The 70875-nt window shown below is 43.8% G+C and overlaps 5 protein-coding genes across 5 annotated transcripts in view; 2 read left to right on the top strand and 3 right to left on the bottom strand.

Annotated features, from left to right (window-relative positions):
• Positions 1–12749: 12749 nt before the first annotated feature.
• On the bottom strand, positions 12750–16324 carry LOC137815717 (uncharacterized). Its single transcript, XM_068618830.1, has 4 exons — positions 16162–16324; positions 13965–15880; positions 13000–13626; positions 12750–12857 (listed from the first exon to the last, which is right to left on the bottom strand). Exons 1-4 carry the CDS (start codon positions 16322–16324, stop codon positions 12750–12752), a joined length of 2814 nt encoding a protein of 937 aa, XP_068474931.1.
• Positions 16325–22575: 6251 nt separating this feature from the next.
• LOC137815716 (uncharacterized) lies at positions 22576–23230 on the bottom strand. The gene is made up of 2 exons (XM_068618828.1): positions 22708–23230; positions 22576–22613 (listed from the first exon to the last, which is right to left on the bottom strand). The coding sequence occupies exons 1-2, from the start codon at positions 23228–23230 to the stop codon at positions 22576–22578; spliced, it is 561 nt and encodes a 186-aa protein (XP_068474929.1).
• Positions 23231–26939: 3709 nt separating this feature from the next.
• On the top strand, positions 26940–31966 carry LOC137815715 (uncharacterized). Its single transcript, XM_068618827.1, has 3 exons — positions 26940–29423; positions 29511–29944; positions 31936–31966. The coding sequence occupies exons 1-3, from the start codon at positions 26940–26942 to the stop codon at positions 31964–31966; spliced, it is 2949 nt and encodes a 982-aa protein (XP_068474928.1).
• Positions 31967–39119: 7153 nt separating this feature from the next.
• On the bottom strand, positions 39120–40523 carry LOC137815714 (uncharacterized). Its single transcript, XM_068618826.1, has 2 exons — positions 39800–40523; positions 39120–39559 (listed from the first exon to the last, which is right to left on the bottom strand). The coding sequence occupies exons 1-2, from the start codon at positions 40521–40523 to the stop codon at positions 39120–39122; spliced, it is 1164 nt and encodes a 387-aa protein (XP_068474927.1).
• Positions 40524–69013: 28490 nt separating this feature from the next.
• The window catches only part of LOC137813797 (protein DETOXIFICATION 21-like), a 4478-nt gene continuing 2616 nt past the window's right edge, over positions 69014–70875 (top strand). The window contains exons 1-4 of the mRNA XM_068616230.1: positions 69014–69790; positions 69876–70414; positions 70506–70592; positions 70695–70751. Of these exons, the coding sequence (XP_068472331.1) occupies positions 69533–69790; positions 69876–70414; positions 70506–70592; positions 70695–70751 (941 nt within the window). The 5' untranslated portion in view covers positions 69014–69532. The remainder of the gene's footprint in view (positions 69791–69875; positions 70415–70505; positions 70593–70694; positions 70752–70875) is intronic.

Genomic DNA, 70875 nt, shown 5'->3' with positions numbered 1-70875 from the left:
CCTGCACGGAGAGTTCTTGTTGCCAGAGCTCGACCTCCGATGTGACTTCCGCAAATCCCCTCATGGAGCTCAGCCATAATTCTCATGCACTTTTCTCCATGTACACATACTAACAGTGTGTAAACCCAAACCTGTACAACTCGCCATGGATTAGGGTGAACTTGCTGGAGTTCTTCTTTACCTTTCTGGCCTCCGTCGGATCCACTAGGAGAACGCTATCTTCCATGTAGCGCTGGTATTGCGTTATCCATGTATCTGGTTCATGGATAGCGCAAACTTGCGTCATCTTTGTCTCTCCTACTGGATGCGCTCTAACTCTCGGCGTCCTCAAAGTCTCTTGAGTTAAAGATCTATGACTCCTCGCCATCCCTTCCATTGACTTGCAAACTTGAAGAACCTGGTGGTCTGCTACGAATGCTCGAGGTGTCTTTAAAGTTTATTGTATAACGGTCCTCTGCCTACCCCCCTTGCCCGAACTAGCGAGCTTGGCTAGCAAGTCAGCTCGGGCATTCTGCTCCCTTGGCACGTGCACCACTTCGAACAAAACAAAGGACCTCCTTAACTCCTGCACATACTCCAGGTAAGCCGCCATCTGCGGATCCTTGGCCTGAAACTCGCTGGTCACCTGCCCAGTGATCAACAAAGAATCACTCTTGGCCATTGATCCTGCCTGTTGACCAAAACGCCGGAGCCTTGCCTCGTCAAACCTGGATCGACTTCTGCACCGTGTTAGTCTCCGTCCTTCACCGCGATTCGCCTCAAGAACCTGCAAAAGACAGAACGGCGCCGCTGCGGCCGATCACGCTCCGACGCCCAAGTCAGCGACTGAACCACCAAATACTAAGAGAAACTCAAGAACTCTAAGGAACCGTGCAAAAGTTCTCTCTCAGTGTACTCTCGTTCTCGCAGTTGTAAAGAAGTAATCTAAACGCGTGCGTACCTCAAAGTTCGTTGGAAACTCTTATATACCTGGGCACTTTCTCTCTCCTGGCAGTTACACATCTGGACACGTGGCTCGCATCCATCTGTACACGTGCCATCATCTGGAGCTTCCTCGACTTGGGCGCCACTTCTTACTCTTCAGGGTTTTGGCTAAGTTACTTATGCATGACACGACTCAGTGCATAATTGCCTTGGAGCGTGATCTCTTCTGGGTGGCGAGTTCGGGTGCCTTCGTACACACCTTCCCTGTGGTCTCGCCGGCCGCCTTCATGATCTACTCTTCTTGCTTCATCGTGTATGTTCAAGTGTGCTATCTCCCGAGCTCATCTTCTGGCCTGCTGGGAGAAAGACCCCCTGCCTTCATCTTCGGCGATGTCCTTGTTTCGACGATCTTAAATCACTTGGTCGCCTGGATTCACATCTGGCGACTTCATCTTCAACCCGGTGACCGCAGGTTTAGGTATGCTGGAGATCGGAGCACGCCAACTTAACAACTGGCGACTACACGAGCCCCCCGACTTCCTTCCCTTCTGCCAGCCAGGTGTCCCGTCCAACACGCCTATACGATAGCTTGATGCCACGTCATCACTTCCGACTACCAGGGCGGTACACAAGCCCCCCAGTCTTAAGCGAAGACTTGTCCAGCGAAAAGACTAAAGGAGTCACGTCACTACCGATCTACGTGGCGCTGGCGCAGAATTCCAAACGTTTGTACTTTCTGCTTTCCTGACGCTCCACCAAACATTCTCCCAATCGCTCGACACGTGGCTTCATCAACGGTTATCTTTAGTTGTCGTTTACGCTTCCAAAAAACATTTGAAAAACCCTTAAAACCATTTCATTTCTACTGTTCCATCACCTCTTTGCCTTCTCAAATGCTCTGAGTTTCTTCTGCAAAAAACCCACGACGCTCTTCAACCTTCTGAATCCTCAACTTCCTTCAGCGTTCGTCTGATCATCGAAAGGTACTCCCTTTACTTCTTCTGTTGATATCTGCTGCATTTTAACCGATTCGCATCATCCATTAACTACCTGGTGCATACGCTGTGGGTTGTTTCTTCCTCTTCCCCTTTTTCGCAACTTGGGGTTTCGTCTTCCATTTCTTCCATCACAACGAACTTTCGATCGTTCGTTTTTCGTCCTTCATTCACAATCAGATCAACCTCTGCAACCTTCACTCACCTCTCTTTTATTTTTTTCCTTTGCAGTTCCCACTATGGTTCGTACAAAGATAACCGCAAATCCTCCCCCTTCGTCACAAAACCCTCCATCACAAGCGCATAACCCATCGTGAGCACTTGGTGCTCCCTCTTCCCAGGCTGAGAGGCCTGCAACCTCTCGTCCCGACCCGGCTCAGGCTACTCCACCGGTCGCCGGAGGAGCCTCCATCCCTACCCCAGACTATAAGAAGCTATACCCATGGGCTACCTCGACTTTGCTGAAGGAGACCTCTTCAGTAAACTCTCCCTTGGCGGTGCTTCGACTGAAGAAAGGGGACGAGCCCAACCTTTCATTCCACAAGGAGCATGACGGCAAGATGACGGTGCTACCTTGCCCCCCCAACAGCTAGGCATTCGTGCGGGCGTTTCAAATCATATGCGCACATCTGGGACTGCCAGCGTCAGTGGACGTTTTCCTTTTCCTTTTTGAAGCTAAGCATCCAGGAGATCGCCATTGGGTGAGTCTGAACGGGATTGCTGGGAGGTCGATCCTCTCTATCTTCCAGCAATCCTACAAGGATTGGAAAGACAAATTTGTCCAAGTGCGCCAAAACGACCAGGACGCCTCGCTGCTCGACGGCTTTCCCTTGTACTGGGTAAACAAGGGAAATAAAGAATCCAAGGGAAGCTTCAGGAGGCCAAGAAGCCCTGACAACATGGGCGCTTTGGACAAAGATCTGTGCCTCTTCTGGAAGAGCGTGGCAGACGCCAACATTACCCTCCTCACCTCTGCGATCATCTCCTTCGAATTCTTCGAAGGCCAACTCGAGGCTCGCATAGGTTAGAGCTCTCCTTAAGATCTAAGTTATTGCTCTTTGCGATACCCCTGTTATCTGTTGCGTAATAGACTTGGCCTTCATTTTCTGCACCACTTGTTTGCTTCACTTGCATACTTACTCATGTGTTTATCTTTGTCTCTGAGCTGACCTGTATACCTTCGTATTGTGCAGATCTCATGTTGGGCAAAGGAAAATTGGCTGAATTAAGGGCGCTCGCCCGAGCCCATGGGTTGGCGTCGGGCTCCCAGACTGTGCCCAACTCAGTGGTGGAGATCGCCGCTGCCCAGGGCAGATCACCCCCTAAAGGCCCAGCTCCTTCAGAGGCCCTGCCCGCCCAACAACGCAGAAAACTTGTCCTCAGGAAGCCAAAGAGGAAAACCCCTCAGGTGGTTCATGAGGATGAAGAAGAAGATGACGAGGCAACTGAAGATGGCCTCATCACCAAAAGAAGAAGGGTGGCGCCTTCTTCACCACCTGCTCCACCCCCTCCTCCAACATCAACACCGTCCTCACCACCAGCTCCCCTTCCAACACCTCCTTCTCCCCCAATCGCAACACCGCCGGTTCAAGCAGTTCCTTTGGCGGCTGCACTTCCCGTTGTTGAGGCTACTGAGCCCAATTTCATGGAGAACCCCCCGAGCTCCTCCACGCCATTTGTATCTGCTGGAGGGGGTCCTCCTTCAACAGCCTCAACTGCGGAAGTTGCACCAGGCGGGGATGAAGGGGCTCACAACTCACCCATCATCATCACCGAGTCCCCCTCGTCACCACCACGCCAAAAAGCTCTAACCCACCAACCGATTCAAGAAGGTGGTGGCGAGAACCAGCAACAGGCTCCCCCAGTGCTTCCACGAGCAAACCTTTCCCTCGCGGTCAAAAGGGTGTGGGAACCCTTCTCAGCAAAACTCAAGATGATGGCAGAGGATTTCCCCTCCATCATATCAAAAGCTGTGGAGAGTTCCAGCAAGAAACTCCAAGATGACATCTCCGTGCTCCAAGAGGAGAATCGCCTAATAAGGATTGAGGCGGAGAAGTTGTCCTGCAACCTTATGCTGGTGGAGATCGACCACTCGCGGGTGGAGGATGCAATGAGCACCGAGCTGCGGGTGGCGCGCAAGGAAGCCACCGATCTACGCCATAGGGTGCACCTCCTAGCTCAAGAGAAGATTGAGCTGGAAAGCAAACTGGTCCCCTATCGCCTCAAGGTAGCTGACTTGGAGGCGTCGATTAAAGCAGATGCCGCCAAGGTAGAAAGCCTTGAGAAGAGGTCCTTAGATCGGGAGGTCCTTTTGGGGAAAACCGAAAAAGAGAGGGATGACACCATGGCTAAACTCGTCGAGGCCAAAAAGGAAAACGAAGGGATCGCCGCAGAGCTGGTCCAAGCGCAGGCGGAGAACAAGAGGGTTACTGAAGACCTTCTTCAAGCTCGGGAGAGGGCTGAAGAACTAAAACAGCAGAACGAGGGGCTCAAGAAGCAGATTGAAGAACTCGAGCTGAGCTCTGCCCAAATCCTCGCTGCTGGGTTTGACGCCGCCCTGGAGCAGTTCGTCTGCCAATACCCTGATCTGGACCTTACCATGGTGTCATTAAACAACGAAGTGGTGGATGGGAAGATCATTCCTTCTGAAGACTAGCTGATTCCCTCCATTCACTTATTCATCTGTTTTCTCTTTGCGCAAACTTCTTGTAATAACTTTCCTCTTTTGTATACGTATTTTGAATTGATGCCACTATGTTATGACATTTCCCGCTTCTTTATATAATCTCTCTTGTTAACTTTATCTTCCTCGCATAAATCTCTTAGACGAAATTAACTTAGCAACTCCGCGAGCGCAATTGTATACTAACTGCTTCGAACCATCAAATTTCGAACGATAACATTCTAACAACTTGCAACCTTAAGGTGACGAACCTCAGCGCGAAACCACCTTTCAAATAACGAGCTTTAACCCAACTAATAGCTTAAAACACAGCTCACCTGATCTACCTTATCGAAACGGGCCTTGGCTTCTTGCTATCGCTTGAATTTCTCCTGGTCGCCAAAGAGTCTTAGCAATATTAGCTTCCTCTTGCCTTCACAACTTGGCCATTGTTCCTTTATCTGGGGGTAGAGGCGCCTTTCGGATCCTTCTCTACCTTCCCTGACCTTCAGAACAGTAAGCCGGATAGCTAAGTGTTCTCTTCGAACCTACCTTAGCTATCCTTTAAACTTCTTCCACCCTCTACACCGTACCTGAACTCGTTCGAGACGAGAAGGATTTTATCTTGCCTGAACTCGCTCATCGGCGAGAAGGTCTTTAACTCGCCTGAACTCGCTCATCGGCGAGAAGGTCTTTATCTCGCCTGAACTCGCTCACCGGCGAGAAGGTCTTTAACTCGTGCCTCTACATTGCCCCAGGGGCTACATCTTCTCTCCCCTGGAAACATTGAGGACTTTTTACTGGTGCCTCTACATTGCCCCAGAGGCTACATCTTCTCCCCTGGAAGCACTGAGGACTTTTTGCTGGTGCCTCTACATTGCCCCAGAGGCTACATCTTCTCCCCTCTGGAAGCACTGAGGACTTTTTACTCTAACTCGCCTGCACTCGCTCGACGGCGAGGAGGTCTTTATCTCTTTCTCGCCTCAGGACGCGCGAGGGCGTTGAGGTCTTTTAACTGGTGCCTCCGATCGCCTAAAGACGATGAGGACTTTAAACTTTAACTGATGCCGCCAATCGCCGAAAAACGATGGGGACTTAGAAACTTTTTTAGAAGGCATGCGGCATAACATCAAAACTCACCTCAAATCAAAACTCGCCTTAAATCACATATAAGCGACAAGGTCTTTCTTCACAACTTTCGAAAAAACAACAAGCATGCAATCTAAAACACTTCAAACTTTGAAAACTCTTCTTTATTGGGTGGCCTCATTAAAAACCCTCCTTAGGGAAAAAAGAGAGCCCCCTTCAAACTGTTTTAACGGAAAGCTTGCAAACTCTATGTGTTTGTTTTTACTTACAAACCTTTTAACTATAATATAACTTGAGGTGCGTGGCGTTCCAAGTGCGAGGAATCGCCCCTCCTTCCAACGTTTCTAAGCGGTAGGCGCCGTTCCCGAGCGCCTCGGTTATCCTGAACGGTCCCGTCCACTTAGGCGACAGCTTGTTCTCCATCTCGTACTGGTGGGCCTTCCTCATCACCAGGTCGCCTTCTCTGAACTGCCTTGGCATCACCTTCGAGTTATACCTTCGTTCAATCCTTCTTTTCACTGCCTCAGCCTTCACCCTTGCCTCCTCCCTGACCTCATCCAGCAAATCCAGATTCAGCCTTCTTTCCTCGTTCGAGTCTTCCGCTACAAACTTCTGGAATCTCGGCGAGCTCTCTTGGATTTCCACTGGAATCATCGCGTCGCACCCATAGACCAGGCTGAATGGGGTCTCATGGGTTCCTGACTGCTCGGTGGTGTGGTACGCCCAGACTATACGGGGTACCTCCTCAGCCCAACTTCCTTTGGTTTTCTCTAGCCTTCTCTTCAAACCTCTCAGCAATACCCGATTGGCTTACTCTACTTGGCCATTCGTCTGAGGGTGCTCGACAGATGCAAATACTTCTTGAATTCCCACCCCTTCACACAACTTCTTCAACAGGTGACTTGCAAACTGAGTTTCGTTGTCTGACACCAGGCGTTTGGGCACACCAAACCGGCACACGATGTTCTTCCACACAAAGCTCTCGATCTTGTGCGCGGTGATCTGGGCCACTGGCTCTGCTTCGATCCACTTGGTGAAATACTCAATCGCCAGCACCAAGTACTTCATCTGCCTGATCGCCAACGGAAAAGGTTCCAGAATGTCGATCCCCCACGTATGAAACGGCCAAGGGCTGTAAATTGACTTCAACTCCTCGGGAGGCGCCTTTTGCCAATCGGCGTGCTGCTGACACTGCTTGCAACACTGTGCATACTTCTTGCAATCTTCTCTCATCGTAGGCCAATAGTAACCTGCACAGAGGGTTCTTGCGGCCAGAGCTCGACCCCCGACGTGGCTTCCGCAAATCCCTTCAAGGAGCTCGGCCATGATTCTTGTACATTTCTCTCCGTGCACACATTCCAGGAGTGGGTGTGTGAACCAAAACCTATATAACTCGCCATCAATCATTGTGAACTTGCTAGAACTCTTCTTTATCTTCCTAGCCTCCGTCGGATCCAGCGGGAGAAGGCCATCTGCCAGGCATCGTTTGTACTGTGTCACCCAGGTGTCGGGCTCATGGGTCGTGCAGACCTGCGTCATGTTCACCTTCTCTCCCCGACATGCTCTTATTCTTGGCGACCTCAAGGTCTCCTGAGTCAAAGACCTGTGACTCCTCGCCGCTTTCTCCGTCGATTTGCTTATCTGAAGAACCAGGTGATCTGCCACAAATGCTCTGGGCGTCTTCAGAGTTTCTTGAATCACCGTCCTCTGCCTACCCCCCTTGCCTGAACTGGCGAGCTTAGCTAGCAAGTCAGCTCGGGCATTCTGCTATCTGGGCACATGCACCACTTCAAAGGAGACAAAGGAACTCTTCAATTCCTGCACATACTCCAGGTAAGCCGCCATTTGTGGATCTTTAGCCTGGAACTCGCCTGTTACTTGTCCCGTGACCAACAGCGAGTCACTCTTAGCCATCAACACCCTAGCTCCCATCTCCTTGGCCAGCAAGATTCCGGCGATCAGCGCCTCATACTCTGCTTGGTTGTTGTTGGCTTTGAAGGCAAACCTCAGGGACTGTTCAATCAGCACGCCGTTGGCCCTTCCAAGATGACTCCAGCACCGCTACCCTGCTGGTTCGACGATCCGTCCACTGAAAGCACCCAACGAAAGTCATCCCCCTCAATTCGTGTCGCTTCAGACGAGAGCTCGACCACGAAATCTGCGAAGATCTGCCCCTTAATCGGACCTCGGGGCTCATACTTGATATCGAACTCCGACAGCTCCACCGCCCACTTCACCATCCTCCCGGCGACGTCGGGCTTCTTCAGGACCTTTTGGATGGGCAAGTCGGTCATCACCAGTATTGTGAAGCTGAGGAAGTAGTGGCGTAACCTTCTCGCCGAAAAAACCACTGCCAGTGCAACTTTCTCCAAGGCCTGATATCTTACTTCCGGGCCCTGCAGCACCTTGCTGACAAAATAAATAGGCTTTTGAGCCTGATCTTGGTCTTGGGCGAGCACCGCACTCACCGCCCTCTCAGTCACAGCGAAATACAACCTGAGAGGGGTCCCCACCAGCGGTTTGCACAAAACCGGCGGGCTCGCCAGGTACTCTTTAAGCTTGACGAAGGCCTCTTCACACTCCTTCGTCCAGGTAAACTTGTTGTTCCGCTTTAAACACTGAAAATACGGATGGCCCTTCTCTCCGCTGGCTGACACGAAACGAGACAGGGCGGCCATCCGGCCTGTAAGCTGCTGCACTTCCTTCACAGTAGCCGGGCTCCTCATTGCCAAGATGGCAACACACTTATCAGGATTGGCTTCTATTCCTCTTTTAGTTAAGAGAAATCCCAAGAACTTTCCCGCCTCCACACCAAAGATGCACTTCTCGGGATTCAGCTTTAACCTGAACTTGGCGATCGTAGAAAACAACTCCTCCAAGTCCGCAACGTGCTTGCTCTTCTCTGGCGAGGTCACGACCACGTCATCTACGTAGGCTTGCACATTCCTTCCCAACATTGGTGCAAGTACCCGATCCATCAACCTCTGGTACGTGGCCCCGCGTTCTTCAGCCCAAATGGCATCACCTTGTAGCAGTAGCACGATCTCTCGGTCATGAAGGCAGTCTTCTCCTCATCCATGGGATGCATCTTTATCTGGTTGTACCCCGAGAAGGCATCCAGAAAACTCAGCAACTTACACCCTGCAGCACTGTCAACCAGGGCGTCTATGCTCGGCAAAGGATACGAATCCTTTGGGCAGGCCTTGTTCAGATCGGTGAAATCGACGCACATGCGCCATTTCCCATTGCTCTTCTTCACCAGCACGACATTAGCTGGCCACTCAAGGTACTGGACTTCCCTGATATGGCCTGCAGCGAGGAGCTTCTGTGTTTCATCCCTGATCGCCTGCCTTCTCTCCTCGTTGAATTTCCTTCTTCTCTGTCGTACCGGTCTGACCTAGTTGTCCATCGCCAAATGATGGCACAAGAAGTCGGGATCGATCCCGGGCATGTCCGAAGCGGACCATGCGAACGCATCCAGATGCCGCTCTATCACCTTAGCGATCTGGTCCTGGAGCTCAGCCTCCAGAGAACTTCCCAGCTTGAAGATCTTTCCCCCGATCTCCCTTTCGAGCCACTGCTCGACGGGTTTTGGTCTGGTTTCTCTGGCGATCACCGCCCTGGCGATTCCCTGCTCCCTCGCTTCCTTAGGGCGATTCCTCGCCTCTTCTTCCTCTAGACCGGCGTTCCCCTCCCCCAACTCAGCATCCACCATCACCACGTCGCTTCCAGCGGTCTCCTCTGTTACCGTCGGCCTGGGCTTCACACCAGGAGGCGGGGTGGTTGTCACGTAACTCACGGACCTCTTATTCTTCAGGCTATTCTCATAGCACTTCTTTGCTTCTTTCTGGTCAGATTTGATAGTGATCACCACCCCCTCCATAGATGGCAGCTTCACCTTCATGTGCCGGGTCGAGGGTATAGCGCCTATTCTGTTGAGTGTGGGTCTTCCCAACAGAATATTGTATGCTGAAGGAGCGTTCACGACAAGGTACTTGATTTTCTCTGTTCTCGAGCCCGCCTCATCCGTAAACGTAGTCCTCAACTCAATGTACCCCCTGACCTCCACCTGGTCGCCAGCGAAACCATACAAACACCCTCCATAGGGCCTTAGCTGGTCAAGGGGTAGCTCCAACTGCGTGAAAGTCGGCTAGAACATCACGTCTGCCGAGCTTCCTTGGTCCACCAGAACCCTGTGGACCTTCCTTCCCGCCGTAATCAGCGATATGACTATGGGGTCGTTGTCATGAGGCACAACGTCCCGAAGATCTTGCTTTGTGAACGTAATGTCCACATCCGGCGAGTGGTCCTCAAACATATCCACCGTCATCACAGACCTCGCATACTTCTTCCTCTGTGACGCGGTGCATCCACCACCCGAGAAACCTCCTGCAATGATGTGGATCTCTCCGTGGGTGGGCATCTCGTGCTACTGAGCCTCACCACCTGCAGGTTGGGAGCTCGGCGCGCCTCCCGTCCTTCTATCCAGCAAGTAGTCGTTTAGGAACCCGCTCTTGACCAGATCGTCGAGCTGGTATCCTAAAGCCAAGCATGAGTCCACGGTGTGGCCAAAGCCCTGGTGGAACTCGCACCAGGCGTCTAGCTTTGGTCCCAGCACCTTGTCGCCCACCTTCTCGGGCGCCTTCAGCCTAGCTGATATATAGGGAATGGCGATCAGGTCCGCCAACCCCATGACAAACTTGTGCTTTGGCGGGCGATTGTACTCCTTGCGTGCTGGTTGAGGGCGCCCTGGGCCCCTGCCCTTGTTCTTCCTTGGATCGTAAGGATGGCGAGTCCTCTGATCCCTCTTGGCCGCCGCTGTCTCCAGCACCCTCTGTGGCTGGATCCTGGTCTGGGCACGTGGCCTAGCGGGAGCCACGCTTCCCCTCTTCTCGGCGACCTCACTTTCATCGGCGATGTGGGCCACCGCAAGTCGCCTAACCTCAGCAAATGTGGCGGGGTGAGCCCTGATCAACGCCTCGCAGAATGGTCCCGGCAGCACGACCTTCTTGAATGCGTAGACCAGCATCTCCTCGTCCTTGGCCGGCGAGCGAACCATCTGCGCCCCAAAACGATTCAAGTAGTCCCAGAGGGACTCTCCCTGGTACTGCCTTATGTCGAACAGATCATAAGACACCCTGGGCGGCGCCTTGTTCACTATGTACTGCTCGACGAAGATCTTCGAAAACTGTTGGAAGTTGGTTATGTGACCTGTAGGCAGGCTCACAAACCATTCCAGCGCTGTTCCCTGGAGTGTGCTCACAAACATCTTGCAGTACACGGCGTCTGATCCTCCTGACAGCATCATCTGCGTGTGGAACGTGGTGAGATGTGCCTCAGGATCCTCCACGCCGGTAAAAACAGCCTTCACAGGTACCACACTCGCAGGGATAGGCGTGTCTGTAATCGCCTGAGCGAAAGGCATGGGAAAAACGCGAGGCGGCGTTGACAGCGCGACCTCTTCAGTGACTGGGCGCCCTTGCTGCTCCTGAAGAGCTTGGCGCAATTCTTCAGTAACTCTGCTGAGCTCTTCATTCCTGGCCTGAGAGGCGACCATGTCCTCGTGCATTTTTGCCTGCTCTATGCGCGAGGCTTCCACATTCTCCTGCAGCGAACGCCTGATTTCCACCATCTGCGCCATAGACATGGCACCTTCAGCAGCAACGGGCGCGACTGGACTTGAACGGTTGCTTCTCATCTTTCTCATGAAAACTTGACAAATCACAAAGAGCGATGAACAACACCTTCTTCAGCGACGATCGATTCAGCGATCAATCGGTCAGAACTTCGCGAAACTTCGAAAAACCTCAAGAACACAGCAAACCTTCACAGAAACTCGCAACTCCACCAAAAACCAACGCTTCTTCCACGAAAATCCAAACGAGCAACAGAACTCAGATCTCACCGATTAAAACTCGCGTAAGCAGCAAAAAACCTCGCCTCACCGAACAAAACTCAAACGAACGGCGGAAAATGGTTGCACCAGCACACAACCAAACAGAAACCGCAGACACCTCCAAGAACTCACGCTGTGGATGGAAACAGGTTTTACACGGCCCCACGGTGGGGGCCTGATGATCCTGCTTGTTGACCAAAACGCTAGAGCCTTGCCTCGTCAAACCTAGATCGACTTCTGCACCGTGTTAGTCTTCGTCCTTCACCGCGATTCGCCTCAAGAACCTGCAAAAGACAGAACGGCGCCGCTGCGGCCGATCACGCTCGGACGCCCAAGTCAGCGACTGAACCACCAAATACTAAGAGAAACTCAAGAACTCTAAGGAACCGTGCAAAAGTTCTCTCTCAGCGTACTCTCGTTCTCGCAGTTGTAAAGAAGTAATCTAAACGCGTGCGTACCTCAAAGTTCGTTGGAAACTCTTATATACCTGGGCACTTTCTCTCTCCTGGCAGTTACACATCTGGACACGTGGCTCGCATCCATCTGTACACGTGCCATCATCTGGAGCATCCTCGACTTGGGCGCCACTTCTTACTCTTCAGGGTTTTGGTTAAGTTACTTATGCATGACACGACTCAGTGCATAATTGCCTTGGAGCGTGATCTGTTCTGGGTGGCGAGTTCGGGTGCCTTCGTACACACCTTCCCTGTGGTCTCGCAGGCCGCCTTCATGATCTACTCTTCTTGCTTCATCGTGTATGTTCAAGTGTGCTATCTCCCAAGCTCATCTTCTGGCCAGCTGGGAGAAAGACCCCCTGCCTTCATCTTCGGCGATGTCCTTTTTTCGGCGATCTCAAATCACTTGGTCGCCTGGATTCACATCTGGCGACTTCATCTTCAACCCGGTGACCGCCGGTTTAGGTATGCTGGAGATCGGAGCACGCCAACTTAACAACTGGCGACTACACGAGCCCCCCGACTTCCTTCCCTTCTGCCAGCCAGGTGTCCCGTCCAACACGCCTATACGATAGCTTGATGCCACGTCATCACTTCCGACTACCAGGGCGGTACAGCCATCAGCACCTTTGCCCCCATCTCCTTTGCCAACAAAATACCGGCGATCAACGCCTCATACTCCGCTTGATTATTGTTGGCTTTGAAGGCAAACCTCAGAGATTGTTCTATCAACACACCGTTGGGCCCTTCCAAAATAACTCCAGCCCCGCTACCCAACTGGTTGGACGACCCATCCCCTGAGAGTACCCTACGATAATCATCCCCGGCGCTCTGCACTGTTTCAGAAGATAGCTCGACCACAAAGTCAGCAAAGATTTTCCCTTTGATCGGTCCTCGGGGCTCATACCTGACGTCGAATTCTGACAACTCCACCGCCCATTTTACCATCCTCCAAGCTACATCCGGTTTCTTTAGAACCTTCTGGATGGGTAAGTCAGTCATTACCAACACTATAAAGCTCTGGAAGTAATGGCGCAGCCTTCTCGCCGAAAACACAACCACCAGCGCTGCTTTCTCCAAGGCCTGATATCTCACTTCTGGGCCCTGCAACACCTTGCTAACAAAATAGATAGGTTTCTGGACTTGATCTTGATCCTGGACGAGCACCGCAGTCAACGCCTTCTCAGTTACGGCAAAATATAACCTGAGGGGCGTTCCCACTTGAGGTTTGCACAGAACCGGCGGGCTCGCTAAGTACTCCTTGAGCTTCACAAAAGCCTCTTCACACTCCCTCGTGCAAACAAACCTATTATTCCTCTTCAAGCACTGGAAGTACGGGTGGCCCCTTTCTCCACTAGCAGACACGAATCGCGACAGTGCGGCCATCCGACCTATAAGCTGCTGCACCTCCTTAATAGTAGCAGGGCTCCTCATCGCCAAAATGGCAGCACACTTATCAAGATTTGCTTCAATACCTCTTTCAGTCAAGAGAAACCCTAAAAACTTTCCAGCCTCCACGCCGAAAATGCACTTCTCGGGGTTTAGCTTCACCTTATACTTGGCTATCGTAACGAACAGCTCTTCTAAATCAGCAACATGCTGGCTCTTCTCCAGGGACGTCACGACCATATCATCAACATAGGTGCAAGCACCTTATCCATCAGCCTCTGGTACGTGGCTCCCGCATTCTTCAGCCCAAAAGGCATCACCTTGTAGCAATAGCATGACCTCTCTGTCATGAAGGCAGTCTTTTCTTCATCCATGGGGTGCATCTTAATTTGATTGTACCCTGAGAAGGCGTCCAAGAAACTTAACAACTTGCACCCTGCTGCACTGTCCACCAGGGCATCTATATTCGGCAAAGGATAGGAATCCTTTGGACAGGCTTTGTTCAGATCTGTGAAGTCGACGCACATTTGAAATTTCCCATTGCTCTTTTTCACCAATACAACAATGGCGAGCCATTCTGGATATTGTATCTCCTTGATATGGCCTGCGGCGAGGAGTTTCTGTGTGTCATCTCTGATCGCCTGTCTCCTTTCTTCGTTGAACTTCCTTCTTCTTTGTCGGACTGGCTTAATTTGAGGGTCCATTGCTAAACGATGACACAGGAAATCGGGGTCAATCCCCGGCATATCTGAGGCAGACCACGCGAACGCGTCCAAATTTCTGCCTATCGCCTTGGCGATCTGGTCCTGCGTCTCGCCATCTAGGGTCTTCCCCAGCTTAAATTTTTTTCCGCCGATCTTCTTCTCAAGCCAATCCTCAACCGGCCGAGGCCTCTTCTCGCTGGCGATCAGCGCTCTCGCAATACCTGACTCCCTGGCGATCGCCGGGCGGTTTTTCTCTTCCTTCACCCGAGCGGCGCTCTCGGACCTCGCCTCGACATCCTCTATTGTCACATTGCCTTCGGCGGCCACCTCCAACGCTGCATCCACAACTCGCCGGTTTTCCTGCTCAGGCTCCACACCAGGGGGCGGCGTTGTGGTTACATGGCATACCGATCTCTTGTTCTTGAGGCTGTTTTCGTAGCACTTATTTGCCTCCTTTTGATCAGAGCGGATGGTGATGACTACCCCTTCCATCGAAGGTAACTTGACCTTCATGTGCCTCGTGGAGGGCACAGCTCCTATCCTGTTGAGTGTCGGCCTTCCCAACAGGATATTGTATGCCGAAGGAGCGTACACGACAAGGTACCTGATCTTCTCTGTGCGCGAGGCCGCTCCATCTGTGAACGTCGTCCTTAACTCAATGTACCCCCTGACCTCCACTTGATCACCAGCAAAACCGTATAAGCAGCCCCCATATGGCCTCAGCTGGTCTGGAGATAGCTGTAACTTTTCGAAAGTCGGCCAAAACATCACATCTGCCGAGCTTCCCTGGTCGACCAACGCTCGATGAACCATCCTTCCCGCCGAAACAAACGAGATTACAATGGGATCGTTGTCGTGGGGCACAACATCCCTGAGGTCTTCTTTGGTGAACGTGATGTCCACATCGGGTGAGTGATCCTCAAAAGCTTCTACTGACATCACGGACCTTGCACACTTCTTGCATTGTGACGCAGTACACCCACTGCCCCAGAACCCACCAGCTATGGTGTGGATCTCGACGTGAATGGGTACCTCGTGTTGCTGTCCCTCACTGCTCGCCGGTTGTGAACCTAACGATTGTTCCGTCTGCTTCTCCACCAAGTAGTCCATCAAGAAGCCATTCTTTACTAGTTCATCCAACTGGTAGCCCAGCGCCAAAAAGTTGTTAATATGGTGCCCGAATGCTTCGTGGAATTCGCACCATGATTCCATATGAGGTCCCAGCACCTTGTCAGATTTTATTGGTGGCCTCAACCTGTCAGCTATTTTGGGCACAATGATGAGGTCTTTGAGTTCCACCACAAAGTTGTGCCTTAGTGGCCTACTTCCCTCTCTCCTTCCTTCTGCTCGACCCCTAGGCTGGGTCCTCCTTGTCTCATAGGTGCGCTTCCTGTCTGGGTTCTTTCTTTCTGTGGAAGCTTCGTGAACCCTAGCAGGTTGCGTGCGTATCTGCGCTCTTGGTCGTGTGGGTGCGGCAGTCGTGCACTTCTCGTATGCCTCGCCCTCTGAGGCAATGTGCTCTACCGCTCGTCGCCTTACTTCAGCAAAAGTTTTGGGGCGTCTGCAGTTAAGCGATTTACTGAAAGACCCGGGACGTACCCCTTTCCTGAATGCGTACACAATCATAGGTTCATCTGTGCTACCCACCTTCACCACCTGTGCCCCAAAGCGGCTTATGTATTCCTTCAGGGTCTCACCTTGAAATTGCTTTACGTCGAAAAGGTCGTGAGAGCTGGGCGAAAGACGTGATGTGACCCTCTGGGAGGCTGATGAACCAATCCATAGCCATCCCAGTCAGAGTGCTCATGAAGAGCTTGCACCTTACGGCATCAGAACCGCCAACCAACAACATCTGTGTGTGGAACACAGTGAGGTGTGCCTCAGGATCCTACATTCCTGTGAAGGTTACCTTGGGCCCTGTGAACGTATTGGGGATTGTTGTCTATAGGATCACCTGTGAGAATGGTGTTGTGAATTCCCTAGGTGGGGAGGCAGCCTCAGGCTCGTCTCCGCCGCGCCATCCCTCGACGTAACTCCTCGTTGGCACGGTGGAGCTCATCGTTTCTCGCTTGAGAAGCTGCGAGATTCGCCTGCATGCGCTCCTGCTCTGCTTTCGACGCTGCCATTGCTTCCTGCAGCCCTTGCATCATGCCCATGAGTTGTTGCATGGTTATCTCTTCACTCCTGGCGCGTGCAGGTTTAGTGGCCATGGCTTTCTGGAAACCCTCTTACTTATCTGGGTTTTGAGAACTAGAACTGAAAAATGTGTGCGGTGGGACTAATGTTTATATCGGCCCCACAGTGGGCGCCAAATGTTCCCGCCGGTTGACCTGGGTTGTCTTTATGCGTGGCATGTCCCTGCGAGCTAGGGCACCTTCGTTTTGCTCCATCTGTGAGTACCTAAAAGAAGTAAACAAAGGGGCGCCCTCGCGGCCGTTTGCACTCCGACGATCAAGTCAGCTAGCGAGAAACATCAAAGGTGACACACCCATGGGAGGTGGTCGAAAAGTTGTACTGAACGATTGAAACTGTGTAACCAGAACTGTGTTGCCCTAATTGCCTTGTGCTCACTGTGAGTGCGTCGCGAAGACAACTAGGATTTGCTCTGTGTATCTGTGTGTATTAGGTTAAAATTCTCTCTCCTTTCAAATGTCCCTAGGCCCCTCTTTATACACATCCATCATTCAAAACACGTTAAGGTGCATTGAAAGCATATAAAAATGTGCCTTGAAACATTTGATACGTAACTAAATTAGCGCGTACCTTGGCAAACTTTCACTAAAACATTTAATGAGCACATGCTTATTGCCACGTGCTCTTCTGACTTGATCGTTATTCTGTGCAGAGGGTCCCACAGCGCCGTAACCCAACTTAGGGTTATTCCATTGTGTAGGCCTTCTTTCCTTCGAAGTGCTTCTGCCACGTGGGCTTTCCGGGGCCAACTCATGCGCCCCTAATCACTAGTTACTTGCCCTAGGGGTGTATCTACCTTTCTCTCGTACCATGCACGTGGTTCTCCCCTGGTTATGGCCCTCTCATGGGTCGTATCAGTACCAGGGTCTCCCAGCAGTGGCGTGGATACTTCACAAGTCAAGATATTCCCTTCTGGTGCTAAACTTATGGCCTTGAAGCCACCTTTCTCTTCTCCTTTCTACTGTTCTGGACTGTCGAGGCTCGAAGCCTCCTTGCGATGTCTTTGCTCGGCGATGTCTTACTTTAGGCGACGTCTTACTCGGGCGATGTCTCTCTTGAGCGATGCCTCGAGCGGTCGACCTGTTGGCTTTTCTTCCTTGGGTCCCTTGAGGGGTCCCACCATGTGTTTGACTTTGACTTCTGGTCAACGCCCGGGGACGGGACGGTACATCTTTCAAGGGGTGGAAAGGCAAATTCTTCAAGGTTTGTTGTTCCGACTTTGACCCCTCCGCCCTCGACGGCTTCCCCCTGTATTGGGTGAAGTAGGTGAAGACCGTGAAGCCCAAATCCCTGGACGAGTTGCACTCGAACGATCGAGAGGCCTGTCAAATTCTGACTAGCGCGGGGGGCTTCGACACCGTCACCCTGATAAGCCTAGAGTACAACACTAAGGCTCTAGCAAAATACATAAGTATGAGAGTCATCCCTACAACTCCTCCTTCCCTGCACTTTCTTGTCTTTTCTTAGTGTATGACTTATCTGCTTCCTTTGCATAGTGTTTGGCTTGTGCTTAACCCCTACTGCATTTATCTTTTTGGTGCAGATTCAAAAATGGATAGACGACGAAGGCTGAGACTGGCTCATGCCTTGAAGTCCAAAGACGGGGCTCCGGCGTCCCCCCTTCCAACCTCCAACGCCTCTCCATCTTCTCCCAATTCTCGCCCTCAACCTTCCACGACGCCATCAACTCCATCAGTCCAACCTTCTCCCGATCAGCCTCAACACTCTCCACCTCCTATTGTGGCCATGCCTCTCGCGCTGGCCGAATCTGCTGCCCCCTCAGCCCCCCTTCACAAAGGAAAAAGGGTAGTGGAGGTGGTTTCTGACGACGAAGACTCTACTGAGGGGCAAGTCTTCAAACGACAAAGAACCCAACATGCCCCTCAGCAAGTTACTTCTGCCACCTCCTCCTCGCGTGGGGCCGAATCTTTGAGGGAGGAGCCTCCAAGTGCAACTTCCCCCCCTCAACCAATGGATTTGGAGGGAGGGGTCGAAGCTGAGCCCACAACCGTTCCTCCACCTGCCCCAGAACTCCCCCTTCCCATGCAAGATTCACTGAGGGGTTTCCTGGGTAGGTCGTCCCCACGAGGCCAAGCTGAAGGGCCCCAGAGGGAAAGTCTGTATTACTACATGGGTGCCTTCATGTCCTGCGCCCACTCCTGGCATGCGCAGGCCAGGGCTAAGGCTATCAAAGCTTCTGCCTTCCAAGTGCTGGAGAAGGAAGTTGCTTCTCTAAAGGAGGAGAAGGAGAGGCTAGCCACCCACTGGGGGCGTCAGGAGGACGCGTACAAAACCTCTCTGAGGGTGGCGCAGAAAGCAAAATAGGAGGCCAACAAACGGTTGCATGAGGTGTCTCAAGCCAACGCTGAGCTCCTCAATCAGGTGGTGCCCCTTTGAGTGAAGATTGCTGATCTGGAAGCAGAGGCGAAGACCTCAATAGCGCATCAAAAGAAACTCGAGGAGCAGTGCGTGGATCGGGAGCAAACACTAGGAAAAACTGAGGTCGCACTCGCGGACAAGACTGATGAATGCTCCCGATTAGCCAGTGAGAACGCCACCCTCCAAGCCAAGGTCCAAGAATTGACGGCTGCTTTGGCCTCCAAAGACCAAGAAATGACCACTCAAGCCGCCAAGGTCCCTTTTTATACACCTCTCGCATTTAAAACGCGTTAAAGCGCATTGAAACGCGTTCGAATCTTAACTAAATTAACGTGTACCTTAGCGAACTTTTAGGAAGGCCTTGATGTTTTCAGTGCTCATTGCCACGTGTTCTTCTGACTTGATCGCGAACCTTCGTGGAGGGCCCTACAGCGCCGTAACCCAACTTAGGGTTAATCCATCGTGCCAGCCCTCCTTTCTCGAAGTGCTTCTGGCGCGTGGGGTGACTTTCTGGGTGCCAGCTCGTGCGCCCCAACCTCTAGTCACTCACCTTGGGGGTGTATTTACCTTTCTCTCGTACCATGCACGTGGTTCTCCCTTGGGCGTGGCCTCCTCATGGGTCGTATCTGTCCCAGGGTTTCCTAGCGGTGGTGTGGGTACTTCACGAGTCAGGTTACCCCCTACTGGTACTAGAACTTATGGCTTTGAAGCCACCTTTTTCTTCTCTTCATTGCTGTTCTGAGCCATCGGAGCCCAAGGCTTTCTCACGGTGTTGCCCCCTCCATGTTCCTCCTTACCCATGGGTATCAAGGGGTAACACCGTCGATATCTTAACCTTGACTGTTTCTTTACCTGGCGACGCCTCTCTTGGGCGATGCCTTTGCGAGGCGACGCCTTTCTGGGGCGACGCCTTTCTTGGGCGATGCCCCAAGCGGTCAACCTGTTGACCTCCCTTCCCTTCGTTGGGGCCCTCGAGCGGTCCCACCATGTGTTGACTTTGACTTTGACATTTGGTCAACGCCCCGGGACGGTACACTACTTAAACTTTATCTTCACATTCTTGTCTGCTTCTAACTTCTCTTGCACTTTTATCTGCTTCTGCTTTCTTTTCTATATCAAAGGCACAACTGGTACTTGCCCTCGATGTATTTCTTGGTTGCTTCGCCTTTACTCTTTAGGTAGCACGTGTCTGTCCCTCTTATTCTTTCTTCTTAAGGTGTGAGGCACACCCTTCTCTTGGCCCTTGCGCTCAGAACCTCGCTTGTCCTTCGTATCTGTAAGGAATCTTCCTCATGAAGGCGTCGTCTGCCTGGTCATTGCCCTAAGGCAAAGGAGGACTTTACCTTTGCATATTTTTCTTGTCTCTTAATGACTCACGCTTTTACGCTTCTTCTTCTTAATCTTCGAATTTCTTTTTCCCTATGAACTTGTAAAATCTTCAACCTGCTTCTTACTTACCTTTCTTGGGCCCGAGGCACTCATAGCCGAAGGCAGTACTGACTTTCTCATCGCTTTAGGATGAAAAGGGGGGTCTCCTCTTTTTTAGGCCTCGACATCGCTCAAGGGCGAGGAGGACTTATCTGTTCTTATGTGGCCTCGACATCGCTCCAAGGTGTGGAGGACTTATCCTACCTGTACTGGGTGTCTACGCTCGAGGAGAGACCTGCCCTGGGTGTCCTCAGCGTGCCTAAACACTTGGGACAAAAGTCGCACTCTGGTACCCACGCCCATGGAGGGGCCTACATAATAGTGTCGTATCATCCATGGGGTGTCTAAATACCAGTGCGACTTAGCCCTTATCTCTTCGTGCTTGGTGCCCACGCCTGAGGAGGGCCCATTACAGCAGCGCCGTATCGTCCTCAGGGTGTCTGAAAACACCAAGGCGAAGTGTTCTACACATCAGACGCTGGGGCTAGCTGTTCCTACCTGAGGAGGGGGCGTCCCGAAGGAACCCCTTAACCCCTGCTCAAGGACTAGGCACCCAGATTTTAGTCTTCGTCTAGCATCTGATACCGGGGCTAGCTATTCATACCTGAGGAGGGGGTGTCCCGAAGGAATCCCTTAACCCCTACTCAAGAACTAGGCACCTGGATTTTTTAACTTATGTCTAACATCTGGTACCGAGGCTAGCTAATCATACCTGAGGAGGGGGTGTCCCGTAGGATTCAATTAACCCTTGCTCAAGGACTAGGCATCCGGGTTTTTAACTTATACAGAACATACCTGTTATCTTGCTTTGCATCTGACCTCCGCTCCTTCATTTGGCGATGCCTACTTCTGGCAACGCGTTGTCCCGGCGACGCCTTATCTTGGCGACGCTTTATCTTGGCGACACCTTATCTTGGCGACGCCTTATCTTGGCGACGCCTCATCTTGGCAACGCCTTATCTCAGTGATGCCTCATCTTGGCGACGCCTTGAATCATTGTCTTGTTTCTTTAATCTTTGATCTTACATGAGAGGGAAAAACTAAGGCAGGAATATCTTAAACTTCTCTTTTCTTTATTTGGGTGACCTCATTAAAAAACCCCCGGGAGGGAAAAAGAGTGTCCCCTTTACAAAATTTCAACTGAAATAAAACTTTAAATTCGCCGCATTCCAACTACGTGGGATGGGGCCTCCTTCTAGAGTCTCTAACTTATATGAACCATTCCCTTTGGCTTTGATTACTCTGAACGGTCCAGTCCACTTGGGAGAAAACTTGTTTTCCAACTCGTAAGGGTGAGCCTTCCTCATGACCAGATCACCAACCTGGAATTGTCGCAGCTTCACCTTAGAGCTGTATTGACGCTCCACTCTTCTTTTCACAGCCTCAGCCTTTATTCTCGCCTCTTCTCTAGCCTCGTCTATCAGATCCAGGTTCACTTTCCTTTCTTCGTTGGATTCTTCTTCCACGAAACCTAGAAAACGAGGCGAGCTCTCGTGGATCTCTACTGGGATCATAACGTCCGACCCATACACTAGGCTGAAAGGCGTCTCCATGGTGGAAGATTGAGGCGTGGTGTGGTAAGCCCACACAATCCTCAGTACTTCTTCTGCCCACACCCCTTTGGCCTTCTCTAATCTTCGCTTCAAACCTCTCAACAAAACTCTATTTGCTGACTCGACCTGCCCATTCGTCTGGGGGTGTTTGACTGACGCAAACACCTGCTTGATTCCTACTTCTGTACACAACTTCCCCAAGTGTTGGCTCGCGAACTGGGTGCCATTATCTGAAATGAGACGCCTCGGCACCCCAAAACGACACACAATGTTCTTCCAAACAAAATGTTGTACCTTGTGCGCAGTGATCTGTGCCACTGGTTCTGCCTCTATCCACTTGGTGAAGTACTCGATGGCAATGATCAAGTACTTCATCTGCCTTATCGCCAGTGGGAACGGGCCTAGGATATCAATTCCCCAAGTATGGAAAGGCCATGGGCTGTGAATGGATCTCAGCTCCTCTGGCGGCGCCCTGTGCCAATCAGCGTGCATCTGACACTGCTTGCAACGTTAGGCGTATCGAACGCAGTCTTCTCTTACCTTCGGCTAGTAAAAACCTGCTCGTACTACCTTGGATGCCAAGGATCTTCCTCCCACGTGGCTCCCACAAATACCTTCGTGGAGTTCAACCATTATCCTGGTGCACTCGTCGCCACTTACGCACGTCGAGATAGGGTGCGTAAACCCATGTATGAATAATATCCCATCCACTAAGGTGTACCTTGCGGTGTTCCTCTTGACCTTCTTGCCTTCTTCTGGTTCCGCTGGGAGGATTCCATCCGCGAGGTATCGCCTGTAAGGGGTCATCCAGGTGTCGCCTTCCTCCAAGTCGCATACCTGTACACCCTTCTCTTCTTCCGGCGAGGTTGCGTAGGTACTGATGCAGGGTGCCCTCGCCGTATCGTGACTCAAAGAGCGATGGCTCTTTGGCTTTCCTCTTGCTGTACTAACGTGAAGGACATCCACCCTGTTGTCCACAACAAACTTTCGCGGCGTTTTGAGGGTCTCTTGGATTACAGTCCTCTGGCTTCCCCCCTTGCCTGAGCTGGCCAGCTTGGCAAGCAGGTTAGCTCTGGCATTTTGCTTCCTAGGGACATGCACCAGCTCAAACGCAGAGAAGGCTCCCTTCAACACCTCGACGTACTTTAAGTATGCGACCATCTGTGGATCCTTTGCCTGATACTCCCCTGTTACCTGCCCTGTGACCAATTGTGAGTCGCTCTTTGCCAAGAGGCTCTGAGCACCCATTTCTTTAGCCAAAAGCATCCCAACAATCAACGCCTCGTACTCCGCCTGGTTATTGCTTGCTTTGAAGGCGAAGCGTAAAGCTTGCTCGATCAACACTCCGTTAAGCCCCTCCAAGATTATTCCAGCACCACTTCCCTGCTGGTTAGAGGACCCATCCACTGAAAGCATCCACTGTGGCCTTGACTCCACCTCTTGAGAGTCTCCCCCTGGTGAGAGCTCTACCACAAAGTCAGCATAGACTTGCCCTTTGATGGATCCCCTGGGTTCATACTGGATATCAAACTCTGACAGCTCCACCGCCCAACGAACCATCATCCCCGCTACATCTGGTTTTCGGAGTATTTTTTGGATGGGGAGGTTCGTCATCACCACCACTGTGAAACTGTGGAAATAGTGGTAGAGCCTTCTGGCTGAGAACACCACTGCTAGTGCCGCCTTCTCCAATGACTGGTACCTCAATTCTGGGCCTTGCAAGGCCTTGCTTACGAAGTAAATGGGCTTCTGCACTTGGTCTTGCTCCTGGACCAGCACAGAGCTAATGGCCCACTCTGTTACCGCGAAGTATAATCGGAGGGGGACGCCTACTTGTGGCTTGCAAAGCACAGGTGGCGTTACCAAGTATTACTTCAACCTGAGGAACGCTGCTTCACACTCATCTTTCCATGCAAAACGGTTATTCCTCTTAAGGCATTGGAAGTAGGGGTGGCCTTTCTCCCCTCCAGCAGACACAAACCTAGACAAAGCTGCCATCCTCCCAGTCAATTGCAGAACTTCTTTGACTGATGTTGGGCTTCTCATGGCGATGATAGTTGCACACTTATCGGGGTTCGCCTCTATCCCCCTCTCGGTGAGCATAAACCCCAAGCAAGAACTTCCCTGCTTCCACGCTAAAAACGCACTTTTCTAGGTTTAATTTGAGGCGGTACTTTGATATGGTAGCAAACAGCTCTTCCAGATCCGCTGTGTGCTGCCCTCTCTCGTGCGAAGTTACCACCATGTCATCTACGTAGGCCTGCACGTTCGTTCCCAGCATGGGTGCGAGGACCTTGTCCATTAGCCTCTGGTAGGTGGCGCTTGCATTCTTCAGCCCAAATGGCATCACCCTATAACAGTAACTGCTTGTCTCCGTCATGAACGCCGTTTTACTCTCATCCCTTGGATGCATCTTGATCTGATTGTAACCGGAGAATGCATCCAAGAAACTCAGCATCTTGCAGCCCGAGGCGCTATCCACTAACGCGTCGATGTTGGGTAGTGGGTACGAATCTTTGGGGCACGCCTTGTTCAGATCTGTGAAGTCAACACACATCCTCCATTTCACATTCGCCTTCCTCACTAGAACTACGTTGGCTAGCCACTCAGGTTATTGTATCTCCCTGATGTGCCCAGCGTTTAGCAGCTTTTGCGTCTCTTCCTTCACGACGAGGCATCGTTCTTCGTTGAACTTCCTCCTTCTCTGTCGCACAGGGCGAACCTTGGCGTCCATGGTAAGATGGTGGCACAAAAAGTCTGGGTCGATACCTGGCATGTCCGCCGCAGACCACGCGAATGCATCTAGGTGGCGTGAGATTACTGCAGCAACCTCTTCTTGTTCTTCCTGACTCAAGAAGCGTCCTAATTTGAACACCTTACCCCCTATCTGTCTTTCCAACACATTGTCTACTGGTTGGGGTTGCTCACTCTACATGTTCTCTGCGCGAGACTCATTCATGGGGTCCTCTTCCATAGGCGTCGTCCTATCGGATGCATCGGGCATCGCCTCCTCTGACTCTTCTTCCATGGGCGAGGCCTCTTCGTATACTTCTTCCAATGGCGAGGCGTCACCGTATCTTCCTTCTGTGCGTGCATCTTCTATAGGCGTCGCCCCTGCAGGTGTGGCCTCGGCAGGCGTGGACTCTGCGGGCGTCGCCTCTTGCACTGGTTCTAACTCCATCTGCGAATCTGAAACGGGTGGTCGTTCAATCACCATGACCACGCCTCTCTTTGTCTTCGGGATATTTTCATAGCATCTTTGGGCCTCTTCCTGATCTGACTTGATAACTATCACCTTGCCACTAAGGTCTGGTAACTTCATCTTCTTGTGGCGTGTGGAGGACACTGCCCTTAATCTGTTCAGGGCGGGTCTGCCTAACAAGATGTTATAGGCTGAGTTGGCGTTAACCACCAAGTACCGGATGCTTTCTGTGCGCGACGTTGTTCCATCAGTGAACGTCGTTCTCAGCTTCAAGTATCCACGTACCTCCACCGGGTTGTCTGCGAATCCATATAAGCATCCAGTATAGGGTTTAGGGTTTAGGGTTTAGGGTTTAGGGTTTATGCTAGGGGTAACCAGGTGCAGGGTGCTAGAGGAAGGTAGATACGCTCTCAGAGCGAGTGACTAGAGGTTGGGGGGCATGAGTTGGCACCCAAAAAGTCACCCCTTGCGCCAGATGCACTCCAAGGAAGGAGGACTCACACGATGAAATACCCCTAAGTTGGGTAACAGTGCTGTGAGGCCCTCCACGTATAATAACGGCCAAGTTAGGAGGACACGCGGCAGGAAGAACAGAAACATCAATGATTTCCACATGGTTTGTCAGGTATGACGTAATTAAAGCTATTTAAAAGTAATTAAAGTTTACGTTTCGAGCATTTTGAGGTACTTTAAATGCTTTAAGTGGTTTAAACGTCGTAAAGGCGCTGAACGTTTCATAACCTTAAATGCGCTTTTAAGACGCTTTAAATGCTAGAGACGTTTAAAGGGAACCTTGGACGTGGGAAACGGGGATCGGACCTTTAGCAAATTCTCCCCAGAACACACTCTAGTTGATTGCTCGAGCCTTGAGGTTACGCACAAGGGACTAGAGAAGGATTGTTTGCCAGAGCCAGAAAACGATACACAACACACAATTCCTTTTACCACCTTCAGAGTGCCATCCACGGTGCTCCGATACGGAGTTTTGGTGTTTCTTGTTAGCTGACTAGAGCGTCGGAGTGCAAACGGCCGCTAGGGCGCCCATTTGTCCACTTCTTTGCAGGTGCTCACAGATTGCCAGAAGGAAGGTATCCCTAGCTGACGGGCAAAGTCGCGCACAAAGACATACCCAGGTCAACCGGCAGGAACATTTGGCGCCCATCGTGGAGCCCGATTTAAAACATCAGTCCCATCACGAGTTCAGTTCGACAGTTCTATTCAGTTCATCACTTGGCCCTATTCGACGTTCTGCGTTGAAGCATGAGGGCCACGAGACAAGGTTCCGCGCGCTGCGAGTGAGGAAATGACCATGCAGCAGGTCATTGACATGATGCAAGGGCTGCAAGAGGAAATGGAAGAATCAAGGAGGGAGCAAGAACGCATGCAGGCGGATCTCGCAGCCTCTCACGCGAGAAACGAAGAGCTCCATCGTATGAATGAGGAGTTGCGCCGTGGTTTGGGCAATAACCAAGGGCAACGCGACCTAGATGAGACCGAACGTCTCACCCCACCAAGGGAGTTTTCCACACCATTCTCGCAGGAGATTCTGGAAGCAGTGGTCCCCAACACGTTCGCTGGGCCCAAGGTGATCTTCACCGGGATGGAAGATCCCGAAGCACATCTCACCGCGTTTCACACACAGATGGTGCTGGTAGGTGGCTCCGATGCCGTGAGGTGCAAGCTTTTTATGAGCACCCTGACGGTTATGGCCATGGATTGGTTCATCAGCCTTCCAAACGGCCATATCACCTCCTTCCTGCAGCTGTCGCGATTGTTCAAGGAGCAATACCTAGCGAACAGGGCCCCACCGCCCGTTTCGTATGACCTGTTCGACATGAAACAGTATCAGGGTGAGACTTTCAAGGAGTACATCAACCGTTTCGGGGCCCAAGTAGTAAAGGTTGGTACTACTGAAGAGCCCATGATCGTGTACGCGTTCAGGAAAGGCGTATGTCCCGACCCCTTTTGCGAATCCATCATTCGCAACCGCCCCAAGACCTTCGCACGAGCGTCGCACCCTCACGCCTGAGGGCACAGACACGGGCTCAACTCGTCAGGGTCAATGAGACCATGACGGGGAAGAAGAAGCAGGAAGGGAGACGCCCCTACGAGGCCAGAAAACCCCAGCCCAGGGGCCAAGCGGGAGGAAATCGCCCGGTCAAAGAAAGAGCCAGACCAGCGAGGTACGGCTTTGTGGTGGAATTGAAGGACCTAATAGCCGTACCTAATATAGCTGAAAGGTTGAGGCGACCGGCGAAGACTGACAAGGTGCTAGGGCCTCTCAAGGACTCTTGGTGTGAGTTCCACGAAGCTTTTGGTCACCACATCAACAACTGCCTATCACTGCGATACCAGTTGGACGAGTTAGTAAAAAACGGGTTCTTGAAGGATTATCTCGCTAAACCCGCCACAACCGCGGCCCTGCCGGAACCACTAGAGGATCAAGCGCACGAGATGCCGATTCATGGCGAAGTCCACACCATTTCTGGTGGTTTTTCGGGAGGGGGGCCCACGGCATCCAAACGCAGGAAATATGCGAGGGGAGTCAATTCGATTGATGAAAGAATCTCAGGTGACCCGTGGGAGTCAGACCTCGTGTTCACGAGGGCAGACCTACGAGACGTCGTCCCCCACGACAATGACCCCGTGGTCATTTCGGTTGTCACGGCTGGAAGAAAGGTGCACAGGGTCCTAATAGACCAGGGGAGTTCCGCAGACGTTATGTTCTGGTCGACATTTAACAAGCTTCGGTTGTCTCCCGACCTTTTGAGGCCCTACACCGGGTGCTTGTACGGGTTTGCAGACAACCAGGTGGAAGTACGTGGCTACTTGGAGTTAAGGACGACATTCACAGATGGAGCGTCCTCACGCACTGAAAGCATCCGGTACTTGGTTGTAAACGCCAATTCAGCTTACAACATCCTGTTGGGCAGACCGGCGTTGAATAGGCTGAGAGCAGTGGCCTCCACGCGCCACATGAAGATGAAGCTGCCAGACCTCAGTGGCAAGGTGATCTTCATCAAATCAGATCAAGAAGAAGCGCGAAAATGTTATGAAAATAGTTTGAAAACAAAGAGGGGCGTGTTCATGGTGTTCGAGCGTCCGCCGAGTTCAGACGCAGCGATGGAGGTAGAACCCTTGAATGAGGCGACGCCAACGGAGTCAACGCCCGGCGAGGCCGCACCCGTAAGGGCGACACCTAAAGCAGACGCGCACACGGAGGAGAGGCATGACGACACTTCGCCCATAGAAGAGGCGACGCCGGGAGCCCACTACCGGGCGACGCCCCCTAAGGAAGATAGCAGGGACCAGCCGGTGGCCAACGTGGTGGAGAGACAGATTGGCGGCAAAACGTTCAAGCTGGGGCGTTTGTTGAGCCAAGAAGAACAGGATGAAGTGGCGGAGGTGATTTCACGTCACTTAGATGCTTTCGCATGGTCCGCCTCAGACATGTCGTGCATCGACCCTGACTTTTTATGCCACCACCTTAGCATGGATGCCACGGTCCGCCCCGTGCAACAGAAAAGGAGAAAGTTTAATGAAGAAAGGCGGCTCATGGTGAGGGAAGAGACACAGAAGTTGTTGAGCGCCGGACACATCCGAGAAATCCAATACCCCGAGTGGCTGGCCAACGTTGTCCTGGTGAAGAAAGCAAACGGGAAGTGGAGGAAGTGTGTGGACTTCACGGACTTGAACAAGGCGTGCCCCAAGGACTCGTATCCACTACCCAGCATTGACGCCCTGGTGGATAGTGCCTCGGGCTGTGAGATGCTGAGCTTCTTGGACGCTTTTTCGGGGTATAATCAGATCAAGATGCACCCAAGGGACGAGGGTAAAACAGCGTTCATGACAGAGACGTGTAGCTACTGCTACAAAGTGATGCCGTTTGGGTTAAAGAATGTGGGCGCCACCTATCAGAGGCTAATGGACAAGGTCCTGGCGCCCATGGTGGGAAGGAACGTGCAAGCCTATGTAGACGACATGGTGGTAACTTCACGCGATAGAAGGCGACATACAACAGACCTGGAAGAGTTGTTTGCCACCATCTCAAAATATCGCCTCAAGCTGAACCCTGAGAAGTATGTCTTTGGGGTAGAGGCAGGGAAGTTTTTAGGCTTCATGCTCACAGAAAGAGGAATTGTGGCAAACCCTGATAAGTGCGTGGCCATCATCGCCATGAGGAGCCCGACATCAGTGAAGGAAGTGCAACAACTGACAAGGCAAATGGCAGCATTATCAAGGTTCGTTTCTGTAGGAGGAGAGAAGGGACACCCCTATTTCCAGTGCCTCAAAAGAAATAGTCGCTTTGCGTGGACCGACGAGTGTGGAGCAGCTTTCATCAAGTTGAAAGAGTACTTGGCGACGCCACCTGTCCTTTGCAAACCAGTGGCAGGCGTGCCCCTTCGACTATACTTTGCAGTAACAGAACGGGCCATCAGTTCTGTGCTAGTCCAGGAGCAGGACCAAGTACAGAAGCCCATCAATTTCGTGAGTAAGGCCTTACAAGGCCCAGAGACGAGGTATCAGTCACTGGAAAAGGCAGCATTGGCCGTGGTATTCTCGGCCAGGAGGCTCCACCACTACTTTCACAGTTTTACAGTAGTGGTGATGATGAACCTCCCCATCCAGAAGGTACTGCAGAAGCCTGATGTTGCTGGAAGGATGGTTCGCTGGGCGGTGGAGCTGTCAGAGTTTGACATCCAGTACGAGCCCAGAGGATCTATCAAAGGACAGGTATACGCGGATTTCATTGCAGAGCTCTCACCCGGAGGCGACCAAGAGGAGGAGTCAGGATTGCAGTGGTTGCTCTCGGTCGATGGCTCCTCCAATCAGCAAGGAAGTGGAGCCGGAATAGTCTTGGAGGGACCTAATGGTTTGCTGATTGAGCAAGCTTTATGTTTCACTTTTAAAGCGAGCAATAACCAGGCTGAGTACGAGGCACTGATCGCAGGGATGCTCCTAGCCAAGGAGATGGGTGCGCAAAACCTCTTGGTGAAGAGTGATTCACAACTGATCACGGGACAAGTCTCGGGAGAATTTCAAGCCAAGGACCCACATATGGCGGCGTATTTAAGGTACGTCCAGCTGCTGAAGGGAGCATTTAGCGCTCTTGACCTAGTACATGTCCCAAGAGAGCAGAATGCCAGAGCTGACCTGCTTGCCAAGCTGGCCAGCTCAGGCAAGGGGGGCAGACAGAGGACAGTAATCCAAGAGACGCTCAAAGCTCCGCGAAAATTCGTGGAAGATAACAGGGTGGATGTCCTCCATATTTGTACAGCGAGAGGGAGACCAAGGAGTCATCGTTCTTTGACTCAAGATACAATAAAGACACCCCACATCAGCACATACGCGGACGCACCCGAGGGAGGAAAGCATACGCAGATATATGCCTTAGCCAAGGGAGACACTTGGATGTCGCCATACAGACGATACCTGGCGGATGGGGTTCTCCCAGTAGAACCAGAAGAAGGCAAGAAGATTAAAAGGAACGCTGCAAGATATACCCTGGTAGACGGGATGTTGTTCAGACACGGGTTCACCCACCCCATCCTGACGTGCGTAAGCGGCGATGAGTGCACCGGGATAATGGCTGAACTCCACGAAGGTATCTGCGGGAGCCACGTGGGAGGAAGATCTTTAGCTTCTAAAGTGATACGCGCCGGTTTCTACTGGCCGACAGTGAAAGAGGATTGCGTGCAGCACGCCCAGCGCTGCAAGCAGTGTCAGAGGCACGCTAACTGGCACAAGGCGCCGCTAGAGGAGTTGAGATCCATATACAGCCCATGGCCTTTTCATACGTGGGGAATCGACATCCTAGGCCCGTTCCCACTAGCGATAAGACAGATGAAGTATATGATCGTCGCCATTGAATACTTCACCAAATGGATATAGGCGGAGCCCGTGGCCCAAATTACTGCGCACAAAGTACAGCACTTTGTCTGGAAGAACATCGTATAACGCTTCGGTGTGCCCAGGCGATTGGTGTCCGACAATGGCACCCAGTTTGCAAGCCAACAGCTGAGAAACCTGTGCGCAGAGGTAGGCATCAAGCAGGTGTTCGCATCAGTCGAACACCCTCAGACGAATGGACAAGTAGAGTCAGCAAATAGAGTTTTGCTGAGAGGACTAAAGAGAAGGCTAGAAAAAGCTAAAGGGGCGTGGGCAGAAGAAGTGCCAAGGATTGTATGGGCATACCACACCACGCCCCAATCTTCCACCATGGAGACGCCTTTCAGTCTAGTATATGAGTCAGACGCGATGATCCCCGTAGAGATTCACGAGAGCTCGCCACGTTACCAAAATTTTGTGGCTGAAGAATCCAATGAAGAGAGGCCAGTGAATCTGGACTTATTGGACGAAGCCAGGGAAGAAGCAAGAATAAAGGCTGAGGCAGTGAAGAGAAGAGTGGAGCGACAGTATAGCTCCAAGGTGAAGCCCCGGCAATTCCAGGTTGGTGACTTAGTCATGAGGAAGGCTCACCCATATGAGCTAGAGAACAAATTATCTCCCAAATGGACCGGACCCTTCAGAATCACCGAAGCCAAGGGGAATGGTTCATACAGTCTAGAGACTTTGGAAGGAGGTCCCATTCTGCGCAGCTGGAATGCGGCCAATTTAAAATTTTATTTTAGTTGAATTATGTTAGAGAACAGTAATGTAACAAGATTTGTAAAGGGGACACTCTTTTTCCCTCTCGGGGGTTTTTTAATGAGGTCACCCAAGTAAAAAAGAAGTTCGAGAAAAACTTTGCCTCATTTTTTCTCTTCCCACTCGAAGTGTAAGATCAAAGGGTAAGGAGATAAAAGACAAATACTCAAAGCAGTGTCAGGCGTCGCCAAGATAAGGCATCGCCAAGACAAGGCGCCGCAAAGATAAAGCATCGCCGAGACGAGGCGCCGCCAAGATCAAGCGTCGCCAAGATTAGGTGTCGCAAAGATTAGGCGTCGCCAAGAAGGGGGTCGCCCAATGACATGTCGACAAAGGAAACGCCGCCAAGGTGAGGCATCGCCAAAATGTAGGCATCGCCAAATGGGATTATAACTAGCCCCGGTTTTGGTGTTTTCAGACACCCTGAGGACGATCCGGCGCTGCTGTAATAGGCCTCTCCTCAGGCGTGGGAACCAAGCACCGAAGAGATAAGGGACCAGTTGCCTTGGTGTTTGAGACGCTCCATGGACGATACGGCGCTGTTATACAGGCCTCTCCATGGGCACGGGCACCAAAGCGCGATTTTGTCCCTAGCATTAGACACGCAAAGGGCACCCAGAGCAGGTCTCCCTCCAAGCGTGGACACTCAGTACAGGTAAAATAAACCCTCCTAAATACGATGGAGGGAGTGCCGGAGGTAACGCACGCAGCATGGCAGAGGAAACAGAAGTAGACGAGAGTATGCAAAATAAAATGAGCAGCGCTTAGACGAAACCAAAGTATGGCTCAAGAGTTAGGGTTACAGATAAAGTTCGTGATAAAGACAGATTAGAAAAATGGGGCAATCATGTACACGCCCTATGCTCATATGAAAAGCGAAATCAGGCCACCTTTCAGTGGCCTCCGGAGTCTGAGCGGGAGGATGATGAGGCCCCGTTCTCGGCCCTCAACGCCTGGGCAAGCTGCAACCTCTGGTGTCGGTTTATCTTCGAACCTGCGCTAAAGGAGACAAACATGGTGAAGACACCACAAGATTAGTCATGCAAAAATCCAGTAAAGGCGAAGGATGAGAGGTTTTAAGGTAATCCCTCGTACATATATATTTCTCCAAGGCCTCAACGTTGTACTGCAGACTTATCAAAGCGGCAGCGTCAAAAAACCCCGCCCCAGCCAGGATCCGACAAGCTTCCCGGTCGTTCAAAAGTAGCCGCTTAAGAGGCCTGGACTTCAAGGCTCTTGTCTCCCTCATCCAGTACAGTGGAAAGCCGTCCAGGGCGGAAGGCACGAGATCATAACAGCAAACCTTAAAGAACTTACCCTTCCACCCTGTGAAGGAGTGCTGGAAGGGGGTCAGGGGACCCTGCTGGGAACATTGCTGAGGGTCACCCAAAGGTTGTTCCTTTGCATCTTCACCTCAAAGAAGTGAAGAAAGATGTCCACAGAGGGTGCACACCCCAGGAAACCAAATAGTATGTCGAAGGCTTTGACGAAAGCCCAGCTGTTAGGGTACAGTTGGGCCGGGGCAGCATTAATCTCTGTCAGCAGTTCCCTCTCGAACTTAGAGAAGGGCAGGCGCACGCCGACGCTTTTAAAGACCACCTGGTAGAGGTAGAAAAAGGGGACTCCATGGTTGGCCCGCTCATCCCCACACACTGGCTCCCCTAAGGTGCAAGGGAACACGGCGATGTCGTCATCATGCCTCTTCGCGAAGGCACGATGATCATAGGAACACGCTTCCCCCACATGTTCCCTTAGGGCCCTGGTGGAAAGTAAGCTAGAGCACTCGTCGAGGAGTTCGCGCGAAGCCCAAACGTAAAGATCCTTAGGGTTGACCCTAGGGGTAGGAGGATTGGTAGACATGTTGGCACAAGCTGTCAGTGAAGGAACTAGAAGATCAAAGGAGAAAGATACGGTAGAAATGAGGAAGGGAAATGCCAACAAGAAAGAGCGCAAGAAGAACTCTTTGGAAGGAAGAGGAACGGCGCGAAGAAGATGCGAAAACACAGAGATGATGAGTGCAGGTACAGGATTTCAAAGACCCAAATATTACAGTTGAGGCGCCAAAGGACACGAAAAGGAGCACCGTGCGATCGAGCCACGTCTCAGGAGATGGGAGGACGACCTTTAGCGTCACTTGTTCTCATTCAGAGAACGTCATGTCAACAGAGTCCCCGAGGGTACGATTTGCCGGCGAGGAAGAGAACATCTTGTCTAAAGCTCAGAAAATGTCAAGATCAAATCGAGCAGGGGAACGTCCAATCAGCAATATGGGAAATGCCACGTGGATGGCGTGGGCGAGACCTTAGGCTTTTTCGCTAAGCAAGTGTCCCGCCCTCAAGCGTTGACCAGAGTCAAAGTCAAAGACGACGCCAAGGCCAAAGTCAACAGATTGACCGCACCAAGCATCGCCAAGACATGGCGTCGCCAAGGTGGGGCGTCGCCAGTATAAGACGCTGATGGCGTCGCCAATATAAGACGCTGATGGCGTCGCCAGTATAAGGCACTGATGGCGTCGCCCCCCCGATACCCACGGGTAGGAAAGACTGTGGAGGGGGGCAAAATCGCCGGAAGCCAAGCAAGTCATCAGCGGCGTTGCTCCCCGATACCCACAGGTAGGAAAGACTGTGGAGGGGGGCGAAATCGCCGGAAGCCAAGCAAGTCATCAGTGGCGTTGCTCCCCGATACCCATGGGAAGGAAAGACCATGGAGGGAGTGACCCCATGGGGGGCTTCAAGCCTGCCTAGTGCTTGGCGTTTCTAGACACCCTGAGGACGATACGGCGCTGCTGTAATAGGCCTCTCCTCAGGCGTGGGCGCCAAGCACCAAGAGTTAAGGGACAGATTGCCTTGGTGTTTGAGACACTCCGTGGATGATATGGTGCTGTTAGACAGGCCTCTCCATGGGCGTGGGCATTGAAGCACGATTTTGTCCCAAGTGATTAGGCCTAGAGCAGGTCTCTTCTCGAGCGTGGACACTCAGTACAGAAGACAAATGAGCCTCCACACCCTCGAGCGATGACGAAGCCGGAAGAGATCAAGTTCAACTTTTGCATTTGAGCAATGGCGGAGCAGCCAGCGCCTTCACGAGGCAGAGCCCTCGCAGATACGAAGGCTGAACAGGTTTCGAGGTGAAAGTTAGAAGTGATTGGTAAAAGAAAGAAAATAGAAGGTTACGTGCTACCTAAGCGCCATAGATACAAGTTCGCCCAGTATAGCGAAAGAAACAGATAGAAGTACAGGCGAAGCAGTTGAAGCATACAAGAATGAAAAACAAAGGTAAAGATAGCAGTCAAACAACATTTCATTCCTCAGAAACATGCAATTGTCAAAGTGAAGATTCAGGACATGGATAATGTCAATTAATACCCACTGTTCCAACAAAATACAAATAGTTCAAAGTATTTACGAAGTCATCAAGCGCATGAAAAACGTAAAGAGCAAAAGATGGAGGCTGAGGGTTTGCAGTTCAATCGCCCAGTTCAAGAGGCACAACTTTCCCATCGACGACGTGGTGGGTAGGGTCACAGTTCGAGACGTTGATCCCTGGGTTCTCGCAAGATGCTTGAACCAGAGCCTCCTTGAAGCCTTCGTCGAACACGCCCGCCATCTCGCCGGTGAGCTCCTGGTTTTCCCTCTCTAGCTCGTCGATCCTGGAATCCTTGGACGCCAACTGCTTGTCCAAGAACTCCTTCCCCACCTGGAGCTTGTTGGCTTCAGTATGGAGTCTATTATATTCAGCTTGGAGAAGATCGAAGGCCTCGACCTTTGCCGCCAGGGCGCCCTTAGTCTCAGCCAGCTTCTGCCCCCGAGCAGCATACAATTCTTCAAGTTTTTTCTGCTGCACTTCGGAGGCACGAGCCACCTCTTGGAGGCCAATATTCTGGATTTGGTGGGAGGTGAAGTGGGCTAGCAAGTCTACATACGCTTGTTCAACCTCATGCGCGTATGCTTCAGCCCTCTCCTTACCCTCTTGGGCCAGCTTCAGTGAAGCTGTAGTAAGGCATGCTTCCTCCCCTATTGGGGTTTTCTGGCGACATCCCTTCAGTCAATCCCTGCGCCAACTGCCTGTAGACGGGGCGGGGGATCAGTATTTCTCGGGGAGAAGGAACAGGAGCCGGCGCGGGAGAGGCAGAACCCGAAGCCGCTGCCGCTTCAGGCAGGGGTAGCGGCGGAGGAACCAACTCGGCCCCTTCATCTTGTTCTTCTTAGACTGCTTGAGGCGAAGGCGACGTAGCGCTTGGAGGGTCGTCCCTTAGAGAGTCCCCGCCACCAGGAGACGCGGTTGGCAGGGTAGGGACCCTTGCAGGTCTCCTCTTTTTGAAGACCAGAGCGCCACCTGAATCTTCACTATCAGAGTTTATCTCCAGCACCCTTTTCCCTTTGTCTGGGCGTGCTGGAGCATGTGTTGATGCCGCGGCCAGTGGGACCGCAGCAATGGGAGGAGGAGAGGTAGGTGTTTGGCATGTTTGGGGAGAAGATGGTGGAGTCTGCAGGGAAGTGACGGGAGTTGGGGGAGTAGTGGGCGGCAAGTCGAGGGCGACGGAGTCCCCACCTCCTTTGGTGGACTTTGCTTTCTTCAAGAACTTGGCAAGTGTGAGGCGCCTTGAAGAAGCCATTACCGAACCTGCGACAGTCAGAATAACCAAGCAAAGACTAACTCAGATGAGGCAGAATGGGAGCAGCAGTCAAGCACATGCAGGCAACCACAGTGGTTCAAGCAATGCAAGTAAGTTCATATAACCACAACGGTTCATACAATACAAGTACATTCAAATGAGACCAAGCAAAGTACAAGCAAGTTCTAGTGGGCGAAATCAAAAGCAAGTACCAAAATAGGTGGAGAGGCCGTGAGCATTGAACTCGTTGGCGATGAGCTTGGCGGTGTCGAAGACCACCCCGAGCCCAGCCAAGGCCTTGCATACCTCCCTGTCAGCAGAGGCAATCTCATCCAAAGCCTTGGGCTTAGTTGATACGGGCTTCTCCGACCAATACAAGGGAAAGCCCTCCAGTGCGGTGGGGTCGTGTTTAGTGGCGCGCACCTTGAAGAACTTTCCCTTCCACCCTTTGAACGAGTTTTGGAAAAGAATGAGGATGATGCGGCCGGCGACGCCAGAGAAGCTCATCCAGAGGCTCTTGCCCTGTTTCTTCACCTCGAAAAAGTGAAGAAAGACGTCCACAAAGGAAGGGATGCCCAGATACCCACAAAGAATTTGGAAACCCCTCGCGAAGGCCCAGCTGTTGGGGTGAAGCTGGGCAGGGGCAGTGTTGATTTCAGTAAGCAACTCCCTTTCGAAGGGAGTGAGAGGAAGGCGTAGACCCACTCGTTTAAATACCATTTGGTAGACGAAGAAGAAAGGGCTTCCCCCGGTGGCCCTTTCATCTACACAAACGGGCTCCCCCGGCCTTACACGGCAAACGAAGATGCGGGAGTCATGGGTCTTGTGGAAGGCGTTGAAGTTATAGAGAGTGGGGTCCCCCCTGTGGGCTTCAACGTCTTCAACGGAGGTCAAGGTGGAGCACTCCGCAAAAAGCTCATCGGAGGCCCAGCGATATTCCTCCTTGTAGTGGGACCTGGGGGGCGGAGGATCGGCGGTGGCCTTGTTTCGCGCCATCGGATCAAGAACTGAAGAGTGAAGAAAAAAGAAAGGGTTCAGTGAAAGGGGGTTTGAAGAAGAAAAAGGGGGAAAAAGAGAAACCCTAGGCAAACCCTACCCACGCGAGAAAAGGAAGAACGAGGGGAAAACAGAGAAGCACAAGAACAACACGAGAATACAAGAAAGTAAACAATCCTAGGCAGTTCATCCATACATCATAGTAATGCAATAAAGAGAGAGAGTCAGCAAGGGTGGAAAAAACTGTACCTTTGAGTATCGGAGTAGGTGAGGAGTGGAAGTGCGAAGGAGAGAACAGAGACCGCAGAGAGAGAACTCGAAGAAGATGAATAGTGCGAGAATGCGAAGAGAGTGGATGAAACAGTGGCTTCGAGCGCGGGGTTTTAGGTAACTTAAACGTTACGAGGAGCGCGAGAGGCAACAGATGGTGACCGTTTGATGAGGCCACGTGTCGCAGGATTAGGCGCTCGCTGAGAGCGCAAGAGGCTTTGGATGATGACCGCGTGATGAGCCACGTGGCGAGCGATTAACCGTGACCCAAAAAGCGTTACTTTTCCCGATTCAAAGGATGTCCCATCAGCCATTAAGAACATTTCAACTGCTCAGGGAATGTCACGTCAATGGTTTGGGGAGTGCCGCGTCAGCAAGAATGACACGTCACCAGGATGCCACGTGGATGGTTTGGCGAGGCCTTAGTCTTTTCGCTGAAGACAAGTCATCAGCTCAAGACTGGGGGGCTTGTGTACCGTCCCGTCCCCGAGCGTTGGCCAAAGTCAAAGTTAACGTCGGGGTCAAGGTCAACATATGGTGGGACCACACGAACGGCCCAAAGAAAGGAAGTCAACAAAGTGACTACATAAGGCGTCGCCAAGACAAGACGTCGCCAAGAAAGGGTGTTGCCTAAACAAGGTGTCGCCAAGATAAGGCGTCGCCTAAACAAGGCGTCGCCTAAACAAGGCGTCGCCAAGATAAGGCGTCACCAAGCAAGCCGTTAGCAGTGTTACTCCCCGATACCCATGGGTAGGAAAGACCATGGAGGGAGTGACGCCACGGAGGCTTCGAGCCCGCCTAGCTCAGAAACGGTAGTAAAGAGAAGAGAAAGGTGGCTTCAAGGCCATAGTACTAGCGCCAGTAGAGAGCAACCTGACTCGTGAAGTGCCCATGTCACCCTAGGGAGATCCTTGGGATAGATACGACTCATGAGAGGGTAGTGCTAGGGGTAACCAGGTGCAGGGTGCTAGAGGAAGGTAGATACGCTCTCAGAGCGAGTGACTAGAGGTTGGGAGGCATGAGTTGGCACCCAAAAAGTCACCCCTTGCGCCAGATGCACTCCAAGGAAGGAGGACTCACACGATGAAATACCCCTAAGTTGGGTCACAGTGCTGTGAGGCCCTCCACGTATAATAACGGCCAAGTCAGGAGGACACGCGGCAGGAAGAACAGAAACATCAATGATTTCCAAATGGTTTGTCAGGTATGAGGTAATTAAAGCTATTTAAAAGTAATTAAAGTTTACGTTTCGAGCGTTTTAAGGTACTTTAAATGCTTTAAGTGGTTTAAACGTCGTAAAGGCGCTGAACGTTTCATAACCTTAAATGCGCTTTTAAGACGCTTTAAATGCTAGAGACGTTTAAAGGGAACCTAGGACGTGGGAAACGGGGATCGGACCTTTGGCAAATTTTCCCCAGAACACACTCTAGTTGCTTGCTCGAGCCTTGAGGTTACACACAAGGGACTAGAGAAGGATTGTTTGCCAGAGCCAGAAAACGATACACAACACACAATTCCTTTTACCACCTTCAGAGTGCCATCCACGGTGCTCCGATACGGAGGTGTAGAGTTTTGGTGTTTCTTGTTATCTGACTTGAGCGTCGGAGTGCAAACGGCCGCTAGGGCGCCCATTTTCCCACTTCTTTGCAGGTGCTCACAGATTTCCAGAAGGAAGGTATCCCTAGCTGACGGGCAAAGTCGCGCATAAAGACGTACCCAGGTCAACCGGCAGGAACAAAAATGACCACGGGGTCATTATCGTGTGGGACGACATCCCGCAGGTCAGCCCTTGTGAAAACGAGGTCTGACTCCCACAGGTCATCCGGAAACTCCTCAGCAACTGAACTCACTGACCTCACATATTTCTTACGTTGAGAGGTAGTGGGTCCTCCTCCAGAAAAGCCGTCAGAAATTGTGTGTACTTCTCCGTGAGTCGGCATTTCGTGTGCTTGACCTTCCTCCGGTGTCACCGTGGCTGTGGTTGTAGCAGACCCAGCGAGATAATCTTTTAGGAAACCATTCTTCACAAGCTCATCCAACTGATAGCCCAGCGCTAAGCAGTTGTTAATATGGTGCCCGAATGCCTCGTGAAATTTGCACCATGATTCTTTGTGGGGTCCCAGCACCTTGTCAGACTTCACCGGTGGCCTCAACCTGTCAGCTATGTTAGGCACAACGATGAGGTCTTTAAGCTCCACCACGAAATTGTGCCTCGGAGGTCTATTTCCCTCTCTCCTTCCTTCTGCTCGACCCCTAGGTTGGGTCCTCCTTGCCTCGTAGGTGCGCTTCCTGTCTTAGTTCTTTCTCTCTGTGGCGGCTTCGTGGACCCTAGCAGGTTGTGTGTGCATGTGCGCTCTTGGGCGTGTGGGTGCAGCAGTCGTGCATTTCTCGTATGTCTCACCCTCAGAGGTAATGTGTTCTACCGCCCGACGCCTTATTTCAGCAAAAGTCTTGGGGCGGCTGCGATTGAGTGACTTGCTGAAAGACCCAAGACACACCCCTTTCCTGAATGCGTACACGATCATGGGCTCGTCTGTGGTACCCACCTTCACCACCTGCGCCCCGAAACGGCTTATGTACTCTTTCAGGGTCTCACCTTGATACTGCTTCACGTCAAATAGGTCGTATGAAACTGGGGGTGGGGCCCTGTTGGCTAGATACTGCTCTCTGAATAGTCGTGAAAGTTGTGTGAAAGACGTGATGTGACCCTCTGGGAAGCTGATGAACCAATCCATGGCCATCCCAGTCAAAGTGCTCATGAAGAGCTTGCACCTTATGGCATCAGAACCGCCTACCAGCATCATCTGCGTGTGGAACGCAATGAGGTGCGCCTCAGGGTCCTTCATCCCTATGAAGGTTACTTTGGGCCCCGTGAATGTGTTGGGGATCGCTGTCTCTAGGATCGCCTGTGAGAATGGTGTTGAGAATTCTCTCGGTGGGGTGGCAGTCTCAGGCTCGTCTACGTCGCGCCACCCACGGCGTAGTTCCTCGTTGGTGCGGTGGAGCTCATCGTTTCTCGCTTGAGATGCGGTGAGATCTGCCTGCATGCGCTCTTGCTCCACTTTGGATGCTGCCATTGCTTCTTGCAATCCTTGCATCATGCCCATGAGTTGTTGCATGGTCATCTCTTCACTCCTAGCGCGTGCGAGTCTCATTTTTGTGGTTTCTGGAAGCCTTCCTGACTATTGGGCGATTTGAGAATTGGGACTGGGTTGGAAACTGCAACTGGAACTAAAAAGCTGTGTGATGGGACTGATGTTTTATATCGGCCCCACGGTGGGCGCCAAATGTGTTGAAGATGGTTGCTGCCCCTTCAAGATTGTGTTTGATGAAGACTTATATGTAGTGTTTGATGAAGACTTGTATGTACTTTTCATGTAATTTTGCTTTGCTTTAAGTGTGTCTTAGTTAGTGCTTAGAGGGTGTCTAAGAGTAGCTTTTTGCTGAGTAACTCACCTCATAACCACTGGCCATGTGATAAGAACAAGCATAAGTTTTCTTAAACTGTTTTTCACATGTTTTACACAAAAACACGTTTACTGCATAAAAATAAATCTGTTCTTTTCTAAATAAACAGATTCATTTTTTTCACTGATGCCTTGGCTAAAGTCTTGTAAAAATTAGATTTTGTGCATCAGGTATTTTGACTAAGTCTTCTTCTTTTCAAAACGACTGAGTTTTAAATTGTTAAACTTTCTCTGTTTTCGTTCTGAAAAATAAATCTGTTCATCTGTAAATGAATAGATTCTTTTTGCCTCTGGTGCCATGTCAAGCTTAAACGTTTTTCAGTTTTATCTCAGCACCAGAATGGTTGACTAAGTCTCCTCACTTAACAGATTCTCTAACTGCTTTTGAAAATAAATCAGTTTATTTTATTTTCAATCTGTTCATTTTATAACAACTTTAACTGTTTTTCAAAATTCTGTTATAAGCTGGCTTTCTATAAAATGCAAACTTGGTTTCTGAGTTTAATAACGATTAAAACAGTTCATACATTTGCAAAAAACAAGTTTTGACAGTAGAGAGTTAAGTGTTTTCAAGGATTAGCATTTGTTCTTCAAAGATTTCAAAAATCACAAAGTGCTTGTTCTTGGTTTGGTTCCAAAAGCTTGGTTTGAGGTGCAGCTACTGTTCTAGCAATCTTGCCTACTGGTTTAAGGCTGATCTTTGTTACCTCAATCAGGTGTAGTCGTTTCACTTCTTATTACTTGTAATAGTTTGGTTGAATCCTCTTCTTGATAGGTGTTCTTGGAGAGTGGATGTGTGTGTGTGAGTGCTGAAATAGGTTTTTTTTCAGCAAGAGTACCTAAGTTCTTGTAGGTTTCAAGAACAGTGGGAAGTGTACTTGATTGTACTGTGTGTTAGTGAATTCCACCTGTTGTTGGTGAAGACTGGATGTAGCTCAGGTTGAGTGAACCAGTATAATTGCTTGTGTTCATTCTCTCTCTCTCTCTGCAATTTCGTTTCTGCATAATTGATAAAACAGCAAAGAAATAAATCTGTTCAATTGAAAATAAATCTGTTCTTTCTGGGCACTGTGCATGCTGTTCTTGATTTCTGAAAAAGGTGTTTGAATCTGATAAGAACATAAATAATCTGCTAAAAATCATTGGAACAGATTGACTGTGATAGGCTGCTCAAGAAACTGTCAATGCTATTAATTGAACCTTAAACAATTGCTTAAAATTGAAGCTTGCTGTTTTGTGATTCATTGTTCTAACTAGCATGCTATCAATTGAACCTTAATCACTTGCTTGAAATTGAAGCTTGTTGTTTTGTGTTTCACTTATTTTCAAATCTGATATTTGTGTGTGTGCTGCTGGAAATTCTCACTGCATAATCTTGTGATTAACCTTGCTGAATTAAAAGCTTTTCAAACAAAAACAGTGCTGAAATAAATATGTTCATTTTCACATAAATCGATTTATTTTCTGTAAAACTGTGTTAAACAATGTTTCTGCGAGAAAGTTTTAAAAGGTCAATTCACCCCCCCTCTTGAACTTTGGCACTATTAAACCCAACAATTGGTATCAAGAGCTAGGACTTGTATTTTAATCAAATTTGTTTGTAATAATGTCTGAGTTCAATGTGCTTTTTGCTGAAGGTTCTGCTGTTAATAGACCACCTATGTTTAATGGAATGAATTATGCATTTTGGAAAGTTAGAATGAGAATTTTTATGGAATCCATTGATGCATTAATTTGGGAAGCTGTGGTCAATGGACCTTATGTGCCAATGCAGGTTGTCAAGGATGAACAAGTGGAAAAGCCAAGATCAGAATGGAATGAGACCGAAAGGAGGAAGGCTCAACATGATCTTGTGGCCAAGAACATCATAACCTCTGCATTGACATTGGATGAGTTCTTCAGGATATCTCAATGTAAGTCAGCTAAGGAGATGTGGGAAGTCTTAGAAGTGACTCATGAAGGTACTGAAGATGTGAAAAGGTCAAGGAAACATGCACTCATCCAAGAATATGAGTTGTTCAGAATGCAACCCGAGGAGAGCATTGCTGATGTGCAGAAGAGATTCACCCACATTGTGAATCACCTCACTGGCTTGGGAAAACAATTTGACAGAGAGGAGCTCAACACAAAGATATTGAAGTGCCTCGACAGAAGCTGGCAACCAAAGGTGACAGCTATCTCTGAAAGCCGTGATCTGTCAAAATTGGAAACTGCTGCACTGTTTGGAAAGCTGATGGAGCATGAGCTAGAGCTTAAAAGACTTAAAGAGCAAGAAACAACAGAGAGAAAACCCAAAGGGCTTGCACTGAAAGCAACTGAATTGGATGAGATCAAGGAAGAAAAAGAAGATGATGATACAATCAGCCTTCTTACAAAAAGATTCAGCAAATTCCTGAGGAAGAAAAGCAAAAACAGGAACCAGCAGAAAAGAAGGTATCCTAAACCCAATGATTCAAATTCCTCTAAATATACTTGCTTTGGATGTGGCAAAACAGGGCATATCAAAACAGATTGTCCAGACAATCAAACAAGGGACAAATCTGCCAACAAGAAATCTGAAAGGAACAAAGGAAGGAGAGCCTACATCTCATGGGAGGAAAATGAAGTATCCTCAACTAGCAGCTCTTCAACAGAAGATGAGGAGAATAATTTGTGCTTCATGATGAAGGATGAGGAGTCAAGCTCTGAATCAATTGGAAGCAAGAAAAACCAGTGGTACTTGGACAGTGGTTGTTCCAAGCATATGACTGGAGATCTTACAAAGTTCACCAGCTTAAAGCTCAAAGCAGAAGGACATGTGACCTATGGTGATAATAACCGAGGGAGGATTTTGGGCAGAGGAACTGTTGGAACAGGGAATTCAACAACCATTGAGAATGTGCTGTATGTAGAAGGACTCAAGCATAGTCTTCTCAGCATAAGTCAGCTTTGTGACAAAGGATACAAAGTGAATTTTGAGTCAAGTGGCTGCACAATCTCAAGTAATTCATCTAGTAAGGCACTTACTGGTAAGAGAGTGAATAACATTTACTTGTTGAATATCATGGAAACTAACTCTTCAAATGAGTGCTTGCTGTCCAGAAGTGATGAGTCTTGGTTGTGGCACAGGAGGTTAGCTCACATACACACAAATCACTTGAATAAATTGAAATCTAAAGATTTAGTTTCTGGTTTACCTAACATTAAATTTCAGGATAACAGGCTTTGTGATGCTTGTGTGAAAGGTAAACAAATCAAATCCTCTTTCAAGTTAAAGGATATTGTCTCTACAAAAAATCCATTGGATGTGTTGCATATGGACTTATTTGGTCCATCTAGAGTTGCTAGCTTGGCTGGAAATTTGTATGCTTTAGTTGTTGTGGATGATTACTCTAGATTTACATGGACTTTATTTCTTGCACATAAACATGATGCTTATTCTTCCTTTAAGAGATTAGCAAAAATTCTGGAAAATGAAAATGGTTGCTGCATTAAATCAATTCGAAGTGATCATGGGGGAGAGTTTCAAAATGCTAAGTTTGAGAGGTTCTGTGAGAAGCATGGGATAACTCATACCTTTTCAGCCCCTAGGACACCCCAACAAAATGGTGTAGTTGAAAGGAAAAATAGATCACTAGAGGAACTTGCTAGAACTATGTTAAATGAATCTAAGCTTCCTAAGTACTTTTGGGCTGATGCTGTTTATACTGCAGGTTATGTCTTAAATAGGACCTTAATAAAACCAATTCTTAAGAAAACCCCATATGAATTGTATAAGGGCAGAAAACCTAGTGTGAGTCACCTTAGAGTATTTGGGTGTAAATGTTTTGTATTGAATAATGGCAAAGAAAATCTTGGTAAGTTTGATGCTAAATCTGATGAAGGTGTGCACATTGGTTATGCTTTGAATGGTCATGCATATAGAGTCTTCAATAAAAGGTTGCTCATAGTAGAAGAATCAATGCATGTTGTTTTTGATGAAACTGATCATAGCCTATCTAAAACTGCTGATGAACCTGACAGTAATGAATTTAAATCTGTTTTAAATCAAAATGAATCGATTCATTTTGATACTGCTGATACACATACTGTACAAGAATCTACTGCAGCTGCAGGTTTGCCAAAAGAGTGGAAAACCCCAAGAGACTTAACCCTTGATAATGTCATTGGGAACATTGAGAAAGGAGTGTCAACTAGAAAATCCTTGAACAACTTCTGTGAAGCAATGGCTTTTGTATCTCAAGTTGAACCCAAGAATTTGAAGGAAGCTCTCAAGGACAGTAACTGGATTTTAGCTATGCAAGAGGAACTGAATCAGTTTGCTCTTAATGAGGTATGGACTCTTGTTCCTAGAATACCTGAGATGAATGTTATTGGAACAAAATGGGTATTTAGAAACAAAATGGATGAGCATGGAGTGATCACCAGAAACAAGGCTAGGCTTGTAGCTAAAGGGTACAATCAAGAAGAAGGAATAGACTATGATGAGACATATGCACCAGTGGCTCGGTTAGAAGCTGTTAGACTGCTGCTTGCTTTTTCATGCATCAAAGGGTTCAAGCTATTCCAAATGGACGTGAAGAGTGCCTTTCTGAATGGCTATATAAATGAAGAGGTATTTGTCTCACAACCACCAGGTTTTGAAGACCATCAACATCCAGAATATGTGTTCAAACTCCAAAAGGCTCTCTATGGACTCAAGCAAGCTCCTAGGCAATGGTATGAGAGGCTAAGTGATTTTCTCACCTCTCAAGGCTATGACAGAGGCACATCAGATAAGACCTTGTTCATTAAGAAGAAAGGAGATGACTCAATTCTAGTCCAAGTATATGTGGATGACATCATTTTTGGATCAAACAATGGAGAATTGTGTGAAGCTTTCGTAAAAGTCATGAAGAGTGAGTTTGAAATGTCAATGATGGGTGAGTTGAACTATTTTCTAGGCTTGCAGGTCAAACAACTCAAGGATGGCATTTTCTTGAGTCAAGCAAAGTATTGCAAGGATTTGCTGAAGAAATTTGAAATGGACAAGTGTAAACCAATCAGCACACCCTTCTCAACAAGCTGTCATTTGGATCATGATGAAGCTGGAATTTCTGTTGATGAAACCAAATACAGAGGACTCATAGGATCACTACTGTATCTCACTACCAGCAGGCCAGATATAATGTTTGCAGTGTGCATGTGTGCAAGGTTTCAATCTGCTCCTAAAGAATCACACTACAATGCTGTCAAAAGGATTTTGAAGTATTTGCAAGGAACTAAAGAAGTTGGCTTGTGGTATCCAGGTAACATTTCATTAAGCTTAACTGGGTATTCTGATTCAGATTTTGCAGGTTGCAAAATTGATAGGAAGAGCACAAGTGGAACCTGTCATTTGCTTGGATCAAGCTTGATCTCATGGCAATGCAAAAAGAAGGCTTGTGTAGCTCTTTCCACTGCTGAAGCAGAATACATTGCAGCAGGGAGTTGCTGTGCTCAAACTATATGGCTAAGACAACAATTGAATGATTTTGGTATCTTACTTAACCATATACCTCTGCTGTGTGATAATACAAGTGCAATCAACTTAACCAAAAATCATGTCATGCATTCAAGAACCAAACACATTGAAATAAGGCATCATTTTCTAAGGGAACACATATCTAATGGAACATGTGATATTAAGTTCATTGGTACTGATTTACAACTTGCTGATTTGTTCACAAAACCATTAGCCAAAGATAGGTTTAATTTTCTGCTTAATGAATTGGGTATTATAAATGTCAATTGTACCTAGCAGTAAAAAAAATTAAATCTGTTTATTCGCAATTAAATGTGTTTATTTTCTGCACTGATACGCATTGATGACTAGGAAAGAGAAATTCTGATCTTTGACTGCTTGACTGACTTAGTGGGCATTAACCTCTGTACCTTTGACGTTTTGGTCATGGTTATGTAACCGATTTGATGGTTTGGGTGCTCAATAAGAATTTGAGTGTATGCATCGTGACCCTAAAGATTTGGTGCATATTTTCAAAGATTCTCTGCACAAATTCAGAAGCATAAAATCTTCATGCATATCCACTCATAACTGCCATATCAATCCATTTATTCTGCTATAAATCTGTGTGAATACTTGCTACCCACATTGGCCATTCTCTTTCTATTCTCACCATTTGAAATCAAGACAAGAATTCAGGTTAACATGGCTTCGTCTTCAAGACAAAAACAGAAAGGCAAGGGAAAGCAAACCACTTCTCAAGGTGTGTTAGAAGGATGGTTCGCTGGAAATGAAGAAGGCATCAATGCCTACATTCATGAAACAAGCAGGAAGCATATCAACATACCCAAGGTGCTTTATTTCAACTGGCTGAAATCTGAAAAACTGGTAGAAACAAGGACTGTGTTGAAGCACCAGAAACTGAAAAAGATGCTGGAATTAACGGGTAATGTCTATCCTGACTTGGTTAAGGTGTTTTATACTAACCTCACATTGGATGGGAAGAATGTTGTCTCTTATGTGAAAGGGACAAAGATGAAGATCACAAGTGAGGTGTGGAATTCTGTGGCTGGAATAAAATATGCTGGACTGAAAGTAGGGAAAGGAAATACCAGTGGAATTTTAGAATTCAACAAGCTGCAATATTACAAAAGTTGCATGAGGAATCCTACAGAGAGCATAAACAGATTCCATGCAGGGCATTTGAACCTCACTCCACGTCTAGTTGCATACATCATAGCTTGGCAACTGATTCCTAGAGGGACAAACCATGCTGTCTTACATGAAGAGGATCTTATTCTCCTATATTGCATCATGAACCAGATTAAGGTAAACTGGGTGTTCATTGTCAATGAACACATGCTCAAGTCAAAAAGGTTGGCTGATTACAGATTTCCCTATGCTATTCTTGTTTCCAAATTAATTGATTACTTTGGTATTGATGCTACAAATGAGAGAAATGACCCTATTAAAGCTGTAAGTGAGATTGATACTTCAACTCTCACCAAAATGGGTTTTCACAAAATTGAAAACAAGTGGGTGGTCCTCAAGGAGAGTAGAACATGAAGATGAGGATGAAGCTATTCCTATGGATGATGACTCACCTGCTGCCCAATCTGAACATGAGGAAGTTGCTGCAAATGCCATAGTTGCCTATCAAAGTCCAGAATACCGTGGAGAACCAATGTCTATGTTTGAGAGGCAAGTGCTGTACCGTCTTGATGTCATGTCTGCAGAACAAAGGGCACACTTTGAGACTACTCATGCAAGGTTCCAACACCTTGATCATCAGATTGAAGGAGTTCAGGCACAGCTTGCAGAGCTTTACTACAAGGATCAGTAGTTTTCTGTTTTTAATGCTTTCATTATCAGTTTTCAAGTTTCTGTAATGCTGAACAATTTGGTTTTATGTTTCTGAACTATTATGATTGTGGTTTCTGCTTTATATCCCTTTATTCCCTATGCTTATATGCTGTTTGATGAATCCAAAGGGGGAGAAAAATAGCTCACTATGCTAGGTGAAGCTAGCTGTAACAGGGAGTTAATTCTGCACCTTTAAACCAATTCATATGCTATGCAATACTGCTGTTTTTTTCTGGTTTAAAATCTGGTGCAGTGCAGGTCCAATTCTGGTTTAAAATCTGGTGCAGTACAAGTGCTTAAAGCAACAAAGCTATGAGGTTAGCTATGGGGATTTGTCTCCATCAAACAGGGGGAGATTGTTGAAGATGGTTGCTGCCCCTTCAAGATTGTGTTTGATGAAGACTTATATGTAGTGTTTGATGAAGACTTGTATGTACTTTTCATGTAATTTTGCTTTGCTTTAAGTGTGTCTTAGTTAGTGCTTAGAGGGTGTCTAAGAGTAGCTTTTTGCTGAGTAACTCACCTCATAACCACTGGCCATGTGATAAGAACAAGCATAAGTTTTCTTAAACTGTTTTTCACATGTTTTACACAAAAACACGTTTACTGCATAAAAATAAATCTGTTCTTTTCTAAATAAACAGATTCATTTTTTTCACTGATGCCTTGGCTAAAGTCTTGTAAAAATTAGATTTTGTGCATCAGGTATTTTGACTAAGTCTTCTTCTTTTCAAAACGACTGAGTTTTAAATTGTTAAACTTTCTCTGTTTTCGTTCTGAAAAATAAATCTGTTCATCTGTAAATGAATAGATTCTTTTTGCCTCTGGTGCCATGTCAAGCTTAAACGTTTTTCAGTTTTATCTCAGCACCAGAATGGTTGACTAAGTCTCCTCACTTAACAGATTCTCTAACTGCTTTTGAAAATAAATCAGTTTATTTTATTTTCAATCTGTTCATTTTATAACAGCTTTAACTGTTTTTCAAAATTCTGTTATAAGCTGGCTTTCTATAAAATGCAAACTTGGTTTCTGAGTTTAATAACGATTAAAACAGTTCATACATTTGCAAAAAACAAGTTTTGACAGTAGAGAGTTAAGTGTTTTCAAGGATTAGCATTTGTTCTTCAAAGATTTCAAAAATCACAAAGTGCTTGTTCTTGGTTTGGTTCCAAAAGCTTGGTTTGAGGTGCAGCTACTGTTCTAGCAATCTTGCCTACTGGTTTAAGGCTGATCTTTGTTACCTCAATCAGGTGTAGTCGTTTCACTTCTTATTACTTGTAATAGTTTGGTTGAATCCTCTTCTTGATAGGTGTTCTTGGAGAGTGGATGTGTGTGTGTGAGTGCTGAAATAGGTTTTTTTTCAGCAAGAGTACCTAAGTTCTTGTAGGTTTCAAGAACAGTGGGAAGTGTACTTGATTGTACTGTGTGTTAGTGAATTCCACCTGTTGTTGGTGAAGACTGGATGTAGCTCAGGTTGAGTGAACCAGTATAATTGCTTGTGTTCATTCTCTCTCTCTCTCTGCAATTTCGTTTCTGCATAATTGATAAAACAGCAAAGAAATAAATCTGTTCAATTGAAAATAAATCTGTTCTTTCTGGGCACTGTGCATGCTGTTCTTGATTTCTGAAAAAGGTGTTTGAATCTGATAAGAACATAAATAATCTGCTAAAAATCATTGGAACAGATTGACTGTGATAGGCTGCTCAAGAAACTGTCAATGCTATTAATTGAACCTTAAACAATTGCTTAAAATTGAAGCTTGCTGTTTTGTGATTCATTGTTCTAACTAGCATGCTATCAATTGAACCTTAATCACTTGCTTGAAATTGAAGCTTGTTGTTTTGTGTTTCACTGATTTTCAAATCTGATATTTGTGTGTGTGCTGCTGGAAATTCTCACTGCATAATCTTGTGATTAACCTTGCTGAATTAAAAGCTTTTCAAACAAAAACAGTGCTGAAATAAATCTGTTCATTTTCACATAAATCGATTTATTTTCTGTAAAACTGTGTTAAACACTATTTCTGCGAGAAAGTTTTAAAAGGTCAATTCACCCCCCCTCTTGAACTTTGGCACTATTAAACCCAACAAAATGTTCCCGCCGGTTGACCAGGGTCGTCTCTATGCGTGGCTCGTCCTCGCGAGCTAGGGCACCTTCGTTCTGCTCCTTCTGTGAGTACCTGAAAAGAAGTGAACAAAGGGGCGCCCTCGCGGCCGTTTGCACTCCGACGATCAAGTCAGCTAGCGAGAAACATCAAAGGTGACAAACCTCCGTATCAGAACACCGTGACTAGATGCTCTGAAGGTGGTCGAAAATACTGAGTAACTAATGTTGTGTTGCCCTAATTGTCTGTGCGTACAGTGGGTGCGCAGCGAAACAACTAGGGTTTACGTACGTGTAAAGCTGCCAGAATTAGGTCAAAACTCGGATCCCCTATTCAAACGTCCCCATGCCCATTTTTATACACCTCCTGTATTTAAAGCGCGTTAAAGCGCATTGAAAGTGTATAAAAATATCCCTTGAAACGTTTGAACTTAAATGAATTAACGCGTACCTTAGCGAACTTTTAGGAAAGCCTTGATGTTTTCAGTGCTTATTGCCACGTGTTCTTCTGACTTGATCGCTGCTCTACACAGAGGGTCTCACAGCGCCGTAACCCAGCTTAGGGTTATTCCCTTGTGCGAGTCCTCTTTCCTTGAAGTGCATCTAGCGCGTGGGATGACTTTCAGGGTGCCAACTCATGCGCCCCAGCCTCTAGTCATTCGCCCTGGGAGTGTATCTACCCTTCCCTCGTACCATGCACATGGTTCTCCCCTGGGCGGGGCCCTCTCATGGGTCGTATCTGTCCTAGGGTCTCCCAGCGGTGGCGTGGGTACTTCACAAGTCAGGTTACTTCTCACTGGTACTAGAACTATGGCTTTGAAGCCACCTGTCTCTTCTTTTTATTACTGTTCTGGGCTACGTCTTAACCCGATGATGCTTCAACCTGGCGATATCCTCTCCTGGCGACGCCTCATCTTGGCGACGCCTTATTTTGGCGACGTCTCATCTTGGCGACGCCTTATTTTGGCGACGCCTTGTCTTGGCGACGCCTCATCTTGGCGACGCCTCATCTTGGCGACGCCCTTGTCTGTTGACTTCCTTCCTTGGACTCCTCGAGTGGTCCCATTTTATGTTGACTTTGACTTAATCGTTGACTTTGGCTTTGGTCAACGCCCGGAAACGGGACGGTACAATATTTAATTACTTTTCTTTTGTTTGACTAGTTTTTCTTGATTTAAAGATTTGGAGAGAAAAATATTCTGAAGAAGGGTCAATGAACTTTATGTTTGATTAAATTTTAAACTGGAAATTAGTATCTATCAAAACACATAGACAATTCTATTTACAATGATTATAAAAGAAACATCTTCTCTCTTATAGTTTTTAGGATAAAAAAAAATGTCATAGATAGCTTATCCTTCAATGAAGAAGCCATTTAGAACTGAAAAAAATTCTGTAAATAGTAAAATTGTCCTTTTAAGTATTAAACACATGCTGATAAAAAAAAATTAACACAATTGTATATTTGGAACTCAATATCAATGACATGTAAAGTGAAGTAACTTTATGCTAAACGACCTTGTTTAATAACGTAAAGTTTAACTTGATAATGTTGGGATCTTTTCATAAAGGTAAATTGTTAATTAGATATTCTAAATTATTTATATTCTAAATGTTGGGATCTTTTAACTATCAATTATTTATATTCTAAATTTTGGTAAAAAAACTTTGGTAACAAAAATTTTTGTTGCTAATTAAATACTAATTTAGAAACTATTTAACAATAATAGAAACTAATTTAGAAATCAAAAAAAATTTTAGTCTCTAATTTAGTCACTATAGCAACTAATTATTTTTTGTCTCTAAAATTGGTTTTTTTTCATCATTTTCTTGTAGTGTATATATCACTTTCAATATAAAATCTTATGACTTTGTTGGTATTTTTTTATGAGTTAACTTTTTTTCATGACTATTTACTAATTAAATGAAAATTAATAAACATTAGTTATGTGAGAAATGCATAATTTTGTTAAGTTTTTTTTAAGTGCCTTCACTGTGGGGAAGTTAAACTCTATGATAAGAAAAGATAAACTCTATTTAAATGTTTTAATATATATATATATATATATATTTCTTATTATATAATTAAAAATGGTTTTATGTACTTGTTAGGAGTGATAATGTACACTTTTGCTTTATCTTAAGAGATAGATACATATAGATAATTAAAAGTGATTTTCTATACTCAAGTGTAATATTAAAACGAGAAGAATAATAATATTTGTAATAAGATTTTATTGGTATAACTCTTTGCAATTAATAAGTAGAAATAGATGTACACTAAATTCGATCGGGTAAATTAGTATAAAATAAAGTATTTCCGACTATCTTTTATTACTTATAAAAGTTCTGGTTGATTTTATTAAAAATTTCTAAACATATTTAGGCATATCTTTTAAAACAATCAAACAACCGGTTCGAGACAGATCGGTAGACAATATGAGGTTTAGAACATTCAATTGTCAAGAACAAGTGTGCTCTCAATTTAGTATGTTATTTGTCCTTCTTTGTCTTTCGTGATACATCTTTATATCTACAATCACTACATCTAGCTCCGTTTTCGATCTTACTCTGTCATAAATGTTCTTTACTATTCTGCTGAGAATTCAGACTTTTCTTGATTTGTCTCTAGTAAAATAAAACCTCCTAAATACTTGGATCAACGGACGACTATTTTATCTTCTGTCTCGGGTCAGGTCCAATACTCAACAACTCCCTAAACTCTGTCTTCTGGCTAGTGCTTGAACCCATTTCTAAACCGAAATGTTTATTTCATATTTAATAGTCACTAATAAAAAATAATTAATTCATAAAATTTCATATTATTTGTCTATAAAAAGTTATAGATCATCTCATCAAGAATATGTTGGTTATAAATACAGGATTATCATTCATTACAATGTTAAGATAAAATTATTGTTTATGATCATATTGTTTATAATCAAATTATTTAAGTCTATCCAATATTATTATTTAAAAAATATGTTAAATGATACCGATTAAATTATTGTTAGACAATATTTTCCTATAAATACTTTAAAAAATAAATAAATTTTATAAGTTAAATATTCGTTTATATATAACTTATAGAAATTCTCTATCAAATAGTTTTTTTTTCTAAATTCTGTACATAAATTAATTTTAATTATGATGAAACTCATTTTATATTTTCTTCTTATTTTCTATAAATATTTACGAAAAAACATGTGGTAAACATGTCCTGAAAAAAAAAAAACATGTGGCAAACATGTCCTAAAATATTTTCTACTCATTGATTTATATTTTGATGTTATCTATTTGAAATTTGGTTGATGGCGTCCATATAAAACATCATTTACCTAATTGATTAAAGATAAGGGTAATTTCGGGTTTTTTTATGTTCAGTGTAATTTGTTATTTTCTACTGAATGAGTTAAGTAGTATATTGGGAAAAAATTCATTTGAAGATAAAGTTTTAAAGAACACTTCTGATAATATAATTTTCAGGATTTTTTAAATTTTTTTAAAGCGAAAGTAAATTAGTAGATTGATTGAAAATTTCATAAAAAAATATAAAAGTTCTCTACGATTTAGTTATATATATATATATATATATATTAATAATAATAATAATACATTACTTAGAATTAATTTTAGGGTGGAAATGGACTTTACTTTTTTTTTATCAGGCAAAAACTTTGTTTTTTTATTAGACAAGTTGAATATTTGTTTGTTATTTTTAATTTTTTTAATAATTTTGAAATCTACTATATATTTTTATATGAATTTAAAAGCAAAAAATATAGTATAGAATCAATTGAAAATTATAATAAAAATTGAATTAAATTTGAAGTAAAAAGTACACGAAAAACATAAAACCATAGTCATGGTATTTGCATCAAAATATTTTGGGAAATTTTCCTGCACCTCCATACCTTTTTTCATGTACCTCTATATTTTTTTTTAATTCTAATAATATCTTTTTCAATATGTATGTTGGAGAGTGTGATATCTTCTTTAATTTCAAGCAGTGGTGGTTGCTTGTGGTGAACGTTGGTGGTTGATGTAAGTTTTGTGGTATTTTTACTAGTTGTGATTGTTTTTTTTTTCGTTTTTTGGAAGTTATTAAACTCGAAAAAAAATCAGTCAGGTGCAAAAATAGAAATAGAGTACAAAACTAAAAAAAATCATCTTAACGAATCTGTTCAAAATGGGGTGAATTGGACTTATAAATTTTTTGCAAAGAATACAATTTAGAAAATCCTGACAGAAAAGGAACAAATTGATTTAATGAAAAACATATTTATTTTTTTATTTCAAGAAGTAGTTTAAAAAATATAACGGATTGGTTTTAGAATCAACATAATTATTTCTTTATGAGTTCAAGACTTTTGTTCAAAGAAATGATTAAAGACAATGTTAGTCCTTTAAGACAAGAGTTAACAAGTGACCACTTTGATGATTGAAACCAAGAAATACAAGACGTTTCAATCTGATTTCTAAACCAGTACCTTTAACAAAACCAGTTAAAATTTCACTTGAAATAGTTTTGTTGAAGAGAAGTGGAGAAGTTAAGTTCAACAAGCAACTTTCAAAAAACTTTTTGAAAACAGTTACGAAAAGAAAGAATCTTGAACTAGATTGCTCATTTGAAACTCAACACATGAGGTATTACTTACATAGAGATTAAAGATACTTTGAATTTTAAGAAAGATTTAAATCCTTATTAGAATCTTGAAAACCAAAAAACGATTTAACCCAGCAGTAGTTAAAACAACAGATTCAATTTTGAAACAATAGGTTTATTTTATCATAGATTATCATATTTTAGATTTAAAGCAATGTTCAAGAAGGGAGGATGGCACACACAGTTTTATACTCATTCACTCAATGAGAGCTACATCCAGTCCCACCTTATACCAAGATGGATTCCACTAAAGCAAAGAAATCTTTACAAAACTTCCTAGTTCTTAAACCCTTCAAGAACCAAGATCACAAACTAAAGCACACTATTTCAGCAACCCAGAAACCCTATCAAGAAGTACAAATACAAACACTTTTACAAAAGGAAAAGTCTAGGAAAGAAAACACCTTTATTGCAGATACAAGAGTTCGAACCAGGACCCTCACAGCTGCAACACTTGAAAGAACCTTGAATTTCAAGCCAAAGACACCAACACAAGAGCACTTAAAGTTTAAAAAAAATACTTTCAAAAACTAAAACTCAATTCAAAATCTTAATGAAAGCACTTGAAAATTGTATGCAAATCGTGATTGCGATAAGTGATTTGACCTGAGATCAACCTTCCTTTTTATAGGTTTCAGATAAAAAAAGATTTTCAAAAACATTGTTATAAAACAACAGATTCAAGTTCAAAAGAACATACTTTTTTTGAAAATACTCTTGGTGGTAACATAACCACTTTCAGATCAGTTGAAAACTGAAAATGTGAACAAAATAGAATTTGGAGTCAAAAATGATTTTTGATAAAGCTAACCGCTTTTGAAGTAGTACCAAATAATCAATTATTTTTTCAAATTAAAAGATTAAATTCTTGTGCAGTAAAATAATTTTTGAAAACCATGAAATAGATTTTAAAAACATTTTTAAGAGACGCTTATGCTTAAGCTCATCACTATGGTTGTGAGATATAAGGTAGATTTAAAGTGTAAAAGGCTATTTAAACAACTCTAACATAATTAAGACCATGAATTACATTTTTCATAAACCTTGAAACAAGTATTCTTCTTCAAACACATCTTCATGGAAGTTGAGTAGAGTTCGCATCTATCTTTAACAGAATCTTCTTGTCAATTATCTCATACATGCTCAAATGATAAAATAACTCTCTCAAACATTATAGCTGAAGAATAATGAAAGTGTTGAAACTGAAAGGGAGGTATGGAGGTGCGGATGTGCAGTTGAGATTATTTAAAAGTATGAGATCATATTTATTTAGAGTTATTTAATTTTTTTAAAAAAATTGACTTTTTACAATTAATATAAAAATGGAGAGAGAAAATAATTTTCCAAGTTTTTTAGAATTGGTATAAGTTTATATAGATACATTAAATAGGACTGTGGGAACTATTGACTCTTGTTTCGCAATAGTTTTTTTTTTTTGGTTGTTGTTTGTTAAGCAAATTTTTGTTTTATGTGTATACAATTTCCATTAGGAAACACTATATTGAGATTTTTTTTTATATGATTAGAGAGGCGCTCCAATTTATTTTATTTTCTCATTGTCAATAAAAATAAAATAAATGAAAAAGATATTTATAAGCTTAAAAATCCCGGCACACCACTTCCTTGTGTTACATGTGATTTATTATGTCTCTATTATAGATTTCTTAAAAAGAAAAAAAAATTCAGCCCAAAATCAACCCAAAAATAAAAGGTCAAAATAAGGGTTTTGAAATCAACCAACAAACAAAAAATATAATGGATGAAATGGATAATCTAATTTCAAATAATTCATCATAATAATTCCATATAAATAATAAAGTATCTAAACTACTTTATAGTGTGTTAGCTTTTCGTACAAATAATTAATTAGTTTGTAAATAAATAATTTACTTTTATCCATGTATACTTTATTATTAATATATTATTCTTTCTCTTACTTTTATAAAGCAAATATATTTTTAATAGTAATTAATATTAAATACTATTTTAAAATATTATATATCCATAAAAGTTGGAATCACTTACACATAAACTAATGAGATTTGAAGTGTGTGGAGCAACCAAATATGAAACCTTTTGTACAGTGGAAAGGAATATTCCCTGCTCAATAGCCTCAAAGTTCAGTTCACATCCAAAATAAAGTAACATGTCTTTTCTGCCACTTTATATTCTTTTATTAATGATGGTTCTCTTTTTTCTCAACAGTGCTTTAATCATTCACTTGCTTTTATTCAATTTACTTTAATTTTATTTGTTGACTCATCTTAGTTTTTAGGTTTAATTTTTCTTTTGGATCTTTTAACTTAAATTATGTGAAGTTTTAGTTATTTGACTTTGTTTTACCAAATTAAGTTTCATTACCTTTATAAGTAAATGGATATGGTCTCTTAATTACTCTTTTTATATCTAAGTTTTCTCTTTTATATTTTACATGTTTACAAATAAAATTTATTAAATTTGTTTAGATTATTTCTTCTCAACTCATGAGCCTAAATAAAATTCACCAATATTATACAAATGTTAATATAAGAAAATCATTAAACAAAAATAAATTTTAAATAAAAAATAATTAACTACTATATTAACTAAATTAAATATTAAAAAAATTACTAATATATAAAATAATTTTTATTATTAATAAAATTTATAAACTAGTTTATAAGCTATAGACTATCAATTCATATTTTCTTCTTCAAACAACTCCAATATAATTTGTGATTTAAAAACTTTTAAAATTATTTATGTTTTAAATCTGTTAAAAACTTCCAAATGCTTAAGTAAAAACGTGGATGTGAAGATTTTAAATAGAAGGAATCCATTGAAAGAACAAAAATGCAAATTCTTTAAAATAGAGGGACATAACTAGCTTAAAAATGAGAATTATTGAAATTACTTGCACATAATTTAAAATAACGGATAAATAAGAAACATTTTAATTTGGTATGTAACTTTAATTTTTAGGTTGAACATAACACATTTTTTAATCAAATATTAGGGGTCAATCTCTTGTACTTAGGTCCATTAACACGTTGATATCTTCTTACATATGTTTTTTTTTTCATTTATACATACAAGTGAATAAATTCTTAACCATGTATTCAAGAGATAAAATTATTTATTAATCATGTTAGATTATGTTAATTGATATAAAATCTTTACCTTTCTAGAGATTGTTACAAAAATTTCTAATGCTATTAATTTTATAGTCAAAAATTTATTTTGAATTTAAGTGTTGATAGATGTAAATGTAAATGCATTTATTATTAGGTGTACTTTATTCTTATTCGTAAAAATCAAATTATAGGTAAATTTTTCATTTTATTTTTTACTTGCTGATAAAAAAAATATTAATTATTTTAAGCTAAAATATCTATAATTAAAATTGTAATACTCGACAGATAAATTAAAAAAATTAAAATTCTAAGATATATTTAATATATATATATTAATTTTAATTATTCTCTTTTATTTATAAAATCTCACCATCTTTTTAAACTGTTTTTCTTAATTTCTCTTTGACTTATTCATAAGATTTAAGATAATTTTCATCTTTCATTTGACAAAAAAATATTTTATAAGATAAAAAATATTAGAATAATCTAAATTCATCAAATTCTGTTGCTTAATAAGTTTTTTTCTCTCAAATTTTTAGGTTTTTTTTCTTTCTTCTATGATTAACATGTATAGGTTTTTTTTTATGCATGTGAGATATGTGTTGGAAATCCCACATCGACTAGAGATTAGAGCCTTTCATTTTATATAAGTGGGTGCAAACCTCACCTCATTGAGCCGGTTTTATGGAATTGAGTTAAGCTTAAAGTCCACTTCGTAATATGGTTGGACCTATCGTGCCACTCGCTATCGGGTCGCTATTGGACCACCTATTGAGTTCGTTTTTTAATTTTTGGAAGTTGAATTATAAGATTGTGGATGATTTGTTATTAAGAATTAAAAGATGGTTAGTAGAAACTAGATTATTCGAAATATTTACTTCTGACTTTTGAAATGAAATGGTATATTAAAGTAGTTATATATAATTGAATATTTCATGTTATATAGTAAGCAATTGAGTTAAAATGGCAAGTAGGATGAATGATTTCATACTTTTTAATTTGAAATAATCCTTTTGAGCTAGATTAATATTATCTAATTGTTATTTTGGTGTTGGTTTAAATTTGTTAAGAACATTAGAATTGCAAAATGTTTTGGTAAGTTTTTGGAAGTTCATTCATAGATAAGAGTTATTATGAAATGACATGAGTAGAAACGAAGCTTAAACAAAATGTTTAGGAACCCGAAGTCTGAAAATTGCAGCAGGTCTGATGCGTTCTCGTTATAATGATTATTAATGAAAACGATGTAACAAGTTGACATATATAAAGCATTACTTACTACAAGACAACTTGTGTGAGTGATGTCTCATCCCTGTCTTTTTATGCACAAAACTTCTCAATAAAACAAATCAAATGTTTCTTCCTCCTTATTACATATACAATTTTTTTCTTCATTTATCATCTTTATTTTTTTTTAGTTTATACCTTATTCTTGTCAATATATTATCTATATACATTATATACCAGATGTGTCCAATGGTAAAAATTAAAGTTATAGTTATATTATTACAATTTTAACTATTTAGGTCTATTTTATAAATTATTTTTCTACAGTCATTTCTTCTATATTGTTAAATTTTTTTAATTTCAAGTTGCTTTGTCGAAGATAATAGAAAATAAAATAATTTAATTTGATTCTATTTTTGTTTAGAATAAATTTTTCTTTTCTTTATATCTCAATTTTTTTTATTATTATTGGACTTGTTTGTACACGTTCTTTGGACATGCATGTGAGATATGAATCAAGATAAATCTCTACTTTAGTTTAAGTTGAGAGTGATGTTTTCTATTTGTAAGTAAGTATATATAGTAGTAAGTTAGGACTTTCCTAGCTTAGTTGAACTTATCTTAGTTGAACTTATCTTATTATTAATGAAGTAAAATATTCGAGGTAAGAAGTTAATATGTTTATGACATTAGTAAAATTGAGAAATTGGAGAATTTTTAGATTTTCATGTTTAATATAAAAGTTTTTATAAAAAAATTTGAGAAATTGGTTCAAGATAGAATATCCTAAAATTTAGTAGTTATCAATAGTTTTTGCATATGAAAAATAGGTATTTATGATGTTGAACTAATATTGTGTATGAGTGTGTGCGCGTGTGTATATATAAGTGTGTGTTTAATTAGAATGTCAAAATTAAAAATATTGAAATGTTTATATAAATTCAAGTAGAAAATATTAGGGATGTAAAAGTTGAATGAATTATATTTGAATATTTATATGGAATTGGAGTTGATAAATAATTGAATTTGAATCATTTTATTGATCTTATGAATTGTATATAAGTTACACATGTATATTTGATTGATGTTCAATTTGATTATTTTATGTTATTTATTTTGAAAATCATGTTTAGTCCTTTTTTTGAGAGGGATTTTTGTTTAAGTGATAGAATGGTTCTTCAAACTAAAATCAAAGTGAAATTCTTAACTTGATTTTCGTTCTAGTATGAATATTTTTATTTAAGTAAAAATAATTTTTGCTCAAAAGAAATATCTATGCTCAAGTGGCATTGTCTTTGATAGTTTCTTTTTAATTTTAAATGATAATGATAATGTGTTACATAATGAAGGAAAAATTGAACTAATTATATTTATGGATTCATTTTATTGCATATAAAAATGATTTTAATGTTATAGTGAATAAGCACATTATATATAATTGTATATTGTGGGCATGTGGTAATGATACGTGGAAAGATATTGTGTAGCATTAAATTAAACGTACAAAATTCATTAAGGAAATGAGATATCCTAACTTTACTTATAAATTCTCCAAAAACTATTGAGTGTGAAAGATTGAATTATTAATTTATAATCGAGGAGTACTACATATTAGTTAAAAGTGATTTGTTATGTTAGTTATGTTAGTTATGTAGAAGAAAAAATATTATTATTTTGATAGTACGTGTATGTGAAAAAAATATGTTTTTTAAGATTGTTATTTATTATATTAACTAGTGTATATTAGTGTTGTTTATTTATTGTTGAGTGAGTTGCTTTTAGTTAACACAAATGAAAGAGTATTGTTCCTGCCGGTTGACTGAGAAAGTCTTCGTGTGTGGCTCTAACTCGCGATATAGGGCTCCTTCGTCTTCAACTCAGATCTCCGCCTTACGCTGCCGTGAGTACCTGAAATGAAGCGAGCAAAGGGCGCCCTCGCGGCCGTTTACACTCCGACGATTAAGTCAGCAAAGCAAGAAACATCAAAACCTCCGTATCGGAGAACCGTAACTGAATCGTAACTAACTTTGTTCTCTCTTTCTCTCTGAGTGAGTGTGTAAACTGAGTAAAATGTGTAGTAAACTTTCAGAGAAGCTTATATACCTTGATGTTTCAGTGCTTACTGCCACGTGTCCTTTTGACTTAACCGCCATTCCACGTGGAAGGCCTTACAACGCTGTAACCCAACTTAGGGAAACTCCAACGTGTAAGTCCTCCTTCTCTGGAGTGCATCTGGTGCGAGGGGTGACTACCTGGGTGTCAACTCATGCGCCCCAGCTTCTAGTCACTCGCCCTGGGTGATGTGAATGCAATAGCAAGAATACATGATTCTTTGACATTCTTAGGAATAGATTGAGTTGGTCATGAATTGACACTTTAATTAGAATTGGATCAATGTTCTAATTCAAGAACTCACCAAGACTTTGCACCGAACCAAAGCTCACATGGAAGTCCATGTATTGTCAAATTGAACCAAGCAACAAGAATGGAAGAAAACAAAATTGAACTCAGCCAAAAACAGAAAACTACCGAACAGAAATTGAAATACAGCAAAGGACCGAACAGAATTTGAAGAACAAGTAAGCTATAATGAAGAACATGAAAAGGAGACAAAGCTTGAGAATAGAAAACTTATGGAGATGGAAGGAGAGGTGAGTGATCACGTCACTTAGAGTGTGGATACTCCAAGATTAGTGAGCTGCCGCCACTTGAGGTTCACCATTGACACCCAAGATAAGACTTGATGAAGGCACCAAAGCTCTTCCAATTTCTCTCTCAAATTGAGTAGAGTTTTCTTACTTCAAATTCCAAATCTGATTTGTACAAGCCAAGCACCTTTATTTATAGCCTATAAGGTGCTGAAATGCAAAGCTAATCAAATGCAAATGTGCCCCTAAATGACATGTAATTTTGGCGCCAACTAGTGCATGAAGGAAGTGTGACTTTCCTTCCTAGTTTGGCACCTCCTAACTCATATCTACACTCCCCCTAGCATCCCTTACTAAGTTCACATCCCCCTAAGCTTCTACTATTTCTAAACTAAAAACTAAAGATGCTTTTACAAAAGAGGTTTCTTATGTTTCCCTCTAAGCACCTTCCTAATGATTATTCTATATATTTTCTACTAAAGAGAGATATTCAAAATGAAGCCTATTATTTGAGAGTTTGTAGACTTCTTTATCTTTAGGCTTGATCTTCTCTTTGACTTCTTTTAATTTGTGAGAAGACTAGAAGGAAGAACTTCAAATGTGTAGGTGAAAATCCTCTTCCTTCATTAATAAAATCCTCTCCTATTGGATATCCATCATACTCCCCGAGTTGGAGAGAATTCGACCTCGAATTCTGAAACCCTGCACGTAACAAAGTCAGTTTATGTGTACAAGTAAAAGTTGAAGACAAAGATAAACATGACTTAGCTTTAGGAAATGGTGGGATAGCAGAAAAGGAGGTTTGAAAAACTGACCAAGTTGGAAAAATGTGTTTGGGAATGATGATATCTGTTGGAAAAAGACCTCTTAAATGGTGAAACCCATTAGGAGGTAAAAAATCATCCCTAACACGTTTTAACCAATTTGGTGTTGCAATAGGAACCTTAGGTAATGAAAAAGATAAAGAAGAAGAAGACCTTGGAGGGTCCATTTGAGGCATAGCACGAGTCAACATGATGGATTTAGTGGAGAAAATGGTTTGACTCGGTAAAGTACTTACTTCTTTTTCTTTCTCATTTTCTCTTTTAGTTTTCATTTTGATGTGGTCCTCATGAAATTCTTTGGGAGAGAGAGGTTTTAAGACAACCTTGCGCCCTTGGAAGGAAAAAGACATAGTATTGGATAGGCCATCATGTAAAACATGTCTATCATATTGCCAAGGCCTTCCTAAAAGAAGATGAGTTGCTTCCATGGGCACAACATCACATAAAACCTCATCCTTATACTTTCCTATTGTAAAGTTAATGAGGACTTTTTTGTTAACCATTATTTCACCTTTGGTACTTAACCATTGTAATTTATAAGGCTTGGTATGAGAGATAGTGGGTAAGGCTAACTTCTCCACTACTCTTGTACTAGCCACGTTAGTGCAACTTCCTCCATCAATAATCAAGGAACATAACTTGTTGTTGATAAGACATCGGGTATGAAAAATGTTTTCTCTTTGAGTATCGTCCAAAGATTTTGGAATTGTTCCCAACATACGCCTTATCATCAACAAGTCACCTTCACAAGGACTTACACTCTCATTTTCACTGGATGGTTTAGAAGGTGAAGAATGCCTAGGTGAGTCGGAATCATGCTCACTAACTACAATGCCATCATGCATATACATATTTCGTTTAGAAGGGCAATTTGCAGCTATGTGACCATATCCTAAACATTTAAAGCATTTTTTATTAGACGTTTTTGTTGGAGATTTAGGCCTAAAAGTAGATGGCTTAGATTCCTTGGGTTTGAAAGAAGAATCTTGGGAAGGAAATTTTGAAAAAGACTTTTGGTTTTTCCAAGATTTGGAGTAGTAACCATCATTTGGGGAGTTTTTAAAAGAGTTTTTCTTAGTAAGTTGGGCTTCCACCTTCATTGCTAGATGAATTAAAGACCCAAATGATGAATACTGTAATTCCACAATATCTTGGATTTCCTTCCTTAGCCCACTAACAAACCTAGCAATCAAAGCTTCGTCGTCCTCGCGTATCTCTAACTTACATAAAAGCGTTTCTAATTCTTTATAATAAGCGTCCACACTTAGCGTGCCTTGTTGAAACCGTTGGAGTTTCAACATAAGGTCTTTCCTAAAGTGGGGCGGTACAAATCTAGCGCGCATTTGAAACTTAAGAGAGTTCCAAGAGTCCATGGGAGGACCCTTATGAAACATAATGTCCTTTACTCCATGCCACCATTGCATGGCATAATCACAAAATTCTAAAGTAGCTAACTTATACTTATGCTCATCTTGGACCCCATGTAGATCAAAAATCTGCTCACACTTGGCCTCCCAATCTAGATAGATGTTAGGATCACTATCTCCATTGAAGCTTGGAAGCTTGACCAAGGGAAGTCTAGCTTTAGCCTCTCGGTAATAGCCATTGTCACGGTGGTCTCTCCCTCTAGGATCATAGCCATGAAAGGAATGATTTGGCTATCTTCTTTTGCGCACTTCTTCACGGCCAAAGGCATTGGATGAACCCCTAGACGAATGTCTATGTGAATGGTGCGCTGCATGGTGAGCATGAGACGGTCCAGCTTGTTGCATGTCCAGTTTTTGCAACCTTTCCTCCAATCTTCTAATATGGCGTTGAGCTTCCAGTAATTCACCATGAAGAGAAGCTTTAGAAGGTGAATTCTGCTTGCAAGATTCCTCACTAGAATATGGAGCCGTTTTATCAAAGAAAAACAGCAAACACAAAACAGCAAACAAATGTTAGGAAACACAGTCAGCTAAAAGAAATTGGAACCAAAACTGCAGTGAAGTGGTCACTGAAATTCACTCTCAAAGAAAGAATGCTCTCTGCACCAAGCTTATCTTAAGGCCTTAGTAATCCTCAAGTGAAAAATGCCAAAGCAAGAGCACAGAATCTTGAAAGTACTTCACCACAAAACCAAAGAAGAAAGAATGACAAACAAGAAAAGGTATAAGCAAGGAAAGGTAATTGCAAAAGGAATACTATATGTAAGACAAACTCAAAGATTAATGAATGAAAGACAAGCAAGAAAATAAAGAACTCAATGAAGAAAGAAGGCACACCAAAAGAGTCCTAGAGAAAAGTACTAGAGGAGATTTAAGAAACAAAAACAAAAAATTAAGCAACACAAAACCTAAACTCTAGATACCACATGATGTGAATGCAATAACAAGAATACATGATTCTTTGACATTCTTAGGAACAAATTGAGTTGGTCATGAATTGACACTTTAATTAGAATTGGATCAATGTTCTAATTCAAGAACTCACCAAGACTTTGCACCGAACCAAAACTCACATGGAAGTCCATGTATTGTCAAATTGAATCAAGCAACAAGAATGGAAGAAAACACAATTGAACTCAGCCAAAAACAGAAAACTACCGAACAGAAATTGAAATACAGCAAAGGACCAAATAGAATTTGAAGAACAAGTAAGCTATAATGAAGAACATGAAAAGGAGACAAAGCTTGAGAATAGAAAACTTATGGAGATGGAAAGAGAGGTGAGTGATCACGTCACTTAGAGTGTGGATACTCCAAGATTAGTGAGCTGCCGCCACTTGAGGTTCACCATTGACACCCAAGATAAGACTTGATGAAGGCACCAAAGCTCTTCCAATTTCTCTCTCAAATTGAGTAGAGTTTTCTTACTTCAAATTCCAAATCTGATTTGTACAAGCCAAGCACCTTTATTTATAGCCTATAAGGTGCTGAAATGCAAAGCTAATCAAATGCAAATGTGCCCCTAAATGACATGTAATTTTGGCGCCAACTAGTGCATGAAGGAAGTGTGACTTTCCTTCCTAGTTTGGCACCTCCTAACTCATATCTACACTCCCCCTAGCATCCCTTACTAAGTTCACATCCCCTTAAGCTTCTACTATTTCTAAACTAAAAACTAAAGATGCTTTTACAAAAGAGGTTTCTTATGTTTCCCTCTAAGCACCTTCCTAATGACTATTCTATATATTTTCTACTAAAGAGAGATATTCAAAATGAAGCCTATTATTTGAGAGTTTGTAGACTTCTTTATCTTTAGGCTTGATCTTCTCTTTGACTTCTTTTAATTTGTGAGAAGACTAGAAGGAAGAACTTCAAATGTGTAGGTGAAAATCCTCTTCCTTCATTAATAAAATCATCTCCTATTGGATATCCATCACTGGGAGTGTATCTGCCTTCCTCTCGTACCATGCACATGGTTCGCCCCTTGGCGTGGCCCTCTCCTGGGTCGTATCTGTCCCAGGGATTCTCCAGAGGCGTCGTGGGTACTTCACGAGTCAGGTTACCCCCTACTGGTATTGGGACTATGGCCTTGAAACCACCTTTCTCTTCTCTTTATTACTGCTCTGAGGTATCGGGGCCCGAGGCCTCCTTGCCCGTACCGTGACCTCTTAGCGTGTCGTCCCCTCCACGGTCTTTCCTACCCGTGGGTATCGGGGGATGACAACATCGACACCTGAGTCTATCGACGCCTATCATGGCGACGCTTTTACCTGGCGAAGTCCATACCTGGCGACGCCCTTACCTGACGACGCCCACACCTGGCGACGCCCAAACTGGTCAACCTGTTGACTTTCTCCCTTGGGCCCCTTGGCGGGTCCCACCACGTGTTTGACTTTGACTTTGGTCAACGCTCGGGGACGGGACGAATGAAAGAGTTGCTTTTTTTTTTATTGTTGAGTGAGTTGCTTTTAGTTAACACAAATGAAAGAGTATATATATATATATATATATATATATATATATATATATATATATAAATTATTTAAATAAACATAGATATTTCATACGGAAAATAGAGCTAGCTAGCAGATGGACAATTTTATTGTACTAATTTAAATTAGCATAACTGTAGTTTCCTTATTAATAAGGGGAGGGGTATAAAAATACATCAAAATTATATTATATACAATTTTGTTAGAAATTGAGAGCAGAGAAAATTTTAGATACAATTTTGTTAGGAGAAAATCGAGAGCAGAGAAAATGTTGAAGGAAAATAGAAAAAGGAGTAGGTATTGATCAAGAAGGAAATTTTAGGTAAGAGAAGTCTAACTTGTACAAAAGAGTTTTTTTTTAGACAAATTTACGTTATCCAATGTAAATTTATGTCAGACCATATATACTAAGGTAAATTTACGTTAAATTTAGGTAAGTTCTGATGTAAATTTTTGACATATTTTTTTAAAAAATTTGATTGGTTTAATCTTAAAAGTAAAACCTAAAATACAGTAAAAGAGAATACCGATTCTAATGACATTCTTTTTGCATACAACAAACACAAATGATAACAATATGGAAAATGATATTATCACAAAATGAATTTTTTTAACATGGAAGTACAAAATATCTAAGATGTAAAAGTTTAATAAATTTCTATTTGTTATAAGAAAATACCGCAAAAAATTAAGATTTTTTTGACAAGTATATATTTGTAAACTAAAAGCCTAAATTCTAGAAAAATGGCAAAAAATACTAAAAAAAGACAAAAACAAAAATTACTAGCAGATTTCTCCCCTCATTCCAAGCAACTTCCATTTTTTTTTATTTAAGCTCTCTATCAAAAGTTTATAACTTTTGAAGTTTTTCTCTATAATTTTTGTGTTTCCTAATATATTACTATTCTACCAAATATAAGAACTCTACTATCAAATATATACTAAAAAAAGATTTAAAAAAAATTGAATAAAAAAAACAATTTTTATCTATTTTTAATGATTTTTACAAAATGAACTGAAATAGTAAAAACATAAAAATACACCAAAGCTGTTAACTTCCACTCCTTGGGACATTAAGTCCATAAAAGACCAAATTTTATGTCGACCTTCTATGAATGTTTATTCTAAAGTAGCAATAATAATAAATTGCATTTATAAATTATCTTCTAGATTGTCAACATTAGTAGATTTAAACTTTCAACACGAGGCCCACGTAAATTCAATTAAATGAAAAGGACACCGGGATAATTTGAAACACGAAGGATCAAAGTGAATTTTTAATATTTTGTTGACATAAAATGGGACAAGTTGATCCTTTAAATTTACAACAATAACAATGTTAATTTAAATAGAAAAAAGCACCGTAACCATTTTAAAAAATAAAATGTTAAATTACTTTTCTAATAATAAAGAAACTAAAATAGACAAAATTAGTGGTCGTTTCTTTGTATCTGAATACAGCTTAAGTTTACGAAGCAATGCGTTTTTAATCTGTTTGCTTAGTTCACTTTCTGGTTAAAATTACATTTAAATCAAACATTAAAATATATGTATTTGGTTTGAAAGAGAAAAAAAAATTCAAGCCAACCCAGTTTTCTTTGGATGGATTCTTAATTTCTAGTTCTATTTTTTTTTTCATTTTTCGAATATAATAATAAAAAAACATGTTATTCAAAATTTGATAAATATATTGAATAATAAACTAATAAAATGATAAAATTAAACATTTAATATCATTAAAAGTTAAAATCATATATTCTTGGAATATAATACTAACAAGATACAAATTTAATATCAACTCAAAGAACATAAAAATACAATAATGCAAGAGGATGAAGTTGATAACGTTGACACTAAAGGGAAATCAACAAACTCGTAAATCAAATGTGTAAAGGGGATCAAATAATTATGTAAAAAAAATTAGATTGAAAATAATAATAATAAACAAAATATTGGTGTATCTTGCTATTTGGTTTGTTCTGGGCAAGTTTTGAAAATTTAAACCGGAAATGGAACCAAACCACTCGTTTTTTGGGAAAAAAATCCAAAAGTTTTTTTTGGATGGATTCGGTTCTGAATATATACTTCTAAATTTATGTGTGTGTCTTTAAAAGTTTGAAATCAATTTTAGGTAAATAAAATTATAGAGACATTGGCTATATTCAAAGAAAACAAATTAAAAATACATTACTTCCTAAATATTTTTATTTTGATACAAACCATATAATAATTTCACAGAAAGTCCTTTTCTTCCCTCTAAAATAAGGCTATAAGTTACAGCTTTTACAAAATAAAAGAGTGGACTCAAGTAAAAAGACAAAATATACAAAGATGGGGAAGGTAAATTCATTGACAAAACAATGTAGAATCATGCAATGCAAGTTCATGTTTTGTTGTCCGCATGGAACAGTTCCACTGTGTCTTGGAAAAACGTCTTAATTAGGTCCCCCACACAATTTAAGAATAGGATGTTGATTCTTTGTTTGTCTTCTTCATAAATTTTTCCTATGAGGTCAAATTATTCGGATAAAAACTTTACTTTACAAATCATTGTAAAGTTGAATGGTACATAAATCCATTTTTTAAGACTAATTGATGCACACTAAATTGATTATATTTCAGTGAATTAGTCCTAAACACAATGTTTTTTAAATTAACCGATGCACTAATTTGCTACTAAATGACATTGATTTGTGTTGGAGATTTCAGATTCATTATAAATATAATCTAAAATTTAGTTGTTAATAATTTGTTGTGCTGCACTACTACCTATTGCTATTGCTATAAGTGGATGAGTTTTAAATGAATAGAACATTGGCAGCAGCATAGTAGATTGGTGGAGATGGGAGCAGAGGTAAATGAGAATCTTTTGCATGAGCGAAAGAAGAATTGTTTGGAAGAGGAAGAGTCAGTGGGGAAAAGGGTATGGGAAGAAAGCAAGAAGATGTGGGTGGTAGCAGGCCCTGCCATATTCACAAGGTTTTCAACTTTTGGGATTGTGGTGGTTAGTCAATCCTTCATTGGCCATATTGGCTCAACTGAACTAGCTGCATATGCCCTTGTTATGACTGTCCTAGTCAGGTTTGCAAATGGGTTATTGGTAAGTGTTTCTTTTCTCTTCACCTTCTTTCTGTGACTAGTCATCTTTCTAATAAAATCCAATGTTTTTAAATGGAAAACTGTAGATTGGCATGGCAAGTGCTTTGGAAACTCTTTGTGGTCAAGCATATGGGGCCAGAAAGTATGACATGCTTGGAGTGTATCTTCAAAGATCATGGATAGTGTTGTTCACAACCTCTATACTCCTTCTTCCGGTTTACATCTTCACCACCCCTTTGTTAGAGGCTCTAGGCCAAGACAAAACCATTGCTCGAGTTGCTGGAACCATTTCTCTCTGGTCAATTGGTATCATGTTTTCTGTCTCAGTGTCATTCACCTGCCAAATGTTCCTGCAATCACAGAGCAAGAACAAGATCATTGTCTACCTTGCAGCAGCTTCAATTTCACTCCATGTTTTCCTGTCATGGCTTTTAACTGTTCAGCTCAAGTTTGGGCTCAACGGTGCACTCACATCAACGCTTTTCGCATATTGGATTCCAAACTTGGGCCAGCTTGTGTTTATCATGACCAAGTGCCCTGACACATGGAAAGGTTTCTCATTCTTGGCCTTCAAAGATCTCTGGTCTGTTGTCAAGCTTTCCCTCTCTTCTGGTGCTATGTTATGGTAGGATTTTAACCAATTTTACCATGTATAACTTATCTATATGTTATCATAAAAGAAAGAGATTTAGCACTAACTATGGTTCCTTTTACAGTCTTGAGATCTGGTACAACACAGTTTTGATTCTTCTTACAGGCAACATGGAAAATGCAGAAGTGTCCATTGATGCTCTGGCCATATGGTAACTGTATTTGGTACTTAGATATAAGGGACATAACCCCCTGCTTCTTCATATTCTTCTGTTTATTTAATGATACCATCATTGTATTTTCACTTTTTGCAGCCTCAACATCAATGGATGGGAAATGATGATAGCTCTTGGTTTCTTTGCTGCTGCAGGGTACCTCTCTAAAATCTCATTTTTCCTTAAAATATGTCTCAAAATAAATTAAAAAAAGGGAGATTTTTGCTGTTTTGTGTAAATGCAAGCCATGCACTGTCTTTCCTTTATAAATAATTAAAGG

The sequence above is a fragment of the Phaseolus vulgaris genome, chromosome 1, assembly GCF_000499845.2.
Source record: "Phaseolus vulgaris cultivar G19833 chromosome 1, P. vulgaris v2.0, whole genome shotgun sequence".
NCBI lineage: Eukaryota > Viridiplantae > Streptophyta > Magnoliopsida > Fabales > Fabaceae > Phaseolus > Phaseolus vulgaris.
Note: the sequence above shows the minus strand (reverse complement) of the source record. Positions and strands in the feature narration are given on the sequence as shown.

Bases quoted from the DNA above. Each gene is read 5' to 3' on its own strand.
- LOC137815717 (XM_068618830.1), bottom strand. From the start codon at position 16,324: ATGGCCACTAAACCTGCACGCGCCAGGAGTGAAGAGATAACCATGCAA. The intron at 15,881-16,161 runs GTGCCAACGAGG...TTGGTTCATCAG, and splicing joins GAGAAACGATGAGCTCCACC to CCTCCCAGAGGGTCACATCA. The intron at 12,858-12,999 runs GTTCTAAAGAAA...CTTCTGAAACAG, and splicing joins CTGACTTACCCATCCAGAAG to TGCAGAGCGCCGGGGATGAT.
- LOC137815716 (XM_068618828.1), bottom strand. From the start codon at position 23,230: ATGATGGTTCGTTGGGCGGTGGAGCTGTCAGAGTTTGATATCCAGTAT. The intron at 22,614-22,707 runs GCAAGGGGGGAA...CCTTCACGTTAG, and splicing joins TGCCAAGCTGGCCAGCTCAG to TACAGCAAGAGGAAAGCCAA.
- LOC137815715 (XM_068618827.1), top strand. From the start codon at position 26,940: ATGACGGGGAAGAAGAAGCAGGAAGGGAGACGCCCCTACGAGGCCAGA. The intron at 29,424-29,510 runs GTATTCTCGGCC...AAGGTACTGCAG, and splicing joins AAAAGGCAGCATTGGCCGTG to AAGCCTGATGTTGCTGGAAG. The intron at 29,945-31,935 runs GTACGTCCAGCT...TGGTGTTTTCAG, and splicing joins CATATGGCGGCGTATTTAAG to ACACCCTGAGGACGATCCGG.
- LOC137815714 (XM_068618826.1), bottom strand. From the start codon at position 40,523: ATGACCATGCAACAACTCATGGGCATGATGCAAGGATTGCAAGAAGCA. The intron at 39,560-39,799 runs GTGAGACATACG...TGCCTAACATAG, and splicing joins AGAACACATTACCTCTGAGG to CTGACAGGTTGAGGCCACCG.